General features: G+C 33.3%; 3 protein-coding genes and 1 pseudogene across 8 annotated transcripts; 1 reads left to right on the plus strand and 3 right to left on the minus strand.

Moving 5' to 3' along the window:
- Positions 1-14,139: 14,139 nt before the first annotated feature.
- On the minus strand, positions 14,140-17,398 carry LOC118035507 (protein DETOXIFICATION 54). Of its 3 annotated transcripts, none has more exons than XM_035041093.2 (4): positions 16,882-17,398; positions 16,723-16,790; positions 15,763-16,638; positions 14,140-14,980 (listed from the first exon to the last, which is right to left on the minus strand). In XM_035041093.2, exons 2-4 carry the CDS (start codon positions 16,774-16,776, stop codon positions 14,399-14,401), a joined length of 1,512 nt encoding a protein of 503 aa, XP_034896984.1. In that variant the 5' UTR covers positions 16,777-16,790; positions 16,882-17,398; the 3' UTR covers positions 14,140-14,398. The 3 variants fall into 3 exon arrangements, with proteins under 3 accessions (XP_034896984.1, XP_034896985.1, XP_034896983.1); XM_035041094.2 differs by having other exon boundaries at positions 16,723-16,795; XM_035041092.2 differs by having other exon boundaries at positions 16,723-16,807.
- Positions 17,399-29,994: 12,596 nt separating this feature from the next.
- Positions 29,995-34,222, minus strand: LOC118035506 (G-type lectin S-receptor-like serine/threonine-protein kinase At1g34300). Of its 4 annotated transcripts, XR_004685187.2 has the most exons (4): positions 31,519-34,222; positions 31,167-31,223; positions 30,727-30,892; positions 29,995-30,637 (listed from the first exon to the last, which is right to left on the minus strand). XR_004685187.2 is itself a non-coding variant. In XM_073404023.1 (2 exons), the coding sequence occupies exons 1-2, from the start codon at positions 33,977-33,979 to the stop codon at positions 31,201-31,203; spliced, it is 2,484 nt and encodes an 827-aa protein (XP_073260124.1). In that variant the 5' UTR covers positions 33,980-34,222; the 3' UTR covers positions 30,949-31,200. The 4 variants fall into 4 exon arrangements, 1 of the variants encoding a protein (XP_073260124.1); XR_012167706.1 differs by lacking the exon at positions 31,167-31,223 and having other exon boundaries at positions 29,996-30,637; positions 30,727-30,865; XR_004685188.2 differs by lacking the exon at positions 31,167-31,223 and having other exon boundaries at positions 29,996-30,637.
- Positions 34,223-39,355: 5,133 nt separating this feature from the next.
- LOC118035505 (G-type lectin S-receptor-like serine/threonine-protein kinase At1g34300) lies at positions 39,356-42,381 on the plus strand (annotated as a pseudogene).
- A 10,062-nt stretch (positions 42,382-52,443) lies between these two features.
- Positions 52,444-54,976, minus strand: LOC118035504 (GDSL esterase/lipase At1g29670). Its single transcript, XM_035041090.2, has 4 exons — positions 54,522-54,976; positions 54,142-54,375; positions 52,935-53,187; positions 52,444-52,837 (listed from the first exon to the last, which is right to left on the minus strand). Exons 1-4 carry the CDS (start codon positions 54,921-54,923, stop codon positions 52,605-52,607), a joined length of 1,122 nt encoding a protein of 373 aa, XP_034896981.1. The 5' UTR covers positions 54,924-54,976; the 3' UTR covers positions 52,444-52,604.
- Between the last annotated feature and the right edge of the window lie 17,113 nt (positions 54,977-72,089).

Consider the following 72,089-nt stretch of genomic DNA (forward strand, 5'->3'; position numbering starts at 1 on the left):
AATCTAGATTAACCATTTAACAAGCAAAGTATTAAAAGTGAACAAGATAACAAATATAAAACATGTTAGTATCCAACATTAAGGTCCATATTAAGTTTATATTATACTTATTCTTACACCATTAGTGTACCCTTTAAGTGCACTTGTTCTTATTGGATTCATGTGATCTTTAAGTGTTCTCGCACGATTATTCTCATTATTCTCATTATTCTCATTATGAATTGACTGGTTATCTTCTTCGGCCATGTTTTCTAAAGAAAATGAGGATTTCCTAGAAAGTCTACCACTTAATGTACGTGTCCAAACTCTCATGCAAGAGCAAAGAAAAGAAAAGAAAAATAACAAAAATTAGAAAAACAAATAAAAGTAAAAACAAAAGAAAATAAAAGAAATATATAATTTATACAATACTTACCTTCCCCGGCAACGGCGCCAAAAACTTGACACGACCAAAAGATTGATGTCTTCTCCCAAGTGCAGGAGTGTCGAAGTAATAAATAACCCGGCAAGACCGGGGTCGAACCATAGGGAGGTTAATTGTATAAATTATAAATAACAACACGATAACAACAACAATAATAACAACAATAATAATAGTAATACTAAGAGTAATAATAATAATACTCAGTACGTGGCGTTGTTATACCTGAGAATGATCTAAAAGATCGGGTCACAGGTTTCCAGCCTATATACTGAGTTTATGAAAATATTAAAGAGATATATTATATAATATAAACAGATTTCTGATGCGAATGAACAAGGCAAGACCAACAATGTCAGGATCCTTGATCAAACACAGAGCATACTTAACGTACATATAATATAACAAGAATGTAAATAATAATAATAGTAGTAGTAATAATAAAGAGAGCTTTGAGAGGTAAGGTTGATGTAAGGATTAAACAATAATAAAAACAAATGTCAAGGTTAGAGGATTCACTAATGGTATTTCAAATAAATATAATATAAACTCTTTTTATTACTCAACTGGAAACCACACACAAAGGAGGTTCCAATCGGATGATTTATCGTTATTAGCTCATTATAAATTGTTAACATTGTCGCACGTCGAAAAAATCCCGCGCGCGCGGCATCGGCTGGCGATTTTATGTCTCGTTGTTGTATTGCTTGAATTGGTTCGTTAGGAGTCGCCACCTAGTATTTAATTGAGGTTACTAGGAAACCCTGGTGGACTGGTCATGGTCAGAGATTCACGGGTAAGGGACTGATTGTGGTTAGGGAAGGTGTTAGCACCCCTAACGCACCCTACCTGAGGTAAGCTGCTCCGTGGCTTTGATGTGTTAAAGAAGTTTTAAAAATTTTGTCTTTTCATCAGAATTTAGAAATACAACTTCCGTACAAGTTTGTACTTCTACACCTTTGATCCGATCAAAATATTAAATCCTTCTTTGTTCTTTGCTGTCTTATCATAAAAAATTCATAAACAAAATACACGCACCACATTCAAGCTTCGTGAGCTTGATGTAATTTAAAAAAAAATATTTTTAGCCCAATTCTAAGGCTTTGATAAATCAGTTATTAATTCCCAAAATATATGTAAAAACATGTTCTTACATTTTCATGAAAAAATCCAACATAACTTTATCTATCCTTAGATATTTGTGCATGCAAAATTAAACACTTGTTTCTTTTTGTCCTTTTTTATTTTTAAAATTCAATGACATAAATAAAAAAAAGAACACAAGCACACACACACTCTTTTTTATTATTATTTTCTTTTCTTTTCTTTTCTTTTTTTACATTTACATTTACAAAAATACAAATTCAAAAACTAAATAAAAATTACATTAAATAACTTAAAATTTACAAAATAGTCCCCCAACACTCCAGGAATTGCAGGGAAGGACTTCTGGGGCTGCATGAACAGTGCCGGCGCGTGGATCCACGCACCACCATCACTGGCGGCGCGTGGGTTCACGCGCCGCTGCTGGAAACCAGAAAAAACAGAGGCGCCTGGAGCGGCTTCTTCTCCTCTTCAATTTTCAGCCGGCGGTGAGGGTCCGGTCACCTGCAAACACAAGAAAAACACACAGAGCAATCGGTTTTACTTTGTTGTTTTTTTTTAGATCAGTTTCGTTTTTTCCTTTTTTAGATCTGCAATCAAATCCTTCTATTCTCGGTGGCTGCTCCTTCGTTCTTCAGACAGCGGAGTGTTGGGTGGCTCGTCGGGCGTTGCTGCGATGGAAGAGGGGATCGTGGGTCTGCCACCGGTTGAAGGAGATGATGACGGTGCTGCCCCGGCGCTGGATCTGTTCGGTCGTCGCTGCTGTGGAAGGAAACCGAAGGAGAAACAGCCGTGGCTGAGGAGGAGATCGTGACCTGGGAGGCGCCGGAGCTGGAAGCTGTGGGAAAGAAGAGAAAAATAAATCAAACCCGCGGGGAGAAGAGTTGTGGCTGGTTCTCCGTGGGGAAAGGAGAGTGGTGCTGCTGGTGGGTCTGTGTTGATGACCGGGCTGTCTTGGTTATGAGGAAGCAGTGAAAACCGGCTGTAGAGGAGGTTGGTTTGGCTGCAAGAGGCAGATGACGGGGAGATGGGGAACTCAATCGAAGGAGGGAGCTAGCTGGTTGGCTTTGGTTAAAGGTCGGGGGCCAGTTTTTCGGTTTGTTTTGGGGCTGAAGGGACGCGAAAACTTTGGCTGGCGAGAGGGGAGAAATGGCTGGATGGAGATCGAAGGGGGAAGCCTCTTGTTTTGGTCCGACGTGTGGCTGCTAGGGGAGCTGGAGTTCGGCCAGGTGAGGGAGGATGGTGGAACCGGCTGTTGGGAGCAAAAATCAAAACCAGCAGGGGGGCCGGCGGCTGGTTTCAGCAGGGTAGAAGAAAAGTTTAGTTTTTTAGGGTTCTCTCCTTCCTTCCAAAATTACAAAATGAACCCCCCCAAACTTTGAGTTAAAAGCTGCTATTTATAGGCAAAACATTTTTTCGGGTTTTCAAATTGGTCCCTCAATTTTTGTGTTCAATTGACTTGGTAAAAATTAAATTTGATCTTAAAATTTCAATCTTTTCAATTCAGTCCAAATTAAGCTCCCAAACTTAATTTTTCACCAATTAAGCCCCCAAATTAATTTGACCCATTTAAAGTATAATTAAGTCCTTGCACTTAATTAAATCCCTCAATTGGACCCAAATTAATTCTTAAACATAATTAAAATTTAATTTGGCCCATGATTAAATCAAAATGGCCCATTAAAAATTTAATTATGTCATTGGACTTAATTTTTATGCAAATTCATCCAATAATCATTTAATTTGACCTTCGAATTTGCATTTAATTTGACCTTCGATTTTTGCCTATTTTTGCGGTTCTTTTTTATCAGCTTTCTCCACATTGCCGGCCTTTATTTTATTTTTTTATTTTTTATTTTCAAAAAAGTGAAATTTGGGGAATAACCCAAAATTGGGTTATGACAAACATGATCATATTAATTATCTTATCTAAGTAACACCATACTTATCAATATCATCAGGCATTCATGTTGCTAGTTTATGTTAACAACAAATCAAGTTCCTATCATAATAATGATGTAGGCCGAAAACTATGAAGGATCAAGCATTTGATGTACCAAGTGTTATACAACACAAATCTAGATTAAACATTAAGCAAGGTATTAAGAATTAGTAAGATAAAAAGATAAAACATGTTAATAACAATCTTTCTTGGATATAAACATTAAAGTCCATGTTAAGTTTATATTATATCTATTCTAACACCACTAGTGAAACCTTTTCACCTTGACATAATTAACTTAGCTAAACATAATGAAGAAGAAAAACATAAATAAACAATATAAGAACATAAACATGATATAAGTTAACTAAGTATAGGAAAGGAAATGAAAAAAAGCATAAACAAGATATTAATATAGCATGAAAGAAAAGTTGAACATTACAAAGAGAGAAAGCAAGAAGATGATTTTGATCTGAAAAATAATATATAAATACATGGCAAATGCCTCCTTTTATAGGCTAAAAATTAGAACTATTGATTGGTTGACAAACTATTTAGTTGGTGGCCAACCATTGATTTGGTGGCTGGTTTTTGACAATGTTGGCTGCTGGTTCTTGACATTATTGGCTGGTTATTGATATTGTTGGCTGATCAAAACGTCATTGCTAACATCATAATTAGAGACCTTTGTTCCATTAAAGCTGTGGGCAATTGTCTTAGCTTTCCAACAAAAAAAACCAGAGATCATTTGGACTTCTAGAACTCAAGATATGAGCTGAAAACCGAACAGTGTCCGAGCTGCAGGACAGGTTCCGACTTCTCCGTTGTTCCTAAGATTTGAACTTGAAAACGGCAGATTTGAGTCTTGGACTCTTCATGAAAGTTGTAGGTCTATGTCTTAGCTTTTCGATTCATATAAAGTAGACCTAAATCCGAGTTCTACAACTCCAGTTATGATCCAATAACCGAATGGTGTTCGAGTTTGGAATTGAACCAGCATCTCTTCTCTTAGCCTAGTCCTCTTTTTGTCTCTTCACTTTCAATAGTTAATCACATCAATAAATCCTTTGAATTGTGAGATATACCTGCATTCAAAATAAACATTTACCATAAATTAAAGATATATTATATTATCAGACTTGTTATTATAAAACATGTTGTAGTTAGGGAATTTAATGATACTTTAGTGCAATACGATGATATAAAACCTTAATGAGAATGCACTTTTAAGTACTAATCACCTACACGGGCTAGGCTTCCCGAGGCTCATGCCTAGAGATTAAACTTAGAATGAACTTAACTCAACCACATAGGCGGACTTCCTAGCCAAAGGCTTGAAGCCCATTAACACAACCCAAAATAAAAACAAAACAAATAAAGATCAAATAAATTAAAGATTTTTGCTGGAATCTGATGAAGAACATGAAGAACATTATAAAAGAACCTAGGAATGCGGGTTTGATTTCAGACCAAATATAACAATCCAAAAGTCATGAGGAGGCTGGAAACAATATAAAGGTCAATAATTTAGCATCCGTCTACTTTGATTATCACCAAATCATCACGATTCGATGAAATGACGTTTTAATTTTGAACTGAAACCATGAGAATAAAACACTGAAATACAAGTTATTGATGAAAAAACCCTAGATTATTGCTAATAGTGTCATACGAAGTGTCTATTGAAAAGAAATAAACTAAAACTAGTCCAAATCATGGGACCGAGGTAAAATTTTTCCTAAGAATATTTACCATAAAAACCAAGAATTGCTTAGAAAAAGTTCAGCAAGAGTTTAACCTATAAATAAGCCTTAATAAATTAGAAAATAGCCTAAAGTTAGCAATCATATCCTAAACATGCTCGAAACAACTTTCTTTAACCATCAAAACAACAAGAAACAGAGAATCAAATGTCAAAAGAATAAGCAAAGTCTATATTCTATAACAAACCAGAAACACATTTGAACATTGTTTTATTGATTATTTTTCACGTTTTTAACCATAAAAAAACATGTATTTGGCATAAGCAAACCCATCCAACCACTAGTAATGGTCTCTTTGGTATCTTTACTTAAGTCATGATAGTGAATGGTAGTGTATGTGTGTATATGAGTGGATTGAGAGGTGGTAACAATGGTGAGGATATGTGGTTGAAGGGTCGATGTCTCTTTCTTGTTTTTTTTTTTTTTTTTGCCTTTATCATGAGTTTTTAAAAGCTAATGAAAATCATTCAGACATCATGAGCTGAACCATTATTACCTATTAATGTCGAAGAATGAATCCAAATCATTTATGTCCTTAAACAACTAAATTTCTATTTTCCTTCTCATTTTTTTTTTTTATCAACAAGGCCTTCTTTAGTCAAATTTGAACTTCCAATTCTCCAACCTTATATATTTTGATCGTTCCTAATCATTTTTTGGTAATTTTCTAGGCATGCTTCATGTTCTTCCCACTAATATATATTTTTCTGATTTCTTTTCATTTTTTTTTTTGTATTTTTATTTTTTGTAATAGTTTATGTAGGGACTATAAAATAGGTAACAACTTTAAACATTTGATATTTTAAACCAATGTTACACATATTAAAAATTCACTGTAATGTTTATCTTGAACATATATGCTTTTCATGATGTTGTAATCATATTTTCATGATTTTCTTTACCATAAATCCTTTCTTCATTAATGTTGTGATCATATCTCCATGATTCTCTTGTTTTGATTTGTATATCCGTTTTCATGTATAGCAATATCTATGTTGTAATATCTATTTAAAATGAATGTAACATGAAAAAATAAAGAAGTTAACTTTTCTACATGATATTAGAGCTATTATAGGTACAAATAATAAGGTTTTATACATTTTCAATCCTACCTTTACTCACTTCTCATTTTCTTGAATTTTCATCTTTAATGCTTAGTTACATAATATCTCCATTAAGTTAGTCTCCAACAATTATCTTTTATTGAAAGCATATGTCATTCCATTTTTGTATGATGATGGTCTTCTTAGTTACATGTACAATTAAGTTTCATATCTATCACCAACTATCATTGATTAGGATGATATGTTACAAATCAACCTAGTGAAAGCTACCAGGCTGCACAGTGTGACCAACTAATTCTTGGATGGATCAATAGATCTCTGTTTGATAGTCCCCTATCCTAAATCATTCACAATGAATCCTCTCATGAAGCTTGGCAAGTTTTTGGCACTTTTCATAGTAATCTTATTTGGGATCGTATTTAACATATGAAAATCAAGTTATAGTCTCTTAATACAGGCATTTTCTCTTTGAAAGACTATCTATAAAAAGCTAACTCTTTAGTGTTGTCTCTTTATGGTACAAAGAAGCCAATAGATGAATATTAGTTCATCATTTGTGTTATACAAGGCTTAGGATCCTAGTTTGATCCTATAGTAATGACTTTCAATACTTAGGATACTTTTCCATTGGTTTAGCAAACTTTATGATTTCATAATAAGACTTCATAATAGCATAATCAACCTCTTTTAATGTTGCATTTTAAAAAAATCATGGCAGAACCAATACGAGACCTCATGAAGGTTATGATCCTTATAACCACAATGGTGTCAATCATTTGCCTAACTTTTAATCACGAAACAAAGATGCTCAGAAGATCATTTTAAAAATAAACCACAACTATTATAAAATTATGACGAATATAGAAGCAATCTTAGAAATGGTGACATTTATTTTCTCTATGATGGAGGCTCAAACCATATAGCAAATGGATGTTATAACAATATAAAACTTTTGATACCCTATAAATTATTGATACTATAGGGGATACTTAGTATCTCAATACTTGCACAAATAATCATATGACATGTGATACAAGTAAATTAAAGTGTATTCATTCTTATCTAGAAAATGATTATGTTATTATTAGAAATGGACATGGATAACCTATATATGAAATTGGACAAATTTCATTGCCCATTGCTAATATCAAACTGAACAATGTTTTTATTGTCTTGATATTAAAAAGAAATCTATATCTATTTTCAATTTCAAAGGATAATAACTATTTTTTTTATCCTCATGAATTTCTTCTTAAGGACATGGGAATGAATAAGTGCTACTTAAAGGCTCAATGATAAATGACATATACATAATCCACGTGTAATGACATTTACATTCTCTAATTGGACTTCTAGCAAATAAGTACCCAACAGTTTATGACATGTTCACTTTGGACACCCTCAATCTTATACTTTTATTATTTTTTTTTGCATATTTGAATAAAAATTTTGAATTTTAAAAAGTTATGTTTGAAATAATCAATAAAGTTGCTATTTGGGTCTCATCAATTTTGCGCTACTTTATTTTTACATATTATTCAAATTGATATGTAGGGTCGTGCACTTGTTCTTTTCTATGATGAATTTTGATTTTATTCAATCATTGTCGATGAATACACTTGATATAAATGACATTTTCTATGACCCTTAAATTTGATGCAACTACCATTTTTTCTTCTTTTCCGAAGCAGATAAACTATTAGCTCAATGCTTATGTTAAAATAATTTAAAGTGATGGGAATGGTGAATTTGTTAACAAAATCTTACAAACTTATATTCTAGCTTATAGCATTATTCACAAATTATCATGTTAAGGGACACCAAAGCAAACACATTTGTAGAATGTTAACACTGACACATTATGAAAACCATTTTAATGTTAATGGCACATACCTTCATTTCGATCGAATTTTGGATAATATAATTTACCACTGCAATATTCATTATCAAAAGTTACCTTATGAGCTTGTTTTTTGGTCCCTTTCATCTTATACTCTTCTATGAGTTTTTAAATGTGCATGTTATTCATGCCTTACACCTTTTTATAGGTCAAAGCTAAAATATAAATCTATATGATGTGTTTTTGAAATGCTCTAATCAACATAAAAGGATATTAATGCTTTGACATACATATGAGCCATACCTATATCTTTTGGCTTATAAAATTTAATAAACTTATATTTTCATTTGTGTGTCTATAAGGCTCTATTAGATCTAAAGTTCATGAACTTTCCAAGCCTATTTAGATTGCTATTTCACAATCTTTTCCTTTAAATTCTCTATCTGTAACTAATCATATTGCATTAATTAACAATTTGTATCCTTCTAGTTTTACTATGGTTTAGTGTCCATCATGCTAGGATCCTCCAACTATTATTTAGGACCCATCAATATTGTGCTCTTTAAAGATAGATTGAGCTTATCTCACCATATGTTCCTTATAGAACTTATCATATGATCTACAACTCATATAAATATATTAAAAACCAAGATCCATTTTTCTTTAAGACACCTAATACATACTTACTTTATCAATGATCTTGCAAACCAACTGTAAGAACCTCAAATGTATAAGAAAGTTCTAGTTGATTCAAAATGGAAGCAAGCCATGCAAGAAGAAATTGATGCTTTACATAACAACCATACATGGACTTTTACACCTAGAAAACCAAACATGATTTTCATCAATAGTAAATAGGTGTTTAGAATTAAATCATGATTTGATGGTTCAATTGAATGGTATAAAGTTGTATTATTTGCTTGTGGTTTCACACAACTTCTTGGTTTGGACTATGATGAAACATTTAATCTATTAGCTAAACCTAATAATATTAGATTGATTCTTATGCTTGGTTTGTCACAAGGATAGTTTGTTAAGTAATTTGATGTAAGCAATACTTTTCTTTATGATGACTTTGAGCATGTCTACTAATCTCAAACACCTGGTTTTGAGGAATGCTCTCATCCTCATCATGTCAACCACTTTTATAAAGCTTTTTACGGAGTAAAACAAGCAACTTGAGCTTGGTACATGAAGTTCAATAACTATATTCAGCAAATGGGTTTTCAAAGATGTCTCTATAATCAACATTGTTTTATTGATGTCAAGGCTTAAATATTCTTTTAATTTTAATTCATATCAATGATATCCTTCTAATCAAGATCTCAAATTCACAGGTCAACAAATTTATTTCTCATTTTTCTATCACATTTCACATAAAAAAGATCTTATTGATATTCATTTCTTTTTAGGGCTTCAAATTCCTCGTGATGAGTCCACAATTAATGTCACCTAAACATGTTGTTTATTATCTCTTCTTCATAAATTTGGTCTAAATAGTGCTAAGCATGTATTCATTCTGTTGGATTTTGGTACTTTGTTGATCGGTAATGACGATGATCTCCTATCTGACCCTATATTTTTTTGGTGTCTTGTTGGTTCTCTATAATATCTATACTTGACGTAACCTAATATTTTTTTTGTTGTTCATCATGTTTATCAATTCAAGCAAAATCCTTGTGACACTCATCTTACTGTTGTTAAACATATTTTATGATATCTAAAAGGCATTATTAACCCTAATTTTAATTTTGTTTGAGCTTCTCTCAATGCACCTTATGGTTTCTATGATGCAGATTGGGTAAGTTGTAGGGATGATTGTCATTCCTCCACTAGGTTTGCTATTCATATAGGTGATAACTTGTTATTTTGGGGATCAAGAAGCAAACCATTGTGTCTTATTCCATAGTTGAGGCAGAGTATCGCACATTAGTGACAACCACCATTGAACTTGTGTGATTCATGCACCTTCTGAAAAGCATTGGGTAATGCTTTCCTCTACGCTATGTTGCAACAATATCAAGGCTATCAACATCGACAAAAACCTCATTTATCATCATTGCACTAAATATATTGAGATTGATGTTTATTTTGTTCGGGAATAAGTAGCTTGTGTCATTTAAAATCATTAAGTTCTCTCAAGTTTGTTCCTAATCATAGCAAGCTCTTCATCGATCCAATCCTGATTTGAGCTAGGGGGGGGGGGTGATATGCTTTCTATAATGCTGTGATCGTATTTTCATGATTCTTTCTACCATAATCCTCTCTCCGTAATATTGTGATCATATTTTCATTATTATCTTTTATATCAATTTTCATGTATAATAGTAGACAACCATAACATTGTAATGTCTATTTAAGATGAATGTACTATGAAATAATAAATTAACTAACTTTCTCGTAAATCTATTTTTAGGATGATGCCTTGTGTCTTTAGAATATAAAGAATGAAAATTTCAAAATTACTACATAATTTTCTTTTTAAAGTGAAAAATGAGTTTCTTGTTTAAGATCATAAGTGAACAAACCGTTTAAGATTGTAAGTGAACAAACCATTTTAAATCTATAACTTTATGTTTATATGTGATGACCAAGCAAACTCGATGAAGTTTGGACCCAGATTCTTTGAATATGAAAAAAATAATACTTAGTGATGGGTTCAAAGAAAAAACATTAGGCATTTCAAAAGGAAAATGGCTCAATTTGTTTGACAGAGCGATACTTCTATATATATATATAAACACACCAATTTAATCTCTGAGTAAATAATATTTATCTAATATATTATTTCATTTATTTCTTAAAGTTATATTATCAAAAAAATTACATAACTTTCATGTAATATATTTTGATTTCTAAAATTCTCCTTACTATAAATAAAATAAGTATATTTATTTTTATATTTTAAAAGATGTCTTTGTATAATTGTACCTCTTATGTCTTAAAGTTTTAGTTAGATCTTCAATCAATCCATCTACAATAATGTACTCAGAAAATTAACAAAAAAACTATGTAATTTAATTATATATGATCTATAAATTCATATTTTAAAACTAGACTTTTCTCCTTTGAATATCTTAGAAAACCAAAACATATACGCAATTGATTCTTTTATATATATATATATGGCAAACCTACATGATTACAATAATAATTTAATCATAATAATATATGCTTGTTCTATGTCTTAAGATATCATAGGGTATAGGCCTGTAATAAAAAAACTAACTAAATTTTGCGAGAATTGCATAGGACTTATAAGCTACTTTTTTATAATAAACTATTCTTTCTCAACATCTCAACTTAAAATTAAAAATATAAAACATACAAATTATACATGTGGATTTAGTGGAAATAACTTTTAAAATATAGGGACAAATAAATTATTTATTCTATATAGAGTAAAGGACATTTTAGGCGTTAAATATATCATGTTCAAGTCACACGACTTTTTTTTTTATTATTAATTTGGATAAAAAAAATAGATGGAATAAATAATTGAAAAAACAATTCTTCGCTAAAAAACTAAATTAACACAATAAAAAACATAGGAATATATTAAAAATTAGTTCATTATACAAGTAGTATCTAGTCGTTTTATATTCAAGTCACATGGCTTTTTTATTAATTTGAATAAAAAATAGATGTAATAAATAATAACAAAAATTCTTTTGTTAAAATTACATTAAGATAATTAAAAATATAAGAATATATTAAAATTACTTCATTATACAAGCAACATCGAGTCATTTCCCTATTTATAGATTAAGAATACGAGGCATAAATTATACATGGTCCGTAATGGCCATCCAAGTCACCAAGCATAAAATGTGAGATATAAGTGTGCAAGAGCTATGAGACTAGATTTGAAAAATAAATTAAATATTATTACTTGGAACTATATAATATAAAATAATGGGTTTTTTCTTGGATTAATGGATGTAATGCATACTTAGTAGATTTGTAAGGTGATGTTTGGGAACGTATTTTTTTATATTTAAAATTATTATTTTTTATGTTTTCAGATTATTTTGATGTGTTGATGTTAAAAATAATTTTTTTAAATAAAAAAAATATTATTTTGATATACTTCTAAATAAAAAACATTTTAAGCTATAATTGCTACTACACTATCAAATATCTTTTAAATCAACTATCATTAACATCCTTCTCCTTGAAGAGTTGTTGATCGAGACCTCTTTGTGTGTGTGTGTCTAAAGGAAAGATAAAACAAGAAAGTGCACTTAATTATTATAAACAATACTAAAATGACGTTATGTTTTCACTATAGCAATTTATAATGATGTTTTTTTATATAATTTAGTTCTCAAAATTTTTTTCTCTTAAATTGTATCCTTTTTACTAGATTCAAGACTAATTTATCAATAATTGTTAAGGAGTAACAAGATTGAAAAAGAAGGGACCAAAGTGTAAAACAACAATAAAAAGGGTGGCAATTTAAAAAATGGGGTAAAAAGTGTATTTTGGTCTTTCAATATTTCAAAAATTCTATTATGGTATAAAACTTCAATCATCTTACTTTTCAGTCCTTTGTTTGAATATAAAAGAGAAAGTTGTTGGATTTGAATAGTAGAGAGAGAAAGTCTTACTTGACACTAATTTAGCACATGAAAAAAAGTTTCATGATCTTAAGAAACATTCTTTTTGTGCAATCCTACTTAATTTTTTTTCTCTTTAATTTTATTAAATCGCTTTCCTATGTATGTGTGGGTGATTTTTTTATTGTTGTTTAATTAAATAAAACATTAATTCTAAGAAATAATGTTATTAAATACAATTAAGTATATCGCCTATGTGTCAAGAACATATTTCTACTTCCATATTTATTGTCTAACTTTCCAATTATTTCTTTGGTTAAAGATCATTTGGTTTTTACTTCATTTTTATGTAAAATGAAAGTTTTTTTTTTTTTTAATATGTGCATAATTGCATAATATTATTTTTTTGCCTTTAATTTTATTCAATTGATTTCATGTGTGTGTCTACTTGTATTATCATTTGATTAAATAAAAAATTTATTCTGATAAACAAGTCGTTAACACACAGTTATATAATTGACCGTTTTTGAAAGATCAAATATCTTTATCTTTATTTATTTCTCGATTATTCCTGTTTAGTATTTTGTTATCATTAATAAATTTTTTTATTTGTTGACATAAAAGATTTTTAATTTATTTAATTAAATGTATGTATAAGTTTTTTTAATTTACGCTTATGATTTATTTAAATAAAATATGAACTCGGCTAACCTAATAAAAAAAAAAAACCAGTTGATAAAGAGTTTAGACGTTTCAATATGAAAATCTCGAGTTTTATTCCACAAGAACGAAAACGAAGCAAATGAAGATGCATGCGAAAACACAAACTATATAGAGCTCAAACAGCGAAGCAATCTCTCAAATAAAAGGACAACATCCGCTGGATTTGATAGAATCAGAAAGCAATTATGTAATGAAAGAGAAAAAGGCAGCAGGATTTTCTTGTTCCATTGTATTCTGACATTCAATTGCAGCTTTTGTGCCTAGAATTTTCAATAATATTTATTCAATACAGCAATGATTCCTCCTCTCTGCCAAGCAGTGTTGTCTAGAGAAGGGAGGTGTGGAACCCATTTGTGTAGGCCAATAAGGAGGAACTTTGTCTTGAACCTAGGAACTTTCTCCGGCACCCGTACACATGCATCTAGCCTTTTGCGCACCTCCCCTAGCTATAATATTCATTCTCGTGGTGTTCCTCGGCCCTTTTCCGGCTACAAATCCTGCAAGCGATCTCAGGCCTGGATGCGGGAGTTGCTGCCTTAGCCTCCATTATCTTGCAAGCTCCAACGCTGCATCTTCATGTATTCTCTTCCCATTTCTGGTTAAGTCATGCATTTTAATCCTTGGATGTTTTGCTGATTAGTGGGTTCTTCCTTTTGCCAATTGTAGGGTCCAAGAGCAAATGATGCAATTAGAGAGGGAGAGACACAACAAAGACAAAGCGACTTTGAAGAAGCAAGATGTAGGCCATTCCTCTTTAAAGTAAGAGTGCTTTTACATTCGGAGTGCCATTCTTTCTGGCCACAAAAGAGCTCCATGAAAACCTTCACGAGTAGGTTCTCCATGACAGCCCCATCAAAACAAGGAAAAAAAAGGCGACACAAAATTCCAACTATTCATATCCTCCCCAAAAAGCAACTAAAAATTCAAAAGAAATCTAATAAAGCCAAGCACCATGCTACCATCTCAAAACTCACCCTCTCCTTCAAACATCATCTACCATGTTGTTACCATTAACATTCATCAACAACCCCTTACTCTCCTCTTCGTAATCTTCATGTTGTTTGCGACCAACGCCATGGCATGCACTCATTTCCATGCTGGTCAACTCCTTGGCCTTGAGAGCCTCGTGTTCCCAATCTGTACGGATCAACACAACATAAAGGATAGACAAAGCACAAGCCGCTTGGGCTGACAAGAGCCCTAGCCACAGTCCAGAAAACCCGACATCTAGCCCGAAGGCCAGCCCCACTGCCACCGGGGTGCCCACAAAGTAAAATGAGCCCAGATTGATACCGGCCCCGACAGCGGGCCTCGCCGTGGCACGTAGGATGCCACAGCCAGTTGTTTGAGGGCAGTTGCCGAGCTCGCAGAGGCCTATTATTGGCAAAACAGCTGCTACAAGACCTTTAACACGCACATCTTTAATGAACAAGCCTGCCCATCGCTCTCTAAGGAATACTGTCCATGTCACATTGAGAATAGCAATCACAAAGGCACAACCCAGTGCAACCATGGCGGCCAACTTGGCTTTGTACGGCTTTCCAGCTCCTAGTTCGTTCCCTACCTGCAGTATATCCCAACAGATACGTGTAGATATTTGTGAGCTTTATTAACCCAAGAAAAAGGAGGGGGGGGGGAAATGATATTCCAGGGAAAGAGGCCACTTGGTTCACTTTTGCTGGCTATACCATATCGAAACACACCAATGGAATTTGAGATTTGATAGAAAGTTAGCAAAAGCAAAGCTTGTCGTACTAATTTTGTGCAATCACACTACGCGTATGATCCAAGATGGGTCCTCCAAAATGATGCAATCACCTAACACATAAATGGAGCATGCTAAGAAGCTTTTATACTGTTTCATCAACTTGTTTGATACCAATCTTTTCACAAGCTGTTCCTCATGCACAAAAGAAAATCCTTGCCATATCAAAGAAAGAATCTCAACATCACACTAGCTATTTACGTAAACATTCTCTAGACCAAAGTAACCTAAGTTGTGTATGAAGTAGCAGTAACCTATGTTGGAAAAGGGGTTAAACGCTCAACACACCAAGCCAAGGCAGTTCCCGATCTATGGGTTCCCCCCTTCCTAGGTCAGAAATCTCTCGACATGCAACAATCATTCTTTCAACCGCCGAACCACTTGGCGGCTAAGGAAAAAAGGGGCCATATTTGACTTCCTGAAGGGTAACATCGCAGCTAAAAATAAACACAAATACGGGCTGCATAGCAAGAATCTATGTTATAGTGACCCATCAACATGTATGCACATAAATATATGTACATAAGTAACAATCCTAGATTATTTGTTATGAAAAGTGGGAAGTTAGTTTTTGGAATTACCCGAGCAGAGACACAGCCAGCAAGTGCCATGGGGACAGTGTACATCATGCTAGTGGTCTGGATTAGTATCCCAGTGGCGGCCACCGCCAGTGTGGGATTAGGCAAGTACCCTGCCAAGATAGTCACTATCTCATACCACCACCACTCCAAGCAAATCCCTAAACAACTAGGGACTGCCAACTTCAAAAGTGGTCCCACCCCACCACACACACCTCCAATCTTGACCCTCCATTTCATCTCCCACTGTCCACTAACCCACCACACATACGCCACCATCAACACCACCATGTTCATGTTAGTCACGGCTGATGCCAAAGCCACCCCAGGGACCCCCCACCCCATCACCACAACAAGAACATAGTTCAACGGCACGTGGAAAATAACGGCCAATAAGGAGCAATACATCATGGGTTTTGTCACCCCCTGTGACCTTAAGAAAACCCTCAAGGGCTGTAATAAAGTGTTGGTTAAAAGGTCCGGGAGAGAGTAAATACAGTAAGTTGCAGCCATTGCAGTAATATTTGGATCTTGGCCCATAAAATTCATGATTGATTCAAGATTAAGCCATAAGAGACTTATGGGTATGATTGCAATGCCTAGTATCAAGATCATGCGTTGAAGAGAGAGTGAAAGGAGGTCCCAATTCTTGCTGCCATAAGCTTGGCTACAGACTGGCTCTAGCCCAGAAGCTAAGCCCACAAGGACAGAGTAACCAGTGATGTTTGTAAACCCAATGGAAAGTGCACCACCAGCTAGTTCTAGACTGCCTAGCCTGCCCAAGAACATAACTGAGACCACTGCTCTAAAAAAGGCCATTAAGTGAGCAGCTGTTATTGGCAAAGCCATGCCCCATAACTCTTTTAGCTCCTCCACAACCTGTTGAACCCAAGAAAACATTTATATCAACATCAATATCAGACAAGAACATGTTCTAAAGTGAAAAGAGTATTCCGGGGTTACCTGAGAAGCAGAGGGAAGTTTGTGAGAATAGAAATCCAGTTCTTTCTCTGCCATCGTTGTTGTTGTTTCTAAACTAGCATGTAAACTAGAAACAAATAAATAAAACGAAGTTGCTTATTTTGATCAAGAAAGTAAGCTCAAATGATATGAAATACGCACAGAACTTTCTTCAAATGTTGAAAGGGAGTGATGATCCAAGTTTCTGTTTTTCGTGATTGATTAGAGCAAGAAATGAAGGAGAAATCAAAGATTGTAGACAAACCCCACTTAACTCTGTCTCCTAATGGAAGAAGAAGATATAATGTATGAAAGCATGGAGTAGAAGAGGAACAGAGGCATTAAATAGGAGAGTAGCAACATAAAGATGGTTGACAGGCATGAGTATCTGCGTTATCTGTGTGTGTTCAAGAGTCAGACTAGGGCAAGTACAAAAGTATGCTTTGGTTTGCTTTATAATATTGCAACAATATTTTCTTGGAGTCTTTGGTTTCCAAGCACATAGGGTAGTATTTATTACATAGAAGGACAAGAAAAGAGCAGTAGCTACTAATGGCGGCTAGAATCAGCAGAGAGAAAAGGAGAAGAAAATGAAAGGAAAGGTCAGTATCATAGAGAGACAGAGATAGGGGAGAGAGAGGGAGAGAGAGAGAGGGAGAGAGAGGTGAGAGAGGATGCGTTTTTAAAGATTTTATTGCTGCAGAAAAGGAAAGTCTTTGGGATTAAATAGAGAAAGGGAAAGTGGACTAGGTCGGTTTTGGGCACCTTTCATGGCCTAATTAAACTTTTTAGACTTTTTATTTTTTAATTTTTTATATTCAGAATGAAATTATTAATAGTAATTTAATAGTATTTAAAAGTATTGTATCAGTTTTTTTAAAATGATCTTTGTTTTAAAATATATTTAAATAATATATTTTAAAAAAAATTGTTTTTGATATTAATACATTAAAATTATTTAAAAAACTAAAAAATTATTAATTTAAATTTTTTAAAAAATAAACAATTATACAAAAACACTTTTAAAATATAAAAATAAATAAAGGTAGGATATTATTCATAGTTAACAGGTGTTTCTTGAGTTTCTAAATTCAAACATTGAGACTGGTATTAATAAATGTTTATTAATTCTTTTTTCTTTTGAATTCATTGTGCTAATGTGAGGGTGCTCTCTTACATGAATATCTTGAATAAAAAAAGAGAGTAAATTCTATGAATATTTTGTTCAATATAATATTTATTTGGTTTTTTCTAATATTTGCTAATATGTGCCCTACAGGCGTTAATTGATGTAATTGACCTGTTCTAATTATTATATAAGTGAAGCTTTCCAAGTGTATTAATTTTTTAGAAAAATCATGGGTTTAAATAGTGGTACGACTTAATTAAAGTTCCTAATTAACCTCTGCTTTCTTTTTTTGCGGTAGGATTTCTTACAAATATGTACAAGTTATATATATATATATATATATATATATGCTTGACTATTATAATAGAATGAGCAAGTAACCCTGAAAGTCAATTAAGAATCTTATAATCATATTTAAAAAAAAAAAAAAAAAAACCATCCTATTAAGAACCACAATTTTTCAAGGTATTACAAACGATGATAATCATTATAATAATGTTTTTTTTTAATCCACCAGGTTCATATATATATATATATAATGTTTATATAGGTGCAACAAAAAATTGAGATTTGGTACATTAATTCAATTATGTTTAATAAAATGAGTTAATTTAATAATATAATTATATATAAAAAACAATAAAGACAACAACGAGTAAAAAAAATTAAATATTTGTCAATATCATAAAAAAAATAGTATAAAAATATTTTGAAAATATCTCAATGATCTTATTTGATAATAAAAAAAATAATTGAATGAGAATAGGATAACCTTATAAAGAGAAAAACATAATTTGAAGCTCAATTACCAGCAACTCAAACATTGACAGATGAATTGAAAAAAAATATATCAAATTTAAAACATACAAAAAAAATACAAACAAACATAATTCTAATTAACATGTCAAACTCGCGGCATGCTTGTGAGGTCATGATAGCCCTCTACAAAAGAATACGAATAACAAGATGGAGGTCAACTTTCAATTAAACTAAATAATGAACAACAAGATTGAAAAAAAAATTGATTACAAAAAGTAAAGAAAAAAACCTGATTCAACCGGAGTTAACTCAACTAACCCAAGATATGAGATTATCATAACCCCATAGAAAAGAAAGTGGCAACAATCACAAAGTCGAAGGCCTAATAATCTCATTTCAAAGAACGAAATGAATTTTTAATTTTTAAAAAAAAAAAAAATTTGAAGTCAAATTAAGTTAATCTTCAACACTTATGACCCTAATCATGAAACCATGATACCCTATAAAAGCTAAACCCGTAAAAATCATAAAACAAATTTTTCAATCATCCATAATAATAATAATAATAATATAAATAAATAGCAATTAAAAGAATGAGAACTAAATATAATATAAAAACTAAATGAAATAAAACAATGAGGGATAAAATTGAAAACAAATTAAGCAAATAGTAATAATAATAACAATAAATGGCAATTAAAAGAATGAAGACAAAATTTGATTGATGAGAAACTTGAAGAAGGTTGAAAATGAAAAAAAAAAAAAAATTTTATAAATTATTTCAAATAAAAAAAATAATAATCAAAAGAATAAATATCAAATAAAAAAACAAAATTGAAGGACTGGTTTAAAAAAATTAGATGTTTTTGCACATGAATCAAGAAGAAGAGAGAAAAGAAAAAAAATAAGAAAAAATTATCAACATCAAACTAACGGTCTGCTCCCATACACATTGTTCATATGTGGAGGGCGGCGCTAAACACCTTCCCAGTGCCGCCATGGATACTGGTGTATGCACCATCTAGAGTGTGTGAGAATTATTAACGTGTTGACGCCTTCAATACAGACATCAACTATTTTTTTTAATAATATTTTTATTTTGTAAAAATACTAAATTTTTTATCAATGCACTTGATCATAAAAAAAAAAATCATTATAAGAATAATAAAGAAAACCCTAAAAGCTATTTTATTAAATTTTGCTTTGAGGAGCATTTTAATCATTTTATTGTTTTGAAAAAAATTAAAAAGCTCTTCAAAGCCAATTTTTTTTTATTGCTTTTAATGGTAATTAAATCATTTTATTATGCTAAAAATATTAAAAGACTAATTTACTAATATAAAATAAACCCATTGAAAACATCATTTTACCCTCCACTTTCACTTCATTGGTTGTTCATGCGGAGGGAAAATAATCAATTAACTATAAAATTTATAGTGAAATATGAGTATATACATAATGAATTTTTTTTGTGATTTATCTGAAGAAAAATGAACATTGCCTTTTGTTTTGATGGGAGCAGGAAGAAAAGTTTTTATCTTTTCTTTTTTAACGGAAACAGTAAAGAAAGTTTTTATTAATCAAACATAGATTTGTATAATATTTTTTTAACTAAATCCAACAAAATTGAAAGGTATTAAATGTATGTAGATAATTCTTAAAAGTGTCCTTACAACACTCGTTAGCTTTTGCCTTGTTTGAAAATTCCATAGTTTAGTAAACTTGCTGGGAGTTCAGTGATTGTAATTGTTTTTTAAAATATTTTTTATTTAGAAATATATTAAAATAATATATATTTTTATTTTTAAAAAATTATTTTTAATATCAGCACATCAAAATATTTAAAAATATAAAAAATATATTAATTTAAATCAAAATAAAAAATAAAAAAATTACAATTGTTTTAAAAAACAAAGCTAATTCGATTTTTATTTAGCTTTAGTAGACATCAGCATATCAAAATAATCTAAGTATACTAAAAAATATATAATTTGAATCAAAGAAAAAAAATAAAAAAATTTAAACTTTTTTAAAATCACTGCTAATTCAATTTTGTTTGGCTTTAGTAGATGATGTTGCTACTAATTGATGAAAACAAACAGTATTGTGCGTAGAAAATCATATATAATAAGTAAATATATACTGTTAAATTCATTAACAATTTTGTTAATCCTGTTATTTGACTTTCTTTAAATGATTAATATACCTTCTTCATTCATGTTTATTACATTCCCAATTTAATACGCCTTTTTCATTGACGATGACATAAAGATGTTACAATAATGATTTTTCATTTTAAAAAGAATGCAGTGAGAAAAACTATTTATAGTGCATTTAGTACCATCTAAATATTAAAATTAATATTTAATTTAAAAATAAATCTAAAAGAGATATCTCTTTTACTATTACACTCATTATAGCTTATCTCACGATTTTATTGTGAATTGTTACAGTGCATCCATTATATTATTTTATTATGATGTGAAATGTTACAGTGTATCCATTATACTTTTAGAAATTATTAATGAGACATGAAAAAAAAAGTTTATTTTTTTCCTTAAGATTTTTATATTTCATCTTAATGCTTATAATTCTCAGTTTTTATATTTTGATTTTAAAACATTATTTTTCATCATATTTTGGTCCTTGTATTTTGATGGGAGAGAGAGTCCTAATAAAAGGGAGAGGAAAGAGAAATTTATTATGGTATATGACATGTTGTTTGCTCATTTTTTAAGAAAAAAAAAAAAAGCTCAAGTCAACAATGTGTTGTATGTCTAGATTAAGATAAATGCGTGGTGTTTGTCGCACGCCCCCGCGTGGCGTCCATAGTGATTTTTCTTTCGTTTGCTTATTTTTGGGAGTCGTCACCTAGTATTCGATTCCGGGTTACTAGGAAACTCGAATGTATTGGTCTTTGTCAGAAATTTATAGGTAAGGGATTGACTATGGTTAGGAGAGGTATTAACACTTCTAACGTATTTTATCTAAGGTAAGCTGTTTTGTAGTTTTGATGTAATTTAAAAATTTAAATATATTAGCCAAATTCTTAAGGCTTTAATAAATCAGTTATTAAATCTCAAAATATATATAGAAATGTGTTTTTACACTTTCACGAGAAATACAACATGATTTTATTTGTACTTAAGATGCTTGACCATATGCAAATTAAATTCTTTTTTATCCTTTTGATTTTATAATTCAATAACATATGTAATAAAAGTACAAACACACAAGCATCTATTTTTTCTTATTTTTTTATACACCCACATTTATATGTCACAAATCCACAAAATTTAAAATAAAACAAACAATACATTAAACAAACCAAAAATTACAAAAATACCAAAACAATCTGGAATTATAGGGAAGGCCTTCTGCACCACCAGAACAATGGCGATGCATCTGCTCAGGCAACAAGGGAGATCTGGAATGACTTCCTCCCCCCTTCACTTTCCTCGCCAGTGGTAACTTGCAAAAAACAACCAAAAACACAACCAGTAGTTTATTTTAATTTTCTTTCATGATGTCCAGATCTGCTTCTCTCTTTTCTCTTTTAGACTTATTTCACCACGTATATGTTTTTCTTATGGGTTTTGTTTTCTCCTCCTCTACTTTAGGTGGCTAATCTGACGATTGTAGATATGGCGATGGCGATAGCAATGGCTGTGGACGGAGATGCTAGTGCTTGAAGGCCTTGGTATGGAGGAGAAGGGAGTGTTTCCTTGGCATGTTTGGCACATAAAAATAAGCTCCAAAAGAAAACCTTTTGTCTGGCATGTGTAGCCCACGCTCCAATACTGTTTTTTTAGCCACCTTTTCTCTTCATTCCAGCCCCTTTGATCAAGTTCAAGTTGACTCCTGCAAATCAGGAAGGTCAATTTTGAACCCCAATATGTCATTTGCTTGTTTTTAAAATTATTTATGGCATATTTGTTATGTTTTAATTTGTGAATGTGTAGTTGAATATTATTGTTATTTATTTTGTTTTGAGTGATTTGCAAGGTATGAATTTTTTTTTTAGATTATATTTGTTTGCATTAATTGATTTATATTGAATTATTTGTAATATGTGAATGAACCTTTTGACCTAATGACATTTTTAAGGTGATATGATATAAGACTTGTGTTTATTAATGTATTCATCACTTTTTATTTGAGAACTCAAATCAAGTTTAGGCTACTTATTATTGGCTTCTATCTTCGGATTTTGACTGCTAGATAATAGAAATGATGGGTACGCATTCATGTTCCTTCATATGTTATTTTAGTATTTTTATGTGTGTGTGTTTTCAAAGAAGTTACATGAAAATAGATGATAAGAGGTTGAAGAAAAAAAGAATGTGAGCTAAGAAATTGGAACACTTTTATTACCTTATAGGTCATAGATGTTTATACAGTCACGAGCCACATCAACTTGCATGGAGATAAGGATAGAGAGGTAAAAAAAATTAATGTTATGGCATATATCTTAGAGGCCATTATTTGGTATAATAACCCATAATGGTTAGTAGTTCACCGTTGAGTGAGAAAAAATAACATCACATTGATCATCCATTAGGTATGCGAATGCTATAATGCTGCTTTATGAGTCCAATTATGGAAGGAAAATGAGTGGGCATTTGATGTTTGGCACTGGCCATATGAAGGAGGAGTGGGGTAGTTCAGATTCTACAACATGAGTATGGGGGATGCATTAACATAGACTTTATTTTTGTCTTAATAATAGAAATTAACAAAGATTTTTTTTTTTATCTTAATAATCAAGGTATTTTTAAGTTTCTTTTCATGAAATGAAAATAGATCCCTTTCTTGATAAGTCTTATAAATGGACCAATCGTAACCAAATTGATGCAGTTTCTTTTTTATTATTTACTTGAAATTTTATATTTTAATCATGACACGGGAAGTCAAATATATAAATAATAAAATTTTCTGATTATTTATCATTATTTTAACTTCTCCATATCAAATTTCCAAACAACAAACATACATGCATAAAAAATAATTATAAATGAACTCCAAAAAACCACCAATGTGCTGACCCGATCGCAAATTGCACACACAACCATTTATTAGGTATAATATAAATTTAACTCCTCCCCTTTTCCTTTTCTTTTCCCCCACTTCACCACTTCAATTAAAACTGTTTTCATCCACTAGATTAGAGCATTGGAATGAAAGCAAATATATGTTATGAATATGATCCTTTATGATCAAAATATTATAGCACAGGATTCTCTATATAAAATTAAAAAAGAGAAATCACAGGATCCCCCCCCCCCAAAAAAAAAAAAAAAAAAAAAACTAGAAATTATAGTAAGATTAAGAATAAATTAAATGAAAGCAGGGAATTTCTTAGTAGGATCCGTCTCTGTCTTTCTCTCTAGGTATTGATGAGATGAATGAACCACGCATTCTCTCTTTATACCATGGGGAAGGAACCTCCCAATCGAAAAGGAAAGATCATAAACATGGAGGATGTTCATATATATATATATATATATATATATATATATATTGCCACAATCCGATATGCATATATTTGTTTATACATATGCATAAAGGTGACAGAATATAGAATGGGGTACGAGCAATTAAGCAATAACTTTTATGAAAAGGTTTGATAAATGAGCAAAAATTAGATTCCTTAAAGACATGCCACTCAATGATTTAAAGCTTTCAATATTTACTTTTAATCAGGAATCTGGCTGCAACAAATTTTGGGTGGAGTGACGGGGAGTCAAATTGAGGACCATTTAGAAATCGTTTGATTTAGTGTTTTAAAAATATTTTTAAAAAATTTAAAGTGTTTTTTCTTTATTTTAAATATATATATATTTTAAATTATTTTGATATGATAATATTAAAAATAAAATTTTAAAAATAAAAAAAATATCATTTCAATATAATTTCAAATAAAATATATTTTAAAATACAACTACTACAGTAACACCAATCATGCTCCCTTGAAATCCATATAGATTAAGAAGATATAGTCACACGGGATTTTCAGCTTTATTGATGTGAAGATAAATTAAAATCATATTTAATCAGAAAAGCTTGTTATCGTGGTGAATGACTCTAATTTGTACCATATTATTTCTGTAGGTGGATTCTTGAACTGTTTTTTTGTCTGTAGTTTTGTCTTTTCTTTTATAAAATTAAAAACAATTGCAAGAATGTTTTTCAAGTTCTCTTGAGCTCGCCTAACTAGCTTGGATTCACATCATTTATTGACATGATGTTATGTTGAAAGACATTTATATATACATGCTCCTGTTATAGCTTGACCAAAAAAGAAGAAGAAAAGAAGAAAAAGAATCTAGCATTTCAATACAAAGTGAAGCATTTTAATCTTCTTTTTTTAGATTATTTTATGCTATTCTATTTTAATAGTTCGATTATGATTTTTTTTCTTTTTGTATTTTTAGAATATAAGTGTGCAACTTGTTATAATGGATCCTATTAATAAAAAAAATACAAGTTTGACATTTTATGTGATGGTTTTTAACTTTGTCAGATATTTATTCTAATATTTAGAGTATAAAATTTATAAACTTGATTATGAAGTATTAAAATTATAATTCATAAGTTTTTTTTATTCCACAAGAAATTAATTATATTTTTAAATTATTTTATATGTGTAAGTCAGATTAAGTTTTTCATTTTAATTTTAAGAATACACCTTTCATATATTCAAATGTTGATTTTATATCATTTAAGAAATAAAATACATATTTTTAAGCAATAAGTCAATAATCCTTTTAAGTTAAAATAAAGATTTTAATATCATTTAGTAGCCACATGATATTAATGAAAGCTAGGATGGAGACCCTCATTCAATAAAAACAATGAATGACATCGATGGATTCTCTGATCTGGATTTATCAAAAGAAAAGTTTTCAACCTTGAAAAGAAAGACAAGGATAAGCATCATGTGTTACTATACCCACGTAATAACCATCTTCATTTTAGGAGTACGGATGGAGAATATATATATATATATATATATATATATATATATATATATATATATATATATTATCGAAAATGGGACTACGGTCTATTTTGGAATGGATTATTTTTTTTCTGAAAAGGGAAAAAAAATATAAAATACACAGAAAAAAAAAATCATCAATCTTACTGTATGATCTTTTATTTCAATCTAAGAATCATTTTCCAATAAAAACAACTCAAGTGGCTTGTATTATGCTGGGAGTTAGATTAATTTTTTAATAAATAAATAAAAATATCTAAATGATAATAAAGTAAATCATGTTGAATTGACTAACACGTTATCTATAATATGAGATTGGGATAACCTTGTAAAATAAAATAAAAAATTATAAGACTTAAAGCCTAATAATCTAATCGCAAATGATAAAAATAAAAAAAAAAATTAATTTCATAAAAAAAATGTCAAATAAAAAAATTCAAAATCAATTTAGGTTAACTTTATTAACCTGCCAAGCATAATATGAGACTGGTATTAAAAAATTAAATTATTAAAAAAACCTAGAATAAAAGATCAAAGTTAAATCAATAATAATAAATAAAAAAAACAATTAACACATATTAATTTGACTAACCTTCACTTAAGATAACCCAATATAAAAAAAAATAGAAAAAATCACTAAACTCAAAGTTAATAATTTAATATTAAAGGATAAAATTAAAAAATATATAATTTTTTTAAAAAATAATCCTAATCAACCTAGCTAGATTAATTCGATTAACCAAGAATTTGATATATGAGATAAAAACCACCCTAAACAAAAAGGCAAAACAAATTATAAGATCAATGAAGTAAAATGTTTTAAAATAAATGAATAGAGAGAGATAGAAGCGAGAAAATCTTCTTGAGCTGTATGAAATAAATATTTTTCTGATAGGCAAGACATGGAAAACTTGGGCTATAATTTCACGTTTGAGTTGTGAATAAGTTCATGAAGCTTGTGCCTTATCTCAATTAATGAAGCGGTTCGAAGAAAGTGACTTAAAATTTATGAAATATACATGAAGAAGTAGGTAAAAGAATATTAAATATTTAAGATTAAAAATAGGTTATTGAAAAACAAATTAAAAGACTCATTTTTAGAGATAGTTTTGAAAACATACTCGTGTTTTTAAAAAAATTAAATTTTTTTTATGTGGCTGATCTTGAAAATAATTTTTTTTTTAAAATATATATTATTTTGATATATTTCAATACAAAAATATTTTTTAAAAATTATAATTATACTTTTAAATAGACCATTCTTAACATTTTTATTTTATTATTATTAATAAATATATCCAACATCATTCCAAAAAGTTTGTAATCATAATATACCCTAAGAGCTAGGAAAGAGGCTAGCTAGCTAGGAGCTATATCTATAATTTCTTCTTTTTTTCCCCTTTAAATCTTTTTAGAAAGGTAAAGGCTAGATATGCAAGGAATGGAACTTGTGCTCAACATTACAAAATGGGCATCTTATTATGAAAGATAAAGTAGATTACGAAATATTATTTGCATTAAAAGAACCAAAGAGACAACTTTATCCCAAGTTCCCAAAAAATAAATCATAAATATCTGATCAATAAATTAAGTGCTGTCATATTATATGCATAATAATCCCATAAAGACTAGAATAATTAGCCATGTCCTCAATATTGAAGCAATTAGATGCTCATAGAGAGAGGACCTAGCTATGTTTGCATGTGTTTTCCTTTGTCCATACATTCATATCCTTGGTATAATTCGATAATATTTTAAGCTCTATCTTTAAAAATTTATAAATTATAGATTTTAAAAATCACACACGTTAAAATAAATTATCAAATTGCTCCTTAAAATACTATCAAACCTCAGCCACGATGGTTTGTAATATTCAAGAAACACAGTGAATGGTTCTTTCCAGCCAAGAATGGTACCCTCTCGTTCGAAAAGATACCTTGTGTTCTTGTTTCCTTGTACAGTCCGTACACATGGCCTGTGGTGGGTTTAGCATAGGTTGCTAATCTAACTATTCCATTTTGTCACAACCCTAGGGTTTGATGGGATCCGACGTCATTTTACAGGAAAATCTTACTATTATTATGTTAGGTCATTGTGATTCCTAGCAGATCATTCGTATCTTGCTCCTGATGTAGCTGGTTGCTAATTTGATATTCTCGTAGCATAGAAGCATCCATTACATGTGTAATAATTGTTAAATTTAGTGGTATGATTTGATATTTTAGTCACTCGGATTGACTCGGGTTAAATTTTAATTTTTAAAAATTAATTTGATTAAATTTAAATTAATTGTGTCAAACTCGAAAAAAATCTAACTAGACCATACTTGATGATTTTTTTCTTTGATTATTGTCGAAATCAAAATCATTTCATTATAAATAGATTTGGGCATTATGGATTGCGACTATGATACATTGTATTATAGAAAATCAACCTCCCATGAAACTAAAAAAAAAAAAAAGTATGAAAAACCAATTGAAGAGTATTGAAATGGAACTTTAAATTTCTGCCGGAATTTCATAAGACCTATAGTCTAACTCAGGTGGAGGTTACTGTCACTGCCACCACTAATAGAAAGAGAAGGAAGTCTTCCACGCCGCGGTCTGTTCATGCACCTCCTGCTCCAATGGCGCATCGGCCTAAGCTTTGGAAGAAAATTTTTGTTCGTGCACTGTACACGCGCCAATTCTACCAACTTCCAAGCACTAATTTTTTTTTTTTTCATATTTTAGCCTCTCCAATCAAGTTCCAACCCCCTTCAACTACCCATAAAGATCAATTTTAGTCTGTATATGTGAATTATTTGTTTTCGAATATTTTTTATGAATTATTTTGTTGAATTGTATGTGATTTTGAATAAATTTTTAATGTATTCATGATTTTTCCCCCCCTCATGTTCAATTATGATTGTTTATATATCAATTCAATTGGGTGAAATATCTGTATTTATTTATAATGGACATGCTTAGGGTAATAATTAATTAATTACAATGAGTTAAATAAATTAGAAAATTAAAGAAAATAACTCAAAACCCGATTCTTAGAAATTATTATTTCAAATCTTATCTTTATAATAAAAAAAAAAAAAATGAGAATTAATTAAGATTTGTTGTCAAGCTAAAATCCAAAATCACTATCCAATAAGCTTTTACATCTAATTAACATATGACTTTATTTAGGCAAAATATTAGGACATATTTTATAATACATATTTTTATTTTTAAAATCAAACAATAATATAATTTATCTTAGATAAATTATTTTATAATGATTTATATTTTTTTTTTTAGCATAACCAATTTTTTACTTAAAAATCTTTAAAAATTAGTTAGGTTTCTAATAACTATAAAATTAGATGGTGATTAATTTTTTTATTTACCTATTCACATAGCTAGATTGTCAAAATAGCTACAGTGACATCGCATTATTATCGAAATCCTCAGGATATAATGGTAAAAATGATGATCCTGAGGACATAAAGGTGGGATTATTTTTATTTAATTGTAATTAATGTACTAAATGCTGTTGGCTCTAAAGCTGAAAGCTAGTAATTAATCGCCAAGCGAAATCGCCCAAATAATAATCACCACATGCAAGCGACAAGGCATGCATCGCTATCATGGAAATGAGCAAAACGAAACAGCTTTTTTCCCAGCTAATGATCAAAGCGTTTAGTTCAGTGGCTCGGCCATCCTCTCCTTTTCGGAGCACTCGGCCGCTTCTCTTTTATGGCTTTAATCTCTTCAACAAGAGCTTCAGCCAATGGCAAGGATCCAAATTAAGTACAGAAGTACAATATCATTTGATGCCTTTCTTTCTCAATGGCATGCCCTTACAGTGGTGGTGATGTGATGCAAAAAACTTAATCATTACAGACATGCTCATTTGTACAAATTAATGGAGATTTTGAGCTCAGAGATGCACGTCCAATGAGCAATGGCGGAGCCCCTGAGCCCTTCACAGCTGGTGATCTCAAGCTCATGCATGAGTCATGGCTGCCTTGAAACCAAGTACATAGATCCACATCAAGCTCCAAGTGTTTTCATTAGTGTAGGAGGCAATAATGCTTTTCCTCCTCATCGAAATCATTTCGATGGGCAACATTGCACATTATTAGCATGTGATAGGTTAAGGAAAAGAATGAATACAACAGGAATTAATGGAACATTGATCAGGGATCACACTCTGTGTCACGGGGTGTTCGTCACGGGGTGTTCAGGAGTTTCTTAGCAATTATTTTTCAGAATATTTAAAAATATTAAAATCATGTCTTAAAAACACTATTTTCAAGAAAAAATGCGTTTCCAAACACGTATTAAGTAGATTTAAGATAAAAACCAGGTAAATTAACCTGTTTCCATTTTTCTTCAGAAAAAACTGCATAAATCTGCTGTTTCTGTTTAGTTGATCTTACAGGGGCTAAAATTATGCATTGCCATTTTCAGTCTCGTTGACTACAACTACGATGACAATCACAAATACAGTCAAAATTCAATAGTATACAGTCACCTAAAAGATTGTCTCTGATGGAAACAAGTTCCTTGGTATATATCTCATGCTATATATAGTAACTGTACTAGGATTTGATAATAAATAGCATGCCTGTAGTGGTACTCAGCAATTAGTAAATACGACAGGACCAACAGGGTTTCCTGTTAGTACTTTGTCATAACTTATGATCCAACTACTTTTCACTGGGTAAAGTTGGATGAACTTGTCTTGAGAGTATTGTTCGTGACATGGATCTGCGAGTGCGAGTCTGTAAGAATTGAAATTCTAACCCAGCCCAGTTATGCCAGAGGGTGAGGCCCGTAGTTTTCCAGTAATAGCAGGAAGGAAAGGAAAATGGGAAAGCATAAATGCAATGCTCGCTTCACTGGACCTTAAAATAGGCACAAACAACTATGGTTGGGTAGGGGTTGAATTCTTCAACAACTAGTAGTTGCCATGTTCCTTTCACACATCTGGAGGTTGCTCGAGTTCACATTCTCAACTCAATCTTGGTTTCTTTGAAATGGTCGTTGCTGATTCTAGACAAAGAACACAGGCATATGTCATATATAATGTTCAAACAAAATGAACAGACCTGGATGAAATATAAAACTGGAAGATTTCTTACTTGATATTCATGGATTAATTTCATCAAAAGAAGGAGCCATGGAGGAAATACTGAGATTATTTGGCGCTTAGTGTGTGGCTTTTAACTTGAACTGATGGAAAAGGATGGTTCACCAAACAACAGAGGCCCTATTCTGTGGCTTTGTTGCAATTTGGCAAGAGTCAACCTCACAAAGAGAGATGCTTTAAATTAGTACATTTAAGAGCATTAAAATAATATATTCTTATTTTTTACATTAAAACATCTAAAATACAAAAAAAATAAAATAAAATAAAATTAAACATTTTAACTAAGCCGACATGAATATATTTTACCGACAACATGTATTGGGATTTAAATCACTCGTGTCTGATATCTATTTTCAATCATCAAAGGGGATGTCATCAAGCACAAAGCAATATTTAAATTGTCATAGGAAACTTGGATAGGGAGTCAATTACCAAAACTTTGACAAAAATGGCTGGACAAATAAATTCATTCCCATGAAGTGGTGGAACCTGATCACATAATTTCAGCAAACAATAATTGTGAAAATTTATAAACTACAATCTTCTTGAATGAACTGGATTTTGTAAAATATAATATATGAAGGCAAAAGGCCATTTCTGATAAATCAATATACATAGTACAGTTGAAATAATTTTTACAAGACTTCTTTATCATAGATATAATGTATGGTATCTCATTCTCCTTAGAGTTCCTAGGTATTGGAGGCGAATGGTGTGTTTAATGATGAACTTCAGTTTGGGTCTGAATGCAACAGTGATGAAGATGCCCTCTCTATATTTCTACCTGAAGCTGAAGGCGAAACTCCCATAGTCTGAAATGATGAGGAAGATGAGGGAGCTGGAGCAGATGCCGCAAAAGTTGAGAGAGCACTGACATTGCTGCTCATTATGCTTGTTCCACTAGTAGAACTTTCTGTTATTGCCTTTGGTGCTGGTGGTCTCTCAATCTCAGCAATTCCCTCCAGCATCTGCACAACTTTTCCCATCATTGGCCTCTGAGATGGCTGCTCCTGGATGCACCAAAAGCTCACTTGAATTGCCCTTGTCACTTGCTCCATATCCACATCTTGGTCTGTAAGCCTTTGGTCCAAAATTGCATTAACATTTCCCTTCTCGAACTCTTCACGAGCCCAAACAGAGAACTTTTTACGGTTTGTTACAGCTGAGACTTCAAAATTCCTTCTGCCACTCACTATCTCCAACAAAACCATCCCATAACTGTAGATATCAGATTTGGAAGTTATTGGAAGATTTGCAAGCCATTCTGGTGCCAAGTATCCTCTTGTTCCTCTAACACTGGTCAGTGTCCTATACCTGTGATCCTTGGCATTTATGAGCTTTGCAAGACCAAAATCAGACACCTTGGCCTTATAGTTCTCATCCAAAAGAATGTTTTCTGGCTTTATGTCACAGTGGACAATGCAGTCTCGACATTCCTCGTGAAGATAAGTGATTCCTTTTGCAGTTCCAAGGGCAATGTTAAACCTCTGCTCCCAATTCAACAATCTTCCAGACTGCTCTTCTGTAGTGAAAAGGAAATTATCAAGAGACCCATTTTTCATGAACTCATAAACCAGCAGCCTATGCCGACCCTCTGAGCAAAAACCAATCAATCTAACCAAATTCAAATGGTGAGTGCTACTAATAGTTGCAACCTCCATCCTGAACTGTTTCTCACCCTGCTCAATTCCCTCAAGTTGCTTCACTGCAACAACTTCTTTGTTAGCAAGAACCCCTTTATAAACAGCTCCAAACCCTCCTGCTCCAAGCTTCTCTTTAAACTCTTTCGTCGAGCGCTGCAGCTCTTTATACGAGAACTGCACTGGAGCACCAGATGCATACTCCAGTAGTGCATACTGAGCTGACAAACTGTCAAACTTGGGACTGTTTCTACAACACCACCACCACAGACCACTCTCCAATGCAATCAAAGCCAAAAGGGTAATCACAACAGCAACACAAACAACCCAGAAGCCAAATCTTCCACTTCTGCTTTTCTCCACAGTCAGCACACCAGGTGGAGGGTTTGGTAGCGCTGGCGCACAAACTTTCACATACGAAGTACTGGGAAGTGCTGGATTCTGATAACCACTGATAAAGCCCGGAGGTTTCGCGTAGCACTGCCCAGTTCCATCAGACAAAGATGTAGAAGCAATACAAGCTGAACCTTGAGAAAGACAATTCGACCTGCATGCTGATATTCCCATGTAGAAAATCTGAGAAGACAACTCGGGCTCATAAGTCAAGAATTTTGCATTATCTATCTCCAACATAGTAGTATTCCCCGCACAACTATCAATCTCAGCTTTTCTTTTACACCCTTGTCTACTATCATTCACATCGACAGGCTCAAAATTCTCAGATGGACAATCACAAATTGGACTCGAACTCGACTCATTATAACTACAAATTCCCATATTCCCACAATAACCAAAAACCTCACATTGGTCAGTCAAAGCTGACCATACTATAGCTGGAGTTTTACTACCCATATCGGTACCATACATCTTAAAGTTCCCATCTTCATCCAACTTCAGAAACCTCAACCTTGTACCCACATCACCGTAATCATTACTATAAGCCACAACATGTGGCCCGCTTGTAAAAGCAGCAGAAAAAATTGACAAAATCCCAGTTGGTTGCACCCCCAAAGTAGGCGATGACAAATTAGCATTAATAGAAGCATTACCCTGATTCCAATACTCTATACTATCATTCCATTTCAAAGTTAGATTTCCTGAACTAAGAAACCTAAAAGAATAAGACCCAGATCTTAAAACTTGATCAACACGAAGAGTCTGATTGGGTACTATGGTATCAGAGGGGTTATCAAAAGATGACCAAACAGGTGAAGTTCCATTCTTTAACACTAAATTACCAAATTCATAAAGTGAAGCAGTGGTGACACCGCGTCCAGCAGTGTTGGACTCCCAGACAGTGGCGCCAGAGCCGTTGAGGAGGCGGAGGTTGCCGGAGGACAGGAATTGAAAGGACCCCTCTGAATCCACCGTGGTAGTAGAGTTGCCTGCTCTCCAAATTGGGACACCGCCATTGTAGTTGATGGTTAAGGTGTAAGACGAAGATGAATCCACTTGGGAAAACCCTACATAGAAAGTGTTGTTTGGTGAAGACCAGGTTTGGTTTGGGTTTGAAGCAGAGAGAGTGGTGCCTGGTTGGATTGTTGTCTGTGCTGTTGTGATAGTGAAGAAGATACACAGAAAAGGGACAAGATCTTGGAGTTTCATTTTCTTGTGTTTGGTCTCTCCCTGCTGTTCTGAAGATTTTATCGTAGGATTGCTATATGAAGGGAGAGGAAGGAGTGCGGCCTAAGGTTAAAGGAGAAGACTTTTGACTTCTATGACAGGAAAATGGAGATAAACTTCGATTGTTCCAGGTGCTTGCTGCTGGGTCATTCACGGGTGGTCTTTGATTTCATATCTTTACAAGTTTGTGCGTCTGACTCAGTCAATCTGAACTCTGAAGAGTAATGATGTGATACAAAAACTGATTGACTCAGTCTGCCGATAACTTTGATTTCATATCTCACTCTTGTCATTCACATATTTCTTGACAGTTAATTGAGTTCTTAATCTCCTAAATTTAACAATTATATCTTATCTCAAATGTAATATGTACATTATATAATGTCATTTTACCCATTCAAGCAATAGTTAAATATTCCATAAATTCGCATATATTCGTTAAATACTTTCATAAAATAAAAGCTCAAAATAAACTCTAATATTCCATAATGAATAATTCTAGCTCCAAATCATAATATTTTTTTTCCTTATATACAAGTTAGTGAGGTGGAGGAAAAAAATAAAATTTCACAATGATATGATGCAAAATTTGTCTTTTAGAATATATTGAAGTTGATTTTGACATCTTGGATGAAAGCGATATTTATACATGTGTAAATTAAGGGTCTATTTGAGAATGTAGTAAATATTAATTTTAAAATGTTTTTTTATTTAAAAATATTAAAAATACTAAAAAATTTTATTTTAAACAAAAAAGTTTAAAATTTGGACAAATAACTTTTGGTGCATTGTCGAACACTCCCTATAACGAATATTTAACTGCCATTAATAATTGATGGATTGAGAGATTATATTATTAATTTTTCCATTATAATTGTGGTAAAATGAATAAAATCAAAAGATTCAGGACTAATTAACAAAGAGTAATATGTTAGGGGTTAAATTAAAGTTATTATTATTTTTTTTTTGTATTGTGTTAGTGGTACAAGTATATCTTTGGAAACTAAATGGTCAAACTTTAAACGTTGGAGTTTCAAAATCAACCACTCATTTGAATGTTCAAACTTCAACAGTAACCATTTATCATAGCTCTGTACGTTTAGATTTAGAGGGTATTTTAAAGTGTAATTTAACTATATGTTTAAAATTTTTAGTTTTTTTTTTTGTTTTAAATTAATTTTTTTAAGAATTTTTTTGAATTATTTTAATGTATTAATGTAAAAAATAAAATTTTAAAAAAATAAAAAATATATATATTAATATATTTTTAAATAAAAATATACTTTGAAAATCACCTTTTAATTGCGGTCTCAAACACCCCTTACAATTGATTGCGACAATTAATTTATGGTCTTGCCTTTCAATTCCAAAAACTTTGGCTTGGTTGACGGGCAGCAAGATCTTTTAATTTTCTTACGAATAATATAAAGACAAAAATGCCCTTAGAGATTAAAAAAAAAAAAAAAAGAGAAAGAAGAAAATAGACATTGTATGTAGGAGCAGTTTTGAATTTTTACTTTTGAATTCATAGTTAAGTTGCTAAAATGCTCTTAAAGTAAGAAAAAAAACCCTTGCCTTTTTTGTTATTTTCTAATTCATTGAGTGTGATTTAATCTTTTAAACAAGATCAATTGATATTAAAATAAAATAAAAATTCTTGGTATGTGTGGAAGGCACTCGTGCACACTAGGTGGCGCCTCAAGCACCTCTCAATGGCAAAACATGTCATGTCGTTAAAAGTGAAGTCGCATTCTTTTTCTCTTGATGCAGCTCATTTCGGTGATGGATAGGCAATTTGTTACTAATAAGCCTTTATTTTTTTTTCATCTCTACCCCTCAAAAATCAGGTTAATCCTCTTTATTTTTTATACTTCAACTTCAAATTTTATTATTTTGATTTTTAATTTTTATTCTTAGTACTTTGATGAAATGTGTTTTTTTATTTCAATATGGTCCTTCAATTACAATTTTTTATATGTTATATATGTTTTCAATTTAGTTCTTATTTTTTTAATTTTTAATTTTTTCCTTAGTTTTTCTATAAAATTTTTATTAGTTTTTAATTTTATCATTTAATCCAAGTTTATGGTGTATTATTTTTTTCAAATTTGGTCCCTATTCTTTTGATTTTTTTTCTTTTATTAAAGTTATTTTCTTTCCACTTTAACCCCTCTAAATGAAAAAATTTAACCGCCCTCGAATTTATTTTTATTTTTATTTTCATCCTTTCTCTTTTAATTATCAATTTTTTTTTTAAGTTCATTTTGTGTAATTTATTATTTTTATTAATCTCATTCTTCAACATTTGATTTTATTGGAAATTGGGGTTCATGGTTTTTCAATATATAGTACTTCTGGTCTAATAATCCAGATATTAAATTTAAAAAAGAGTGAAAGGTAATTTTTTAGAATTGATCGATGCTTGTTAGAAATTTTTTAAATTGTTGTAAAAATAAAAGGGGGAAAAGACTATGTTCTCACGAAACTTTAAAGTGAAAAGAAATGTCTTAACAACAATGAAAAAAATAAGTGGAAGCTTTTCTCATAGAATAATACATTAAAATGGCCAAGTAATTTAAGGTTAATTATGAATTTGTTTGTTATTCTTTTAATGTGTGGTTGAAATTATTTTGTTAAGATTTTTAATTTATATTGAATATATAAAAAACAAAAACCTAGTGAGTCCCTAATAACTTATTTTTTTTCCCTTCATTTCTTTTTCTCATTACATATATCTTATATATCTTGTCTCTCTTTTCTAACTGTTAGACGTTTTGAATCTCATCTTTTAACTATCATATTTTATAAAATTTTTAAATTGATTTTTTAAAAAAGATAATTGTGTCCAAATTGTATTATTTTTCAAATACTTTTCTAACCAATGTGATTCTACCTAAATTTTCAACAAACCATGTTATTTTTCAAAAACCTCTAAACCATTTGTTTATATTTCTTCCAAACCAGGACTACTTTGAAACACTCATTCCTCTCCTCTTCACTTATCGCACTCAAAATTAAATTAGGGTGAGTAAAAAAACTAAAAAAAACCACTTAAACTGGAAAAAAATAACTGAAAAAACCGAATCGTGAAAAAAACCCGATTAAACAAATTAGATTTTTTAAATAATCGACCTGTTTGGTTTGGTTTTATAAGTCTTAAACCGAAAAAACCGTATCGAATTGAAACTGACAAAACAAAAAAAAAACCGAGCCAAACTGGAAAATTGATTGAAATCGATTCGGAAATCCAAACCAAACTGAAAAATAATTACCGCTACTCAAAAAACCCCAACTTTGTCATAACCAACAGTCCATGGAAAAGAGATACAAACAAAAACATGCAACTGAAGTAAAACCAAACAAGAGCATGAGAGTGACAAACCATGTGAGGTGAAGCACACCTGGGAAAGCCTCTCACAACCACCATAGAAACAAACAAACAAGAACCAAAGAAGCGATTGCACAACGTAAAAAAAATCCAAAACCAAAAAAACAAGGATTTAGTGGAGACAGAGAGCAAAAGAACGCAGATGACAGGGTCCAAATCTAGAACAGTAACGAAGCAATGGAAATAACGAGGAAAGAAAGAAAGAAAAAAGAAATATCCAAATAGCTTATATACACCTATATAAAAGACAATGGGATTTATATATAATACGACGCATAAATTATGTTTTGAAAGGTTGGAGCAGGGGAGAGCTAGAAATTTTTTCTGTTGTTTTGGTTATTAAATAAATATATAAAATTTTTTTAAAGATTAATTATTAACTTATTTTATTTTTAATGAGTTGTTTGTTTTTTTTTTGTTAGCACTAACAAGTTTGTTTATTCTAAAATTTTAACTAAATTTTATTAAATATTTTTTAAGATTTCTTACAAAAATTTCAGCTTAATTTGATGGTCGATTTGAAAAATTTACATCTAATAATATAAAACTGGTCAAATTATAATTTTTTATCAAATTTTGAATTTCTCTAAAAATTTTGAAATTTTTAACCCAAGTTAAAGCATTATATTAGAAGACTCCATGCAAAATTTGAGATTATTTTATAATTTATTCAAGAATTACAAATTGTTTTTACATAAAACTAGTTAAATAATATTGATAAAATTTTAATTTAGGCTATAGGACATCCAAGTCTTTTAACATGCCTTCAACTCTTGGTTTGGAGGATAATTTTGTCACATAAGAATAAAGCAAAAATTATAATAAAAAAAATTAATTTTTTAAAAGAAGCTGGTAATTAATCTCATGTTCTTAAAAATTAAAGCTTTTAAGTGGTTTCTATTATATTTAAAAAGACGCACCAAACATTTGTATTTAATTGAAAGTTGAGGCATAATATGGTAATATGATGTGACTTTGCAAAGCCAATTAACAAACCCCTCACCTATTTCTTTGTGGCAATAAAACTTTAACAAAAAAAAAGTTAAGGGAAAAATCTAAAGTCAAAAAAATAAAAACTAAATTAAAAAATAATAATATATCATAAAAAAAAAATTTGTGTGAAAAGATAAAAAATGCTTCTAGATGCATGCCTTGTTATTTCCAAGGATAAAAATATATTTTTTACTGTATTCTAAAAAAAAAAAAAAAACTCCTGGTCCACAATTAATACTTTTTTGACCCTAGAACTAAGTAGGTAATTTTATTGCTTTAAAGTTTTTTGAAAGAAAAAATAAACATAGGTCAACATTTATAAATATTGTTGATCTTAGGAGTCAATACATTAATTTACTATGAAAAAAATTAGAAAAAACTTACATACACTCGAACAATTTTGTAATAACTAGAAAAGACCAAATAACATACCTTTGTCTAGTCCATTCAAAGTCATAATGAGTTTCATCTGCGAGAGATATCTTTTATTTGTGTGAATGTGCTTTGATTCCAGTCTCCTTACGAGCTCTCTCTTCTTTTTTTTTTTTTCCTTTTTTTTTCAAGCACTTGTAAAATGCGGAAATAAATATGTTTATAACAAAATTATAAGATTTAATAATAAAAAAACAATACCTCCAGCTATTAATGTTCCTTATGTATTTACTGTTCTCTTTTATATATATTTGCACTTCTAAACTTGTTTACTCTATATAAATGGTGTAAAATTTTAGGGAATTAAGTAAATTAGTACGAGGATCAAATAACAATATTTATAGCCAAAGCTTCCATCAAGCTTTAATGACTATATGTCCCATATATTTAATATATAATGAGAAGTTACAAGTATAAATATTACATTCTTAAAGTTAAGAGCTTCTTAATATAAAGATTATAATCTAAACTTTAGAGTAAATTACTTTAATAGTTAACAAGTGTAAAGGAGAATTAGAAAGTCATTCTATGAGAAACGGTCAACACTAGAAAGTAATAGAGACCTTCGGTTCTTGAGGCTGTATTCCTTGTTCAAAGTCTTGTGTTCTGTCTGGCCTTACGGCATACGCGATGAATTTTCTCAAGGTTCTAAACCAATTTTTCCGGTGGTTTGGTTTTTACTTTTCTTTTTTTCCTTGGAAAAACAAAACAGTCCAACGTTAGACATGGGAAAATCCTCACTTCTTTTGCATTTATAAGACATCGAGAAATCAACTAACCACTCAGCCTCAATATTGTGCCCACAAAAAAAAAAAATATATAATGAACTTCTGCTCTCTTCTCCTACTCCAGCTTCCTCTCCTTCTCGTCTTCACCACTACTTCCAAAGCAAACATACCACCAGGCTCCTCTCTTTATGCCTCCAACACAAGCCAAACCTGGTCGTCTCCAAACAACACTTTCTTTCTAGGCTTTACCCAAGTGGATCCCACTTCCTACACCGTTTCCATCTCCCATAGAACTGCTGGAGTTTCCATCTGGACAACTGCCAATGTTGTTGTTGGCACTGCCTCTGCAGCTGTCATTGACTACGGTGGAGTATTCCAGTTCCTCCCCAACGGAAATCTCCTTCTCACCAACCGTTCAGGTGCCACCGTGTGGACCTCCAACACTGCCAACCTTGGTGTCACTTCTGCTTCACTTGATGACACTGGAAACCTGGTACTGAAAGCCGGCAGGATCAATGTCTGGTCCAGTTTTGAAAACCCAACCGACACTCTTGTCCCGTCACAGAATTTAACTGTAAAAAAACCAAACTTTGCGATCAGGGGTTTACTCTTTCCGGCTTCTAAGCAGTGGAAATATGAGCTTGACATGGAATGACAGTGTTGTACTTGTACTGGAACCAAGGCTTTAGTTCTGCTTTGAAGTTGTCTCCTCCAACCTTGCAGTTGCAGTCAAATGGGATTTTAACTCTTTTAGATGCTGGTTCGCGGATGTCTGTTGCTTTTGGCAATGATTATGGAGAAGGGGGTGAGATAATGAGATTTTTGAGGTTAGGTAGCGATGGGAATCTGAGAATGTATAGTGGTGGAACTACAGCTATGACATGGGCAGCTTTAGCAGATCAGTGTCAGGTTTATGGATACTGTGGAAACATGGGGATCTGTAGTTATAACGAGTCAAGTCTTAGTCCGATTTGCAAATGCCCATCTCTGAATTTTGAGGCTGTGGATGTGAATGATAGTAGAAAAGGGTGTAAGAGAAAAGTGGAGGTTGCGGATTGTGCAGGGAACGTAACAATGCTGGAGTTAAAGCAGACTAAATTTCTTACTTTCCAGGCTCAGCAAATTGTTACCATTGGGATAACAGCTTGCAGAGTGAATTGTTTATCAAGCCCGTCTTGCATGGCTTGCACTTCTACATCAGACACATATGTACTATATTGTTACATGAAAAACACACCTGATTTTGTTAGTGGATATCAGGGTCCAGTGCTTCTTGGTACTTCTTATATTAAGGTTTGTGGACCAGTGCAACCAAATCCTTTGCCTTCTGACCAGATTGGTGGTGATAAAAAGTTCCGGGAATCGCGGGGTTGGCAAGTTGGTGTCTTTGTTGCAGGCACTCTTTTGGGTTTGGCTGCTTTAGTGGGTTTGTTTTGGTGGTTTCGTTGCAAAAATAGTCCCAAATTTGGAGGTGTGTGGGCTCAGTATACACTTCTTGATTATGCCTCAGGTGCTCCCGTCCAGTTTTCATACAAGGATCTGCATCGCTGGACGAAGGGGTTTAAGGATAAGCTTGGAGCAGGAGGGTTTGGAGCTGTTTATAGAGGAGTTCTTGCTAACAGAACAGTAGTTGCAGCAAAGCAACTTGAGGGAATTGAACAAGGCGAGAGACAGTTTCGGATGGAGGTTGCAACTATAAGCAGTACTCACCATTTGAATCTGGTTAGATTGATTGGCTTTTGCTCCGAAGGGCGTCACAGGCTTTTAGTATACGAGTTCATGAAAAATGGTTCCTTGGATCATTTCCTGTTCACGACCGAAGATCAGTCAGGGAAATTATTGAATTGGAAGCGCAGGTTCAACATTGCTCTTGGGACTGCAAGAGGAATCACATATCTTCATGAGGAATGTCGAGATTGCATTGTTCACTGTGATATAAAGCCAGAAAACATTCTCTTGGATGCGAATTTCAATGCCAAGGTGTCTGATTTTGGCCTAGCGAAGCTTATAAGCACAAAGGATCAAAGGTACCGGTCCTTGACTACCATTAGAGGCACTAGAGGATATTTGGCACCGGAATGGCTAGCAAACCTCCCAATAACATCAAAATCTGATCTTTACAGTTATGGTATGGTTTTGTTGGAGCTTGTGAGTGGGAGGAGGAACTTTGAAGTCTCAGAAGAAATCAATCAAAAGAGGTTCTCAGAGTGGGCTTATGGAGAGTTTGAGAAAGGTAATGTGGAGACAATTGTTGACAAGAGACTTGCTGATCAGGGTGTGGACATGGAACAAGTGACGAGAGCTGTTCAGGTCAGCTTTTGGTGCATTCAGGAGCATCCCTCTCAAAGACCAACAATGGGAAAAGTAGTGCAAATGCTTGAGGGAATTGTAGAGATTGCAAGACCACCAGCACCAAAGGCATTGATGAAAGGCTCTACTAGTGGAACAAGTACGAATTTGAGCATTCAAGATGGTGCTCAGTCCACTTGTGAAGCCTCAGCTCCACCACCCTCTTCATCTTCTTCATTTCAAACTGCAGGCATATCCCCTGTAGTTTCAGAGAGGATTATGGAGAGGCCATATCCATCAGTTTTAGAATTATTTGAAATAAAATCTCATTAGAATTCATGGTTTCCACAAGCCCGATTTGTGTTCAACAAACTTGTAACTACACAAGCATAAGATTTTTAAGGTAAACGTTTGCTCAATTATTCTCTACCAAAGTCGTTTGCCTGAAGATGGTAGGCCAATCTCGTGTGCATCATCTCATCATTCAGGTTCTCTGTGATCTCTACATGAGATGAGGCATGGATTGAAGCTATATATGAGCAATTTTATTTGTATTTCCATATTCTTAATATTGACTACACATTGACAAATCTGCTGTTTACATAATGGGAGAGATTTTCAAAAGTCGAGATTTAAATCAGAGCCTAATGGAGATATCAAATATTAATTGGGGTTGCCACGGAAAGGTGTTGCTTATCTTTACTTTTACTCAGGAGCTGTGCTTGTCTTAAAATGTGGAGGTCCTCTATAGACAACTCATTTTCTCTGTGATATAGAGACGGAGATTCCCATATGAGTATGACTCCCCTGTCAAGAGGAGGCTAGGTATCCGATGGCATTCAATCGGCTGCTATTGTAACCCACCTAAATACTTATATTTCACGGTACTCGATCCTCGTCTTCGACTCATTAGATTTCACACCACAAAGCTGCTAAATTGGCCTGTGCATTGTTCTCGTATTAGGTTCCAGGTCTTAATAGATACAAATCTCACGTCGTGGGTTTATCCATCGAGTTGTTCAAATCAATTTTAAAATAACATTATTTTAATAATTTTGTTTAAAATAAAACCTAACTAGGCTAGACTCTTGATAACTTGAATTGTCAAATCAAACCAAATTTAATACATATGAGATGACATTTTCATGCCAGGGAGCTTATAAAACAAATATATTTGATAGTGTTGTAATTATGAATCAGTGCTGGCTAAATAATAAAAGCTAAAGATTCTGATAGATCCAATATTTTATGACAGAAAAAAAAATTGTGTTAGTGATAAAAAAATTTAGAGACTGAACAAAAATGATTTGTAGCAATTCATAGTATTTTGCTACATGATTTAGCTTTTTTGTTAATAAAAAGCAAAAAATAATTATAAAACTAAAATTTTTACCAACTTAATATTTAAAAAAAAACCAACAAAGATAATTTTGGTAGGAAAAAAACCCATGAGAAAAAACGTTGTAGCAATTGACAATGTTTTGCGAGGAAAATTAAGTGTTTTCTCCAATAAAATCGACAAAGATAATTTTAGAAAAATCATAAAAAAAAAGCATTTAGACAAAACATATAGCAATTCACAGTATTTTGTGAGAAAAACTACAACGCTTTCCCATATGATTTAATTTTATTATAATTATAATTCTTAATCAACTCAATATTAAAAAAAATAAAATCAACAAAGATAATTTTAAAAAAAATCATATGAAAAAACACTTCAACCACCTTATGTATTTGTCTTGCTAAGATCTTTTTTTATGGTATTAGAGATTTAGTCATCGAAGCTTTAGAGTACCTCCAACATCTTATTCTTTCTTAATTTCATTTTCTTTTCTCTCTCCAGCTTTGTTTTTTATACTAGCCCATTTCTTTTCTTCTTTTATTGGCCATTCGATCTTGTTTGTTTTCTTCTTACTGTTAGATCTACTTACAAAATGTTTTTGACTTATGCAAAAAATGTATATATTTTTAGGGGAGGTGCATATTTTTAGAAAATAAATACATAAGACATTCATTTTATTAAGAATGACCATTCCTAGTTGTTTTTAGGGATTTTAGCGATTAATAGCCAAGATTCATAACTGTAGGCCCAAACAGCTAGGGTGCTATCTATTGGGACAAGCCTAAATGAATCAGATAATTTTTTTTTGTACCATTATTTACTCCACTTGTTATTTTAAATAATTATGTTTTGAAGCCTTGACAAAAAAAAATGGAGAAAAAGAAAACACTTACTATTTTATACAATGATGTTACCTTTACATGGAGTCAAACCGAAAAAACCTAGCCAAACCGGAAAAATCGATTTTTGTTCTAAAATAACCGAACCGAACTAAAACCGGTCGGTTTGAACCAGTTTCCTTTTTTTTTAAAAAAAACTGGTTTAGTGACTTTTTTTTAATAAAAACCAAACTAAACCAAAAATAATTAACGCTACTCAAAACCCCAACTTTTTCATAACCAACAGTCCATGGAAAAGAGATACAAACAAAAACATGCAACTGAAGTAAACCAAACAAGAGCATGAGAGTGACAAACCATGTGAGGTGAAGCACACCTGGGAAAGCCTCTCACAACCACCATAGAAACAAACCAAGAACCAAAGAAGCGATTGCACAACGTAAACAAAAATCCAAAAACCAAAAAAACAAGGATTAGTGGAGACAGAGAGCAAAAGAACGCAGATGACAGGGTCCAAATCTAGACCAGTAACGAAGACAATGGAAATAACGAGGAAAGAAAGAAAGAAAAAAGAAAATCCAAATAGCTTATATACACCTCTATAAAAGACAATGGGATTTATATATATAATACGACCATAATTATCTTGAAAGGTTGGAGCAGGGTGGAGCCAGAAATGTTTTCTGTCATGGGATATTAAATAAATATATAATTTTTTTAAAGATCAATTATTAATTCATTTTATCTTTAATGAATTGTTTTTTTTTATTTGATGGTTTTGTTTTGTTAGCACTACCAAGCTTTTTTCATCCTAAAATTTTATTAAATATTTTTTTAAAAATTCCTTGTAAAATTTCAGCTTAATTTGATGGCTGATTTGAAAATTACACCCAATAATATAAAGCTGATCAAATTATGATTTTTCATTAAAATTTTGAATTTCTTCAAAAATTCTGAAATTTTAACCTAAGCTAAAGCATTATATTATAGAAGACTCCATGCAAAATTTCAGGATTGTTTTATAATTCAGTCAAGAATTACAAATTTGTTTTAGATAAAACTAGTTAAACAATATTGAAATATAAAATTTTAATTTAGGTTATAGGGCATCCAAGTCTTTAACATGCCTTCACTCTTGGTTGGAGGATAATTTTGTCACATAAGAATAAAAAAAAAATTATAAAAAAAAATTAATTTTTAAAAGAAGCAGGTAATTAATCTCATGTTCTTAAAAATTAAAGCTTTTAAGTGGTTTATATATTTAAAAAGACGTACCAAACATTTGTATTTAATTGAAAGTTGAGGCATAATATGATAATATGATGTGACTTTGCAAAGCCAAACAAACCCCTCACCTATTTCTTTGTGGCAATAAAACTTTAACAAAAAAAAAAACTAAGGGGAAAAATGAAAAGTTAAAAGAATAAAAACTAAATTAAAAAATAATAATATATCATAAAAAAAAATTTGTGTGAAAAGATAAAAAATGCTCCTAGATGCATGCAGTGTTATTTGTTTTTTCTTTGGATAAAAATATACTTTTACTGTATTCTAGAAAAAAAGAAAAACCTCTTGGTAGACAAATAATACTTTTTTGACCCTAGAAATAAATAAGTAATTTCATTGCTTTAAAGTTTATGAAAAGAAAAATTAAACATAGGTCAACATTAATAAATATTGTTGATCTTAGGAGTCAATACATTATTTTACTATGAAAAAAATTAGAAAAAACTTACATACACTCGAACAATTTTGTAATAACTAGAAAAGACCAAATAACATACCTTTGTCTAGTCCATTCGAAGTTATAATGAGTTTCATCTGCAGGAGATATCTTTTATTTGTGTGAATGTGCTTTGATTCCAGGTTATCTCTTTACAAGCTCTCTCCTTTTTTTTTTTTTTTTTCGAGCACTTGTAAAATTTAATTAACAATTCTATGATGCGGAATAAATATGTTTATAACAAAATTATAAGATTTAATAATAAAAAAACAATACCTCCACCTATTAATGTTCCTTACGTATTCACTGTTCTCTTTTATATATATTTGGCATTTCTAAACTTTATTCACTCTATATAAATGGTGTAAAACTTTAGGAAATTAAGTAAATTAGTATGAGGATCAAATAACAGTATTTATACCCAAAGCTTTCATCAAGCTTTAATGACTATATATCCCATATATTTAATATATCATGAGTAGTTACAAGTAAAGTTAAAGCTTATTAATATAAAGATTATAATCTAAACTCTAGAGTAAATTACTTTAATAGTTAACAAGTGTAAAGGAGAATTAGAAAGTCATTCTATGAGAAACGGTCAACACTAGAAAGTACTAGAGACCTTCGGTTCTTGAGGCTGTATTCCTTGTTCAAAGTCTTGTGTTCTGTCTGGCATTACGGCATACGCAATGAATTTTCTCAAGGTTCTAAACCAATTTTTCCCGTGGTTCTTACTTTTCTTTTGTGGAAAAAAAAATAGTCCAACGTTAGACATGTGAAAATCCTCACTTCTTTTGCATTTAAAAGACATCGAGAAATCAACTAACCACTCAGCCTCAATTGTGCCCACACACAAAAAAAAAAAAATAATGAACTTCTGCTCTCTTCTCCTACTCCAGCTTCCTCTCCTTCTCGTCTTCACCACTACTTCCACAGCAAACATACCACCAGGCACCTCTCTTTATGCCTCCAACACAAGCCAAACCTGGTCGTCTCCAAACAACACTTTCTTTCTAGGCTTTACCCAAGTGGATCCCACTTCCTACACCGTTTCCATCTCCCATAGAACTGCTGGAGTTTCCATATGAACTCCGGCCTCATACACATTCCCGGTGGCAAGTTATAAACTGTGAGAATGACCGGCCAACAAGAATAGGGAGCAGCAAATGACCCAAATGGGTTGAACTCGTCTGTACACAACCCAAGTCGGACATTCCTTGATTCAGCAGAAAAGTCAGGATGCACACTGTTAAAGTATTTCCACGCTTCGCCGTCAGAAGGATGCACCATCACACCATCAACGATATCGTGTGTTTGGTGCCATGTCATGTGCTCAGCAGTCCTTGGTGACATAAATAACCTCTACAGTCTAGGTGTGATCGGGAAATATCTAAGTTTTTTATATGCCACTAGAGTCTTCCCCCTGCCAGTTCTGGGTTTGTAACGGGAATGCCCGCATGTCATGCACTCGGTCATCTCAACATTTTCAAGGTAGTATAACATGCAGAAGTTAGGGCACATGTCAATTTTCTGGTATCCTAAACCGAGGGGTTTCATCATGGACTTCGCAGCATAGAAGTTCTCTTTGAGCATGTTCCCTTCAGGTAAAATGCTTCTTGCCCAATCAATAATTTTGTCATACCCGGGCTCACTCAACCCATGATCTGACTTGATGGTGAACACCTATGCCACGGCCGATAATTTACTGTGGTTTGTGCAGCCATCCCATAATAGTTCGTCAGAATCTTTCAACAAATCAAAAAACTTAGCTGCCTTTGCATTAGGTTCTTCTTCTACGATTGGACATTGATTGACATTATCTTGATTCATTCTCATTGCATCCATAACCATGTTTCTGTAAGGATTAGTGTTGTCATTTGCCGCTTCATGCACGTTGCTAGCACTAGAAGTTGACCCAACCACCGTTTCTCCCATTCTCCTATTACTAACAAATACCTCTCCATGTGCATACCAACACCCGTAATCCTCCACAAACCCTTTGTGTAGAAGATGCTTCATTACAACATCTGGATGCAGATACTTTTTATTTTGACACCCTGCATGGACACCTAATACCGCCTCCAGTAAAATTTCTAGGAATAGATGTTGCGAAATTAATAAAACCCTGAACCCTGTTACAATAATCCATCCTCCGCAATCCTTGGGGTGAATCTAGATACATCCATAAACGATCATCCATGACTTCTATCGAACCTCTATAAAAAGGACCCATTAAGCAAGCTCTTAATTATTTCAAAACATAACATGTAATTCAGTAATTCTACAAATTAAGTTTTAACAATTTACAAACAAATACAATCTTACAAAATCTAAAACAAACCATAACAAGTATAAAATGATACATTCATATACTACAAGTTTGTTTGAGAAATAACAATAAAACATGTACATCTACTAAAAAAAAATACATATACTAAAAAAACAATAAAATTGACATTTAAATGTTAAAATTTTAAAAGATAGAATTACTTACAAAAAATGATAAAATCCATCGGTAAATCAGAACACGGATGCTGTGACCACAAAACTTCAAGAAATACAACTTGTTGTGCTGAGATGAGGAAGATTTTTGTTTTGGGGCGAGGGGGGGCTGATTATTTGCAGATGGGGAGGGTTAGGATTAGGAAGAAGAAGGAGAAATGGGGGAGGAGAGTGTCGGCGGAGTAGCCATATATTCACTTTCGCCGACGGACTTACCGACGGTTTTATTTCGTCGGTTAATACGTCGGAGAAACCGTCGGTAATTCTGACGGGCAATCAACACGTCACCGCACAAACCTGCTATTCAAATCCGTCGGTGATTCCGTCAGTATTTTTAACGGTGCACCGGTCATGTCACCGGTACGGATCTGACATTTCAAATTCATCGGTGATTCCGTCGGTATTATTGATGGTGAACAGGTCCCATCACGCGTACGGCTCCCCGGTTTTCATTCCGTCGGTGATTCCGTCAGAAAAATCACCCACCAAAACCTTCGCGCCACCTACCCGCCCTTTTTTCATTAATTCTGAATTTTCTGTCGGTAATTCGGTCGGTAATTACCGACGGATATAGTCCGTCGGTAATTACCGACCGAATTACCAACAAAAATAGTCCGTCGGTGATTTCGATCGAAAAATACCGACAGAAAAAATTCCGTCAGTGAGTCCGTTGGTATTTAGCGAATTTCTGGTAGTGTTAGAGACATATTTGGAGATATGGAGAATTCTCTTCGATACATAGAGATTTCAAAAAATATTTTTTATAGAGATAGTTTTGGAGACATAAAGATCCCATCATGAAGATTTTCATTAGAGATATTAGAGACATGGAAAAACATTAATAATTTCATTCAAAAGTTTAAAAGATAATAAAGATATGATTTCTAAAAATTATTTGATTTCAGGTAGTGCACGGGGAAATTTTCCTATTTATTCAAGTTGTATATTTGTCTTCATAAATTATTCGAGGTATCCTATAAAGATCAATCTTTCTGTATCATTTTTTAGGGCATGGAATTCCTTAGTATAATGACAATTTTCGTGGTGAAATTATTAGGTTCTATAAATTATAGAAGATGCATGTCACATAAAAATTCTTTCTCTAAATGATAACAAATATCTCATAACATGTTGTGATAAAAAGGTATTGTTAAGAGCTTAGAAAATGTCATGCAATCATAAATGGATTACTTAGTGATTTTTTATAAGTCCTCATAAGAGATTGATGGTTTTGTTAAGATAAATGATCGTAACATATGAAGAAATATATATTTTTTTTTGTTGGACTGGATTTGCTAACTTCTTGTTGTGCTAAAAAAATTTGTTGCTTCCTATAAACACGAACTAATAATTTAAATATAATTAAATACCTTTTTTTTGTGGTATGCCTCCAAAGCAGAGGCGATCACAAAAACATTCACACTCGAGAGGTGAACTGAAATTAGCATCAACAAAAAAATTCAATTTTTTATTTTAGTATACTACTAGTTGGGTGCCTCCGTTATGCATCGGACTTACCTTTTATTTTCATAAAAAAAAATATTGTAAAAATTTATAATACAAAAATAATATTTTTTCAATATTAATAATAATAATATTTTTTCAAATGTATTAATTATTTTATTAATTATAATAAAACTAATAATATATTTTAATGAAAATGATAATATTTTTAATACTCATTCTATTAATTATAATAAAAATAATAATATTTATAACACAAATAATACTATTTTTTATATGAATACTTAGAATTATAATAAAATAATAATATTATTATTAATTTTTTTTTATTATAATTCAAAGTAGGGGGTTGCAGATTGGGTCCGTGGCCGAACTCAAGGGGGTCGGGTTGGTGGGGACCCAAAGGGGTTGGGGGTTGGGTCCGTGTCCAGATCTAAGACAGTTAAGGTTTAGGTCTGAGCCCGGACCCAAGGGGTTTGGGGGTTTTGGTTCGTGCCTAAATCCAAGGGGGTTGGGGCATGGGTTGGGTTTGGGTGTATGGCCGGACCCAAAGGGCTGGTGATTGAGTTTGTGTCTCGACCCAAGGGAGCTGGGGGCTGGGTCCGTGTCCAAACCCAAGGGGGTTGGGATTTGGGTCATTTGGTGTTCTGACCTATGAGGTTTGGGTCCTTTCATATTCAAACCCAAGGGAGTTTGGAGAAGGGTCCAAGGGTATGAGATTGGGTTGTGTCCGGACCTAAGGAGATTAAGAGCTGGGTCCTTGTCCAGATCTAAGCAATTTAGGTCCAAACACCTGACCCAACAGAAGAGGGTTCATGTTTGGACCTAGCGCACAAGTCAACAAGCCTGGGTAGGTAGCCAGGCTCGCGAGTCTGGGCCCAGCGCCAGGTGTTCACTGCTTGGGGTGCAACCTCTCCCCCGGTTGCCTTGGAACTCTTTGTGGCTGGACATGATTACCTTTGCACTAGGTGTTTGTGCTTGGGCTACAACACACCATGTCCCACCAAATATGCATTGAGTCTTGATGAATAAGACTTTTCCAACATGATTTAACTTTAAATATAATATAATAATAATAACCACAAAAAAAAACCTTATAGTTGATTTGAATGATAAAATTAAAAAGTATTATTATTATTATTATTATTATTATTTATTATTTGTGTTATAAATATTATTATTTTATTATAATTAAAGATTAATATTACAAATATTATTATTTGTGTAATAATTATTAATATTTCTATTATAGTTCAAAGCATCAATATCAAAAATATTATTATTTGTGATACAAAGATTATTATTTTTATTATCATTAAAAGTATTATATATTAAAAATAGTATTATTTGTAGTATAAATATTATTATTTGCGGTACAAATATTTTTATTTTTATTATAATTGAAAGTATTAATATTTATTTTTATTGTAGTTCAAAGTATTAATAAATAAAATATTATTATAGCTCAAATTATAATATGTTTGATATTATTACTTTTAACTATAAAAAAATAATTATATTTAGAAACTTGAAATCCAATAGCCTTAGATCCTGAAAAAAAGATTCAAAAAAATTAGATCCTAACATAAGACCCAATAGTCTTAGGTACATAGCAAGCCAGCCCCAGTATCACGTGGACGCATAAGTTTGACTCAGCACACAGGTAAGACAACCCAATCACCTGCTGCTCAGACTTAAAACAAGCCAGTCCCAGCACCAAATATCTGCATTTTAGAGCTTGAAGCCTCACCAAAACTTGAGCCGAGAATTTTCTCTCCAATTATTTTTTTCAATATCAAATGAATTCCAGCAAAAGAAACAATCCCATTTCTCCCCCGCTGCCTTTACAATTCCTTATGGCAAGAGTTGATCTATCATTTTATTGTTTCAATCTGCAATACTAAATAGATAAACAATAATAGAGCCCATAGGCCCTTTTAATATATTGTATAATATTACCATTCCTGTACTAAGAAACCTAAAAGAATAAGACCCAGATCTTAAAACTTGATTCATACTGAAGGTCTGGTTCGGTGCTATAGTGTCAGTTGGGTTATCAAATAAGACCAAACAGGTCAAGTCCTAGTCTTCAACACTAAATTACCAAAATCATTAAGTGAAGCAGTGGTGACACCAGGTCTAGTAGTGTTGGAGTTCCAGACAACGGTTCCAGAGCCGTTGAGGAGGCGGAGGTTGCCAGAGGATAGGAATTGAAAGAATCCCTTCGAGTCAACCATGGTGGCGGCGGCGGCGTTGCCTGCTGTCCAAATTGGGACACCACCAATGTAGTTGATGGTTAAAGAAGAAGATGAACCTACTTGAGAAAATCTATGTAGAATGTGTTGATTGGTGAAGACCATGTTTGGTTTGGGTTTGAATCTGAAAGATTGGTGCCTGGTTGGATTGTTGTTCATGTAACTGATATGGTAAATAAGAGAGAAACAAAGAAAAGAGGAGATTGTGGGGTTTCATTTTCTCTTATTTTCTTCTTGTTTAAGTTTTGAAATTTGTTAGTAGGATTTCTGCAAGGTAGGCCTTTTATTGGGGGTAATGAATGGGCTTGCTTGGATTTTTTTTTTCCTTGTCTAAATTGGTGGAGTTATAAGAATAATTATTTTTGCGTTACAATTTATATTTTTTAATTTTTTTTTTGCTTAAAAAAATATTTGATTAATATTTTTTATAGTTTTTATCCTAAATGTCAGATGCATTTTGTAATCACCTGTATGCATAATTGAGAGAAATGGGGCATTAATTTTGTATGCAGGAAATTAGATTAATTCTTGCTGCTATCCCATTGAAAGCTTAGACAGAGAAAGAGAGACAGGAAGTACAGCACAGAATACCAAGGTAAAGCAAACCCTAGCCATCTGGATAAATTATTAGCTGCCAGGGAAACAGAGCTGGCTAAAGCATGGACAGTTGTTTGACATTAATGGGGTAAACTTCACTTTTAAGGTTGGAATTGTAAGCCTTGGTTGCTATTTGAATATTCACTGCTTCCGTTGGATGCAACCCATCAAAGAAGACATGGATGTTCCTGTCTTCACAGGCCTGCCCTTCTTTCTTGCATAGGATGCCATTTCCTCCTTCATTCAAGGACATCACTTCACAACAAGCACTGTTTGTGTCTTTGAATCCTGTTTCACAGAAATCCGCAAACTAGTTCAAATACCTCCAGCTGATGTCATAATCATCTAGCAGGGTAACGTGTTTGGTAAAGAAGAAGTTACGTACCTCTGGAGACGGGATTTTTTATAATATCTCTGATCATCTTGTAAGAATTTACAAAGACAACGTCAGAGCCAGGCATGTGTTGCTTGCTGACATCCACTAAAGACTTCAAGTGAGCATTGAAGAGGTGAGCTGCCTTGTTCAACCCTTGAATGCAGCCATTACGTGTCCGTCGGTTTGCCATGACCATAGGGCTGCACCCGATTGGATTGACAGCCATCAAGGCAAACTTGCGACCCCCTAAACTGTACAGTTTCTGCAGCAACAATTTATTGATTAAAGCTGTAAAACATGATCCTGCCATGAAAAATTTAGACAAGATATTTGTTGAAAGTTCAAATTCATCCTGTAATTGAAATGGTAAATGGAAACCAGCCTGCCTTGTTGCCCATATAGGCTCTTGACCAAATAATGTCCTCTAAGGTCCATGGAACCCTGAGCATGGATGTGTGTGTCTCAAAAACTCAGGGCAAGAGTGACATTTTCAGCTACAGGTCTTCTTCATAACCAAGACAAAATTAAATAGTTAATGCGAAGAACTAAAGTAGAAAGTTGGTTGTATACTGTGTAGTAATCCTTAAATAATTATTGAACGAAGAACACGCTCCCAATTCAATAAAAAATAAAAGGGTGAAATTTCAAGAAAACGAAAGAAAGGAAAGTTGACCATGAGCAAGTTCGTAGTTCAAGAAGAAGTATCAACATGTTAAAATGATCTTTTGATAAAAACATGATACCTTCATCCGAGTTCGGAATTGGACCTGCTGGAAGTTATTGCTCAAGAATTTCTTTATTTTCTTCTCGTTTTTAAAATTTTTTTCCTACTTAGATTAGAACCCTTAATTTAATCTTGATGTTTTTCTTTTATTTAAATAGTTTTATAGACTATTTCTTTCCGCTGGATTATGGAATTAAAACTTTTCATAAAATATTAGACTAGTACTTTTTCTCTGTCTATTTTTCTATAATTTCAGAATGTAACCTTAGAGTTTAATAACCCTAGTTTTTGTTTTTATCCATGCTATACTGGAGTCAAAAGTAGAGAGACAATAAAAACTACGAGAAAAAGAAAAAGAAAAGGAAATCTTGTACATATTGGTGTTCTATATACTTGGAAGACCAGCAGGAAGTGACGAACTGTGAATTTAAATTTAAATGCAGATCAAAATGCCCATATTTTTCTAGCTGAAAATAAGAAAAATGAATGCACCTGAAGTTGCCCCGACAGTTTCCTTGTCAGGTTGGCAGTGAAGGCTTCAAGACTGACATTTGCATTGGATTTTCTCAGGAAGTAGTTGAATGAGTAATCGTTCCCTCCAGCTCCCACAACAAACAAATACTTCGGAAGTAACTCTCTTCTTTGGAATCCCATTTCAGCTTCTAAAACTGGCAGTGTGACCTCCTCAAAATTCCTGATTTGCTGATTTAAGCTGATAACATTGCCCTGAATTCAAGTCATTAAGCGTTTAAGCCACATTCATGCAGTAAGCTTATCATTTTATGATCGATAGAAGCTAGTGTGTGTGTGTGTGTTACATGTATAAGAAGGAGGAAATGAGAGCATAAGAAGAAAAAATGAGGCCATCTTACTGCTAGGAATCCGGTGTCATCGAGAATGCCAGAAGCACCAGAAGCATAGTTGACACCATGGATAATTTTCGTTCCCTTAGTTGAGGGGTCAGTGAAAGCAGGAACTAAAGGAAGCTTAAGCTGGTCGCAAAGGAGGTCAATTACATTTTTCCCGTTTGTAAATCTACCAGAAGGCCCATAAGGGAAGTCTATTCCATATGGCAAGAAATCAGCTCTAGCTACTGAGTTTTTGAGGAAGTTGTTGTTGCCATTGTCAACTAGAGAGCTTCCAAACACAAACATCCCTCTAATGCGAGATCCATTTTCATCTGTTGCCCTAGCATAACAGCTGCATGGAAAGACACAAGCAAGGATAGGGATGGTCAATAAGAGCAGTCTTGAGTTTATTATCTGACTAGCCATGTTGATCAAAGTTGTAGCAAGTTTGGACCAAAGATCATTTGTGTAGAATGAGAGGCAAGGAGTGGTTAATTTATAACGAGTAGAGTCTTGGATGAATTTTCAATGCAACCTCCTTCTTCTGTGACATTTATTACTTGGTCCTCCATTCATAACATAGCTTGACTTTCACACCTTGAAATTTAATTAATTTACTTTATTATTATTATTAATATAGATGTCCGAGTCAGTTTACGATACTTGTATTAATCATATATGTTCTAAAATTAACAATAATATAAATTTTTAATTACTATTATATTAGTAACCATGAGGTTCAAATTTAAAATAATAAGGGAAGAAAATTATTTAGTGCCAAACTTTTATTATTGGCTACTTGCAATATGTTTTGAAACTTTAATTTAGTTGATAGTACTAGTAGGAACTATCAACAAATCCTTCCTGTTCATGAGTAGATGTAGCTAAACAAAAACAAAAACAAATCAAAGTTTTACTAATCCTAAAATTATAGCTAAATTATGAAGAGTTTTTTTTTTTTTTTTTAATGAAATCTAAATGCGAGTAGTTTTTAACTGTTCCGATAAATAAACTAGAAAGCCCTTTTACACCATTCCTAGACCTAAATCCTAATTCTTACAATTTGCGCACCGACCCCGACAGTTCAACTGGTAATGAAACTCGTGGCGTGGCAGTGACTGATTCACAGGGAAAGTGGGCAGCAGTGAGGCTGCAGTTTGGACATTAAAATCACAGCTGTTACCTCATATATACACTTTGATCTTTCACAGATAACTTGAAAGCAAGTCACAATATCAGAGAGTTGCGTTAGCACTGAGCAAAAACCGAAGCTACCAATTCCCAATAATTTTGGCAGCAGTGGTTTCCTTCCTAGGGAATTGGGCTCTGTATAAATATGGTCAGGGAACGGTTGGTGCGAAGACAGGGATTGGTTAGGTTTATTGAATGAGGTATTAACAGATGTGTGGGATGGATAGGAGACAGTGAGGCTGCAGAAAAAACACCGCCGCACACTTGGAGCAAACTGCAGCGTCTCTGCTTCCTATCATCAGTCTTGACTTTCTCTTCAGGAAATGAACAGTGGACACATGCAACTGCGCACGTTTATTTGAACATTTCCAGTCAGACACAGGCAGTTCATTCAGTGTAGTCGCTTGCTACAGCAGAATATCTTTTGTAATATGTGTGTTAGGTCTTCGAGAATGATTTAATTTTAGGTAGTTTTTGTGTCTGTCATTTAATTTTAGGTAGATTTTGATAAAAATTATGGTTGAAGTTTGGTTGAAGTTTATGTGTAATAAAAAATATAATAATATCAGTATTTGTTTTTTAAAGTGTTTTTTTATTTGAAAATATATAAAAAAAAAATTTAAAATTTATTTTTGAGATCAACGTATCAAAATGATCTGAAAACACAAAAAAATATATCAATTTGAAGCAAAGAAAAAAATAAAATAAAATTTAAATTTTTTAAAAGCGCTTTTGAAACGCAAAAACAAACAAGATTTTATGAAACTTAGTTAAAAAACATATAAAAACTGTTGCATAAAAATTACGTTTCAAACTCAATTTTTTAGTGTGTCTCATAATACAAAATGCAGTTTAGTTTGTTACCAAACACCGATTAAACTGATTAGACCGATTAAAATTTTGAAAAAACCAACCAGTTCAGTTCGGTTTTGGTTTTATAAGCCTAAAACCGAAAAAACTAAACTAAACCGAACCCAAAAAAAAAAAACCGGAACAAACCGAGTCAAACCATGAAAAATCAAGCCAAACCGATTTGAATCGGTTTTTCCCCCAAAATAATTGAAACTGGTCGGTTTGAACCGTTTTGGTTTTTTTTTCAAAAAATACCAATTTTAATTATTTTTTTTATAAGAACCGAACCAAACTGAAATCACCCCTGAATACAAGGCATAGGTAGAAATTCAGAACAAGAACAAAACCGATTATTTCCATCATTTTGTAGCAGAGAGGCGCGAGGATCTACATTCTCAAAAGTTTACTATTATCTGCAATCAATTAGACAGATATTTGGAACAGGTGATTCAATTATATCAGAACTGTCCATCATGTCCATGTCTATTTAGTTCTCAATTCCAAGAATATAACAAAAAAAAAAACATTTTAATCTAAAAACTTAATATAAATAACAAAATTTAAAAATAATTTATATCTTTCAAATTAAAGCTTTTTAATTTAAAACTTATATGTACTCATAACTATCTTATATTTAATTTTATTAATTTAAGATTTAAGTTGGTAGTGAAATTTTAATAACAATTTTACATTACTTTCTAATAATATATACCTTAGCTTCCCAAATAAAAGATTCATTATCAATGAAAAGTTTAGTAACCTTAAATTGGTTGGTCTCGGAGAAAAACCCAATTCTATAGTTCCTCCCAAATGCTACTATGGAGAAGGATCTTAGAAAAGCTTTTCCTCATTTTAATGCTTAGAAATGGAGGGAAAAAAAACCTTGCTCATTGAAATATTATTGCGTCCTTTGAAACCTCCTGATCCAAATTCTTTTATGTATGGGGTTGATAGACACTACAAGATTTAACAGTTTTATTCTGTCAGTGTAAGAAACATATTCCATCGGTAATTAATTTACTGATGAAATCACAGAAGGAAATTCTCTGTCAGTGAATCTTTCATCGGTAATTTTTTGTCCGTCGGTAAATCTGTTGGTAATTAAAAAATATTATTACCGATGGATTTACTGGCGGACTAGACACGTCAGTAAAAATATTTTTTTATTACCAACGGATTTGCCGACGGAAATTTCCGTCGGTAATTATTTAAAAACATTTAAAAAAAAATTATTTTATAAAATTATAAAATAATTAAAATTAACATAAATCAACATTGTATAATATATAGTCAAAATGATTGGAAAAAAGAATAAGAAAATCAACTCAAACAAATTTGCAACAAATAAATAAAACAAAAAAAAATTAATTCAACTAAAAACATTCATATGAAAAAAATGAAGTTGCAATTGCTAAAAATTTAAAAATCCTATAAATAAATCAACTAAAAATTGATCTCATATGAAAAAAAAAAATCTCACAACAACATTTATACAATTATTAAGAAAAAAATCAATTAAAAATAAAATAAAAAACAAATATAGTGAAAAAAATCATGAAAAAATAAGAAAAAAGAAATATCTTACCTTAATGTATTTGCAAATGAAGCTAAGGAAAATTAAATAAAATTGTAAAGTATATTAATTAGGAAAAAAACTAAGAGGATAAAAGAAGAAAGAGGAAGAAGACATACCCTAGCATAGAGGAAAAGAGAAGGAGATGAGGAGAGAAAAGAAGAGAAAGAAATAGATATTGATGCTTTTTACATATAGTGAAGAAGAAGAAGAAAGAAGAAGAAGAAGAAGAAGAAGAAGAAATAATGAGTTTGTCTTTTGTGAAATAAGCGAATTCAGGTTTTTTATTGGGGCGCGTTACCGACGGATAATTGAATATTAATTTTTTTTAATTATTCTGTCGGTAATTTCATCGATAATATTTAATTTAAATTTTCAATTTCATAAAAAGTTTTCAGAAACTGTCAAAAATTACCGATGATTTTTCAATCCGTCGGTGATTCTGTTTGTAATATTTAAATGAAAATTTTAAATCAAATGAATTTTTTCAGAAAACCGCCAAATAACACCGACGAATTTTCAATCTGTCGGTGATTTTGTCCGTAAAGAACAACAATTAATAATGCAATTGGAAGGTGAACAGTTCTGGAGCTCTCTGGAAAATACCGACGGAATTTTTTTCTGTCGGTAATTCCCTTTGTAATTGACATGATGAACAGTGTTCATAGTTTACCAACGGATTTATCGATGGTAATTTCGTTGGTAAAAAATGACACGTCATTATTTTTTTTGCTTTATTTTAATTTTTTTTCCCCACGGTAATTCCCTCGGTATTTTCATTTGTATTTATTGATTTTCTGGTAGTGAGGGTTAGTAAAGCCGAGGATGATGATATGATTGTTTTATAAGAGACCAGGTTATTGTCAAAGAACCATACCAACCCAATAACTTAAGTTGTTAGGTAAGGTCCTGATATATGATTTATATTATTCTCTAACACATCCCTTTAAGTGAAAGCCCTTTGGGCTTGAAACTTGCACAGACTCACACTACCTTGTGCTTAATTTTTATCAAATAAATGGGGATTGTGAGATTCGAACTCGTGACCGCTTGGTCATTAAAGCTCTGATACCATGTCAAAGAACCAATTCAACCTAAAAGCTTAAACTGTTAAGTGAGGTTCCAAGATATGATTTATATTATTCTCTAACACATCTCCTCAAGTGAAATCTCTTTGGGAATGAAACTTGCGCAGGCTCATATTACCTTGTGCTTGATTTTTATCAAATAAATAAGGATGGTGAGATTTGAACTCTTGACTGCTTGGTCATCAAGGCTTTGATACTATGTCAAAGAATCAGCTCAACCCAATAGCTTACGCTGTTAGGTAAGGTCACAAGATATGATTTATATTATTCTTTAACATGATATGAGATGATTCTTGTAACTTCTTCAACATCACATTATAGGTGACTGTGATGGTATTTGTATAATATCGGACATGCACACTAGTATTAAAAATGAAATGATATTGTATTAGACATCTAGCAAGCAACTTTAATCTCAAATATAAAGATTTTTCAACTGAAAAGTACTTAAAATGTAGTCATGAAGATTAAAAGCATAAATTTGATGTATGGTTTGATGATATGGACAATAGTCACCTAGAATAGAAAAAAATAGCTTGAGCATGAATCAAGAGAAAGATAGTTTTTTCTTATGATGGGGGTCACCGATATGACAATGTAACAACATATATTTTTGAATCTTTTAATCATGTTTTGAAATATGCATGTGTTTTGCATGTTTTCATTTTAGTCCAATTGATATTTTATAGGATTAGTTGAGAATAATGGAATGTGTTGGGTTGTGCCTTAGCCAACCTTCCTATTTATATAGAGGCAGTAGAAGACTGCAGTAACTGTAATGATTACAACATCCTATATTAGAATCCTATTCTGATAGATACATGAGTAACTGTATATAGAATTATTCTGATAGATACATGAGTAACTTGTAATGATTCTATATTAGAATCCTATTCTATAATATGCCCCCTCAAGCTGAGGGTGGGGGATCAACCCGAAGCTTGAATCGAAAAGTAGTAAAGGATGCAACAGGAAACGGTTTAGTGAAGACATCAGCAAGTTGATCTCGAGAGGGAATAAAACGAATCTGAATTTCTTTCTTGGCAACACGGTCACGGACAAAGTGATAATCCACTTCAACATGCTTAGTACGAGCATGGAAGATAGGATTTGTTGAGAGATAGGTAGCGCCAAGATTATCACACCAAATGGTAGGGGCAGAGACTGAGGGAACCTGCAAATCTGTTAACAAGTATTGAAGCCAAATGACTTCAGCGGTACCATCAACAAGGGCTTTATACTCAGCCTCAGTGGAGGAGCGAGCAACAGTGCGTTGCTTGCCGGATTTCCAAGAAATTGGCGTCTGACCAAAAAAGACAAAATAGCCGCCCGTAGACTTGCGATCATCAATACTACCAGCCCAATCTGCATCTGTAAAGCCATGTAGAGCAAAAGAGGAGCCTTGAGTGATATGGAAACCATAAGATGTTGTACCTTTAAGATAGAGTAAAATACGTTTGACAGCGACCCAATGAGAATCTGTAGGAGCATGTATAAACTGACAGACTCTGTTAATAGCAAAGCATATATCTGGACGGGTGAAGGTAAGATATTGAAGAGCACCCATGATTTGATGAAATCGTGTAGGATCAAAGAATGAATGATCCGGTAATAAAATGACTTTCGAAGGGGAGACTGGAGTATCAACTGGTTTGCAGGAAGTCATACCAGCTCGGGTAAGGATGTCAAGAATATATTTATGTTGACGCAACATTAAACCCATACTGGTAGACTGAACTTCAATACCCAGAAAGTAGTGAACAACACCTAAGTCACGAAGCTTGAACTCAGAGCTGAGTAACTGTATAAGATGATGGAGTAGAGCAGAGTTGCTACCCGTGAGCAGAATATCATCAACATACTCCAGGAGATAAAAGATATTAGTACCATTAGATAAGATAAATAAGGAGGTGTCAACCTTGGAAGCTCGAAAACCAATGGAGAGCAAAAAATCACTTAGATGAGTGTACCATGCTCTCGGTGCCTGTTTCAAACCATACAATGATTTATGCAATCTGCACACATGAGATGGAAGAGAAGAGTCAACGAAACCTGGAGGCTGTTTCATGTAGACCTCTTCAGTAAGAACACCATTGAGGAAGGCATTATGAATATCAAGCTGATGAATCTTCCAATTTCGCGAAACCGCAATAGAGAAAACCAATCGGAAAGTGGCCTGGTTAATAACTGGACTGAAGGTTTTAGAATAATCAATACCTTCCTGCTGGGTAAAACCTCTAGCAACAAGGTGCGCTTTATAGCGCTCAATACTACCATCAACACGACGTTTGATGCGATATACCCATCTACTGCCAACAACGTTCATTGAAGGATGAAATGAAACCAAAGACCAAGTGCGATTTTCGCGTAAAGCGGCGATCTCATCACACATAGCATTATGCCAAACTGCATACCGGTCAGCATCAGAGAATGCAAAAGGCTCAGAAGAGGGAGAATACAGTACCCGTGTGGAGGTAGAAGTAGCGGCAGCGGAAGCAACCAGATTAACTGTATTCGGTTGCCGCGGTCTAAGAGTCATAGGATGTCTACTGTGTGCTGGTGGAGACACAGGGGAAGACAGTTGTAGCGAGGAGACCTGTGGCAGCTGATAAGAAGACAAATCAACTATAAGTTGCAGACCAGCGGGAGAGGATGATAAAGAAGCAGCCTCAAGCACATGACTGTCAGCAGAGGAGGGGCTGGAGGTAGAGACTGAAGTTGCAGGAGTGCTGGCCATGAAGGGCGAAGCAGAGGAGGGACTAGAAAGTGCCCCAAGACCATGAGGAGAGGAGACCAATTGACGATATGAACCTGCATCATAAGGGTTAGATAAACAAGCATGGGATGATGACCAAGGGATGAGTGGAGGCTGTGGTCTGGTGGCTGTTTGGAGTGGCAAAGCGGAGTGTTGTGGGCTATTTGGGTGGCTAGTGAAAGCGGGTAGTGGTGGGTGGTTTAGCAAATTTAGGAGGGTGACAGTAGCGGGTGGGCTGGGGGTTGTGGTGGAGACCTTTGCAATCTGTTCAGAATTATCAAATGGAAACACATGTTTATGGAAACGGACATGACGGGAAATATAAATACTGTGAGATGCAATGTCAAGACATCAATAACCAAGATGCGAGGAACTATATCCAAAAAACACACATGGAGAGGAATGAAATCCAATTTATGATTATTATATGGACGCAGAAAAGGAAACAGAGACACCCAAAGGTACGCAAAAAATGATAATCAGGAGACCGTTGAAATAAACAATCAAACGGAGAGCGATGGGCAAGAATAGGAGTATGCATGCGATTTATAAGATAAACAGAGGTTTCAAAAGCATAATTCCAGAATCGAAAAGGTGCTTTACATTGCCCTAAAAGAGTAAGACCTGTTTCCACAATATACCTATGACGACGCTCTACTGTTCCATTTTGTTCATGAGTGTGGGGACAAATCAGACGATGATGAATACTAATGGTCTGAAAAAATGTGGATAGTTTTCGGTATTCACCGCCCCAATCAGTTTGAACAGATTTTATTTTTAAGGAAAATTGACGTTCGACAAGAGTCTGAAATTGATGAAAAACAGAGTAAACATCAGACTTGGCAACTAGAGGATAATACCATACATATTTAGTATAAGCATCAACAAAGATAACAAAATAACGATAGCCATCTGAAGAAAAAAGAGGAGCAGGGCCCCATACATCACAAAAAATTAATTCAAGTGGAGCAGAAGTTTTGTGACCAGTAGGTCCTAAAGACAAACGCGATGATTTTCCTAAAGGACAACTTTGACATTAAAAATTAAGACGTTTGTTGTTACAAATAATCTTATTTTTCGAGATTAACAATTAAAAGATACGTGAAGTAGGATGACCTAGTCGACGATGCCATAAATCGGCAGAGGCAGAAGTGTAGGGAGACCAATAGGCTTGAGGAACTGACGTGATGGAAGACTTGGTCAGGGCATAGAGACCATCTTTACTCTGACCTGAGAGAAGGACTTCATAGGTGTTGAAATCCTTTACATAAAACACACGAGGGTGAAATTCAAAATAAACATTATTATCAAGACAAAATTTCTGAACAGAGAGCAGATGTTTTGTGATTGCAGGAACATGAAGAACATTAAATAAGGTGAAAGAACGATGTGGTGTATATATTTTTGTATGACCAAGATGAGATATAGGAAGGCCCTTACCATCACCAACATGAAAATTATCATTACCAAGGTACGGTTCTGAAGCGGTCAAGGTGGCAAGATCAGGTGTGACATGTTGATTGGCACCGGTATCTAGAAACCAATCAACAGAACCAGTTGAGGAGAGATTGCGCTACACCAGGTTGGCAGTAGGTTGTTGGCCATAACCTCGCTGCTAGAATTGAGGGCAATGGGGAGCTGTATGGCTAAAATTCTGACATAGTTGGCAGCGTGGATTCTGCCCCCCATTTCGCTGCCAAGAGCCCTGCCTATTGTCACCGAAGGAGGAGTTTTGTAAGTTGCGTTGATCAGGTCTAGAGCCAGCAAATCGATTGCCTCTGCTGTTGGACTGGTTGGGACACCAGCCACCGTTGAAGCGGCCCCTACTACGGCTAGAATTGCCAAAAGTCTAGCGCTGTGCAACAAGAGCAGAAGATGGAATGCTGGGTGTGGGCAACAGAGGAGCATGTATGGCAGCAGAAGATTTGTGAAGAAATTCATGTGTGAGGAGATGGCTGTGAAGATCTGCATATGATAAAGGTTTAGCCTTGGTAATAAGACTGGTAACTAAGTCTTTAAACTCTCCCCGAAGACCACGAAACACATATAAATTGAAATCTTCAAGTGAAACTGGCCGACCAGCAGCGGCCAATTCATCAAATAAGGCCTTCGCTTTTTGCATAAATTAAGTTACTAATTCATCACCCTGTCGAAGATCCTGAAGAGAGCCGTGAAGTTGCATAATACGAGAGTTGGAGGTGGAAGCGAGAGCCCGCTCAAGAGTGCCCCAAGCTGAGCAAGAACTTTGACAGCCAACAACAAGATGCAAAACTTCCATAGATAGGGAGGAAAGAAGAGCACTTAGAATGAGTTGGTCCTGTTGTTTCCAGGTTTGAAAAAGCGGATTTACCTGAAGAGAGATACCATCATGGGCAAGAACATGTGTTGATGGACATGTGTTAGAGCCATCAACAAAACCAAAAACTCCTTGGCCTAGGAGATAAGGCAGTATTTGCATACGCCAATATAAATAATTGGTGTTTGTTAATTTGAGGGAGATGACTTGATGAGTGTGAGAAAGGGAGATAATGCTTGCGGCAGTAGAGGCAGCAAACGTGGGCTGCAAGAGGAGGCATTCACCAGCCATGGCAGAGGAGAATCTAGGCGGTGACGTAGTAGAGGAAAGCAGAGGAGGCGATGCAAGAGAAGAGGGCTGCACTGTCGAAGAAGAAGAAAGCTGGACTGCTGGTGCTGCAGAATTTGAAGATGTATGTGGTGACTGTTCCATTGAAGAAGGGAGGTTGGGAGGCTGTGAGAAAATTAGGTTTAATTTATTTTAGGGTTTTGTGGCTCTGATACCAAGTTGAGAATAATGGAATGTGTTGGGTTGTGCCTTAGCCAACCTTCCTATTTATATAGAGGCAGTAGAAGACTGCAGTAACTGTAATGATTACAACATCCTATATTAGAATCCTATTCTGATAGATACATGAGTAACTGTAATGATTACAACATCCTATATTATAATTCTATTCTATAATAGGATTAATGTGTATTTTGTTACACAAAAAGAAAATGCATATGACTACATTGTATGTGGGATAATAAGGTCTTCTATTGTTCAACTGGAATTGAACATCAACATGCTTAGATCTAAAGATCATATTGTAGTATATTTTAATATTGATGTTGGCACTTTTCAGGTTCACCCTTCTTGTAAACCAAGTGTCAAAAAAAATGTTTGATGAATAGTTAAGCTGGCAAACAAAACGTGCACATGTGGTAAATTGCAAAGATCTCATCAATCTTGTTCAAATGTTATTACATGTTGTGCAGAAAAATATCTTAATATTACCTAATATATTGACTAACATTATCGTGTTCAGATGTACAATAACACATATGGGAAGTGACAACAATAAGTCACATATGGAACGGTTGTAGCCAAGCCCCTGCATGCTATAAAGAAGGCAGCAACATAGACAGGACTGTAAAGAAGTCCCATGTGATATACCCAATCAGACACTTTGATCCTTCGGTAGTAAACTGAAAGCACGTCACAATGTCGCATCGGTTTCTTATAGCACTGAACAAAAACTGAAACTGCAAATTCCAATATACTCCAAGATATATTGCAAATGATCAACTGCTAGATTAGTTAAGGAAAGGGGATGATACTATAAACTTACACATTTTTTGGTGCCTCAGTTAGGTAGCAAGTTTTTCCCTTAAATTCAACACAAGGAGGAACGTTTTCGTTGTTTTCTGTCAAGAGGATAAGGGCACTGGGGGTCTCTTGTTAAGAATTGAAGCTTACCAAAATGAGAATCTGAAATGATATCTCTCCATGACTTGCAAGCGTACCTGCATTCTATAAGAGTTGTAATTGGGAGTTTGCGCAAGATTCTTTCGAGGATTTCATCAGAGAGTTCTGATATGTGACCACGCCATGAGTTTCGTTTGAAGGATTTTTCTTATTCCGTTGCTTGGCTGAAGCCGCAGAAGAGATCAAGAAACAGAAAGAAGAGGAGAAATTGCTTGGACAATCGATTGGGGCGGAGGCAGTCACGGCCTTGCTCACGTTGTTTTAAAGGGCTTCAGTTGATGTCATTGGGCATTTCTAAAGCTAAAATAAGAGTAAATGTAGATAATGAACACACAGTAATTGTTTGTTCTTGGATTTTCACGAACAATTGCACATATAGAAGACCAATACTTGAATAAAGAGCTCATTACTGAAAAAAATTGATCAACAATAAATTTTCCAACACCAACAGATCAAGAATAGAATAATTCTCCAGAAAACAAAAAGAATTGACTAGCAGCTAATTAATTAATGTCAATTTAGAGTTAATCGTCTGCTATTCCACTTGACTTCTACAAAGCGGGCAGCATTTGGAGTTGAGCAGCCAAGGAAAGATGCATTTTTCGTGAAAGACATGAGAGCAGGGTAACTTTGATAGCTTCACCGAACTTGAAAAATCCTCCAAGCAAACCACACAAGTACCACCGGAAGAAGAATCACCGTTGCTCGGCCCCTGCTTCGTGTAAAACGTCTCCTTCTCCAACTTCTTTAACACTCTCTCCGATGCACCCGTTGATACGGTTACATGTCGATCTGTGTCAAATATCGGCTCCACGACATGAAAAGTTCCCTCCACGACCTCCACATGAGCCAACACGAAGAATCCAAAACAACCGGCCCTCACAAGATTGTCAGAAAAGGCAGCAATCTTTGAGGCCAAATCGTTGGATAAAGAAGCACTAAAATCGGAGCAAGAAATCATGTGGGCAATGTAATGAAAGCATGAAGCGGGCTGGGCAACAACTTGACAAGGGATTTGGAACAAATAACTAGTTGGGTAAGCAGCAGTTGGCCGGTTATCATCCACTTGCATGGCTAGTGATTGTCCTCTGACTCTAACCCATGTTTCTTTCCTACTTTCCGACACGATTTGAACAAGAAACATGGGTTCAGTGTTGTTGTCTGGATCAACCAGAGTAGTGCTACAACTCTTGCAAGCGCCATTGAAGAAACGATTGAAAAGGGAGAAACAAGAAGATCGACGCGTAAGAAATAGATGGATGGATTGAGAGACTTCACATGTATTGTTATGACTTGAATTTATAGATAGAGACCGAAAGAACTGTGTTCTTTAATCCGGAATGGAAGAGGAAACCTAGCCAGAGAATCCTTTTAACACAAGGAAAGGAAACGTGGATGAAAGGAAAGTCTTTCATGGCCGTTACGGTTATAATAAGGAAGCAGATTTTATCCTTCTTCTTTCAGCTGGGCTAGTGATGAGCCTCTCTCACTAATACTATTATTTTATAAAATAAATATTATTTTACCAAATATTTATAACTTTAATATAAATATTTTTTGGATCAACAATATATTTTTTATGATAATTATAATTTGAATAAACTAAAATTAATACTCTACAATCAGAATTTTTTTATAGTTTTCTTATACAAGTCTTCTAATGTTTTTTAAATATAAATAAGACACCAACAATTGCAAAATGATTTATCCCATCATGATAAAATTCAAAGATTATCTAGATTTGCCGATCAAGGCTGTAGACTTGTTGAATACATCAATGCAGTGCGTATGCAGCCCAAAACATCTAAAGATATCACAGACCTATTATTACCTTAGACTTCCTTGGCTTGGAAGGCCATAATCCCTCTAAGACGTTGAATAGTCCAAGACTTGGTGAAAAAAACTGTTAGTTTAGACATTGAGGCAGTGGCAACCCGTGGGATGGTGTCGACAGAATCGACAACAATGATGAATCGGTACCAGTGTCAAATTTAGTAGCGTTGACTTATTGGCACCATAAAAAATGGAGTCTACAGTCAGGTCTAAAGATAATTAAAAATTAACTGGCTGAGAGCTCTTTTTTAATTTGTAGTTTTTATTTTTTATTTTTTATAAACAAGTATTTTTTTAGCAATGTAAGAGTTTAAAATAGTTATTTTATATTGTCATATTCAGTTAATATTATAAATTTAGTTACTATAAATTTAATATAAATATTTTATTGGGTCAACAATATAATTTCTTATGATAATTTTAATTTGAATAAAATAAAATTAATACCCTACAATTAGATTATCACAAATACAAAATATTAAAATGGTTATTATAAATTATGGTTTTGATTTCTTATAAAAAAAAGTAGTTGTGATCTTGATATATTTTTTTTATTTTTTTTGTTAAAAAATTATCTTTATTATATATATATATATATATATATATATATATATATATATATATATAAAATAGGCACGATGTACACCAGTCCTACCTTGTTCCTTATCTCAACTTGTTTCCTTAACTGATTCTCGCACTAGTTTCTAGTCCGGCATGGACATGCATAATCTTTGTTTCTACCCAATTTTTGACCCATGTTTTTGATATATTTTCAAAAAAAATCCAAAAATAGAGAAAAACAATGAAAATCCAAAAAAATATGTTTTTTAATATATTCTTGTCCTTTTAGCATTTTCAGCGTCGTCTAAAAAAGAATTTAAATTTTCAAAAAGATTTTCGAACGCGTTCAACTTTTCATGCGTCATTTTTAAAATCATTGATTTTCCTCATTGAGTCGACGTTGATATTGCTTGTTTTTAAAAAATACAAAAAAATGAGAAAAATCAAAATTTACAAAAAAGAAAGAAGTTGAGGGACCAAGTTAGAAAACCTAGCAACATTTTGCCTATAAATACTGGTCTTTAACTCACACAAAGGGGAGGGGGGCAATTTTGAAATATCAAAAAAATACAAAAAAACAACCTAAACCTAAATCTATCTCTTTCATTCTAAGCCGCCGGCCCCCCCTTTTGATTTTTCTTCTCCTTCATCCGGAGCCAAACATAGCCGCCGGCTAAGACTTCTTCTCCCCATTTTTCCAACGCTGCAGCCGCCCTTCCTTGGCTCAAGCTTCAGCCCGACAGCCCTCACACACTGCCTCATCTCCCTTTTGGTCGATACCCCGCAGACCATACCCCCACAAACCCTCAACCAGCCATAGCCGACCTTCCTCCCCTAACCAAACACAACAGTCGGCCACAATACAGCCCTAGCCATACTCTCTTCTTCTCCTCGTCGCAGCCACCCTCTCACAATGCAAGTCCCCCCCTTCATTTAGCCTCCAGTAGCAGCGGCCAGCTCGCCGAACGCCAGCAGAATTGCCAACAACAGCAATCCACAAGCCAGCAGACCCAGCTCATCGCCTCCAGCAGAGACGCCCACCGATCTGTCCACTCCTCTATCGCAACCCGCCTTTGCCATATCTGTCATCTGAAGAAGGAAAGAGCAACAAACCGGGAAGAAAGAAAGAAAGAAAAAAACAAATCTAAAAGAGGCGAAAGGAAGGATGCAGATCTGTAAAGGAAAGAAAAATTAGCACTGACTGCCATTTGTGTGTTTTTGGTTGTTGCAGGTGACAGGGCCTTCACCGTTGGTTTGCCATACACCCTTGGTTTGCCAGGTTTGCCAGTAGCGGTGGCGCGTGGGAAGACGCGCCGCTACTGTTCAGGCGGGCTTAGGTTGCTTCCCAGAGTTGTTTTCCTGAACTTTAGGGACTGTTTTGTAATTTTCAATTATGTGATGTAATTTTTGTTTAGTTTTGAATTTTTATTATTTGTATTGTGGATGTAAAAAGAAAAGAAAAAGAAATGAGAAGAAAAAGAAAAGAAAAGAAAACAAAAATATAGTAAAAATAAATGTGTGTGTTTGTATTTGTTTTCTTTATATATATATATATATATATATATATATATATATATATATATATATATATATATTTTATGATAAAATTACAAGGATTAAAAAAGAATTTAATATTTTGATTGGATCACGGTTAACAATTATTAACTTATACGTAAGTTATATTTCTAATTTTTGATGAAAAGACAATTATTAAAACTTCTTTAACACATCAAATTCGCGAAGCAGCTTACCTCAAGTAGGGTGCGTTAGGGGTGCTAATACCTTCCCTAACCACAACCAGTCCCTTACCCGCGAATCTTTGACAAGACCAGTATATCCGGTTTCCTAGTAGCCTTCAATAAATTACTAGGTGGCGACTCCAACGAACCAATGCAATCAAAACGCAACAACGACAATAAAAATCGCTAGCCGATGACGCGCGAATTTTCCGACGTGCGACAGAATGGCGACTCCACTAGGGAAGGTACTGTTTCTGACATTATTGGACTAAGCTTTGTGTATTTGATGTGTTTAAATTTTTGCATTTTTATCCTTTTGTTAATATGTATTTCTATGCATTTTATAGAATTATTTCATGCATAACTTGTTTGAATTTTGAAAGCACACGCAAGCTTTTAGGTTAGGTGGGGAACTAGCGATCTGCCCTAAGACTATTGGTCAGGGTTCAGATGCGTGAAACACCCAACTCATATCTGAGTACCTGCTTGGTAATGGTGGGTATACGTGCCTTAACTATTTCATGCAACGCCCCCATACTGTCTTTACGAAGAACGTCACTGGGCAGATATGAGACCCTTTTAAGACTAGATAGAAAACCTACCCATGTTCACATAATGAATAGAACCTGTCCTTAGGATGTATGTGCTATTGTTATTTACATACGGGCAAACCCTTCTTGAAGCATCTTGAACTCAAGACTTGTGGGTGACACAATGGCCGTCACTCCGAAAATTTTCATTGTAGAGTTTGGACAAAAATCAAGATTCTTGTTTCATCATACAAGAGTTACGACCATATTGTCACCCCTCGAAGGACGAGTTCATCATATAGATTACATGTTTATACATTTATCATACATGTACTGGGTTGAAAGGTAGGTCACCTGTACAAGCTGTGCTGCACGTGATTGAAGAAAGATGAGGGAAGTGAACAAAGGAGTCAGATAGAGGCTCATTATCAGATTATGGTTGAGAGCATCAAAGGTGAAGTAGCTAGACTCAGATCTACTCGAACAAGTGTTGAGCATCAAATGGAAAGAGAATGTCTGCACAGTCTTCTGTGGGAACATTGCTTGTTCACGTCCAATCGAAGTTGTACCTCTCCTTTTCAATCATGAACAACAACAACAATGCCTTCAGTCATCAACTAATGACAACTCTGATTCTTGTCCAGTTGCACTGTTAAGTGTTCATCGTCTCCACATCATCTAATGGAACCAAATGACTACGAGCCTATTGTACATGGTGCATTAGTTGCTTTGAAGTTACCCCAATTATGAGCTCAATTCCAATCCAGACAATAGATGTGATGTGATGGTGGGGTCCTCGACCATTTCAATGGAATAGTTGCAAGAATTTCAATTGAACAGTTGCCATGTGAGTTTATTTACCAGCATCTGCCAGATTCCAGACTTTTACTTGACTTCGACAAATCCCATGCAACCATCGTTTTCTAGGTGGTATAATCCATATAAGAGATGTGATGTCATGGTAGGGTCCTTAACCATTTCAATTCAATAGTTGCAAGAATTTCAAGAAGCGAGTCCTGAAGTTGGAGAGCAAAAGACAAGTAGAGTTTGTGAAGGAGGGTGTCATTGGCTATATTGTCCTCCGAAAATCTTCAGAATGACATGTGGTCGAAGGTGCTTGGCAAAACGCAAATATTGCCAGAAGAGCTGATTCAAGAATGGTGATGAAATGTCAATCATATTGTCATGGAATTCTGCATTTTGTTTTGGGATCACATCTCATCCTTTACCGAAACATGTCTTGCTTTTGTCTCTTTGTTGTTTTGAAATCAACAGAGGTTTAGCATTTTATTCTGACAAAATATTTTGATCAAACTCCAACATGCGATAAAAGTTAATCAATCCTGAAGATTAAAAGTGTTTTGATTATAGAAATGACTCGATTCTTGTTGAAATGACATGACGTGACCAAACAAATTTTGAGCTCACACATAAAATTGAACCACACATCATATAGCTAAGTTTTAACAGTATGCATAATGACATGTAGTGGATTCGGTAGCTATGGACTCGTGAATCATTGACTCTTATAAGTCTAAATCATTACACTGGATAAGGTCAACATTTATCGGTCCTAACCGACCTTGCTTGAAATAAGAAAAGGCCATCTTTGATATCCCTTCACTTTCTAAAAATTATATCCCTTGTAGTCCCATTTTGAGCTAGATAGCATATTTTTTTCATAAAAAACCCTGATTAGGATCA

Source organism: Populus alba, chromosome 13 (assembly GCF_005239225.2).
Source record: "Populus alba chromosome 13, ASM523922v2, whole genome shotgun sequence".
Taxonomy (NCBI): Eukaryota; Viridiplantae; Streptophyta; class Magnoliopsida; order Malpighiales; family Salicaceae; genus Populus; species Populus alba.

Excerpts from the sequence above, each read along its gene's own strand:
- LOC118035507 (XM_035041093.2), bottom strand. The coding sequence starts at position 16,776 with ATGGCAGAGAAAGAACTGGATTTCTATTCTCACAAACTTCCCTCTGCT. Across the intron at positions 16,639-16,722 it reads AACTTCCCTCTGCTTCTCAG|GTTGTGGAGGAGCTAAAAGA; the intron begins GTAACCCCGGAA and ends TGGGTTCAACAG. Across the intron at positions 14,981-15,762 it reads CTGGCTGTGTCTCTGCTCGG|GTAGGGAACGAACTAGGAGC; the intron begins GTAATTCCAAAA and ends GATATACTGCAG.
- LOC118035506 (XM_073404023.1), bottom strand. The coding sequence starts at position 33,979 with ATGAAACTCCAAGATCTTGTCCCTTTTCTGTGTATCTTCTTCACTATC. Across the intron at positions 31,224-31,518 it reads AGTTTCGCCTTCAGCTTCAG|GTTCCACCACTTCATGGGAA; the intron begins GTAGAAATATAG and ends TTATGTGATCAG.
- LOC118035504 (XM_035041090.2), bottom strand. The coding sequence starts at position 54,923 with ATGGCTAGTCAGATAATAAACTCAAGACTGCTCTTATTGACCATCCCT. Across the intron at positions 54,376-54,521 it reads ATGACACCGGATTCCTAGCA|GGCAATGTTATCAGCTTAAA; the intron begins GTAAGATGGCCT and ends ACTTGAATTCAG. Across the intron at positions 53,188-54,141 it reads AACTGTCGGGGCAACTTCAG|AAACTGTACAGTTTAGGGGG; the intron begins GTGCATTCATTT and ends TTGTTGCTGCAG.